Source organism: Salmo salar, chromosome 13 (assembly GCF_965601325.2).
Source record: "Salmo salar chromosome 13, fSalSal1, whole genome shotgun sequence".
In the NCBI taxonomy this organism is placed as follows: Eukaryota; Metazoa; Chordata; class Actinopteri; order Salmoniformes; family Salmonidae; genus Salmo; species Salmo salar.
Window position 1 is genome coordinate 57,857,618 of NC_138303.1, and position 60,948 is coordinate 57,918,565.

At 44.4% G+C, this 60,948-nt stretch overlaps 1 protein-coding gene across 4 annotated transcripts; it reads left to right on the plus strand.

Moving 5' to 3' along the window:
• Positions 1-33,006: 33,006 nt before the first annotated feature.
• Positions 33,007-60,130, plus strand: cpeb4b (cytoplasmic polyadenylation element binding protein 4b). 4 transcript variants are annotated; one of them, XM_014136720.3, is made up of 11 exons: positions 33,007-33,098; positions 33,378-33,448; positions 34,289-35,443; positions 41,897-41,987; positions 48,240-48,263; positions 52,458-52,628; positions 53,301-53,390; positions 53,653-53,771; positions 54,053-54,167; positions 54,860-55,041; positions 56,116-60,130. In XM_014136720.3, exons 3-11 carry the CDS (start codon positions 34,334-34,336, stop codon positions 56,341-56,343), a joined length of 2,130 nt encoding a protein of 709 aa, XP_013992195.1. In that variant the 5' UTR covers positions 33,007-33,098; positions 33,378-33,448; positions 34,289-34,333; the 3' UTR covers positions 56,344-60,130. The 4 variants fall into 4 exon arrangements, with proteins under 4 accessions (XP_013992195.1, XP_013992196.1, XP_013992198.1 ...); XM_014136721.3 differs by having other exon boundaries at positions 33,030-33,448; XM_082960226.1 differs by lacking the exon at positions 33,378-33,448 and having other exon boundaries at positions 33,050-33,098.
• Positions 60,131-60,948: the final 818 nt, after the last annotated feature.

Consider the following 60,948-nt stretch of genomic DNA (forward strand, 5'->3'; position numbering starts at 1 on the left):
TGGTTGGGACGGGCAGAGATTCATGTAGCAGTGGGTGTGTGTGGGGGTGGGGGTGGGTGTGATGGATGCAAGCCCAAAATGCCCAGATTGTAAGCTCATGGTGACACTTTAATGAGGAGAGCTCAATATGCTGCTTGCCTCTGGCTTATGGGATCCCAGGCAGGCAGCCTGCAGACTGAGTGGTACCCCTGCCAGACTCCTGTCCTGTGATACTGTGACAATCCATTGTGCCCTCCAGACCCAGTTAAAATACGGAGCATGCATACTTGGCTGAATCAGATGATGGCCAGCCTAAGGCCATATTGTCTGATATAGGCATTGGGAACAGGTGCTAGTCACCAATAAACCATGGTGAATTTGATATATCTCATATCAAGTCATATTGTATTCATAGCGTTTCCTGCAGGGTCAGCTATAGCTATAAAACTGCTTCCATTCAGGTATCCCATGCATTATCCATTCAGCATTATCCAGCAGGAGCTCAGGAGCAACTCATTCTGAGAAATGTTCAAATCTCAGTTGATTATAAGCGTAATCCTTTCATGCCCCCATTTTCCATCCATTAGGATTCTAAATATAGGCTATGAATACTAGTAGGGATCCGGTGCACATGCGAGGTCTGATTACCACATGAGTGTAGCCCTCCTCGGGCACACTGATTACCACATGAGTGTAGCCCTCCTCGGGCACACGACGGTCATGGCTGGTAGAATGGTAGAACAGCACTGTCCCACTCTCAGCCTCCCATCATATTGGCAGGCTACAGTTAGACTGTAGTTAGAGCTTGTTGTTCTAGAGAGCAGGAGAGAGAGAGAACAGGGCTTTAAATTCCCTATTAGTACCACCACAGACCATGGCAACTAATCTCCAAAGGAACACACTTCCTGTAGCTCCCCCTGTTCCTCTCTGGCCTTTGATTGTGATAAAGGCAGGCAGAAGGATACGTCTGACCCAGTCTCCCCTGTGCCCCCTCCCCAGCTATGTCGGGGACCAGAAATCCACACAAGGATAGTAAAACAAGGACAATTCGTAAAGTGGGGACATTTTGCCGGTCCCCACAAGGAAAAGTCTATTTTAGGCTTAGGGATTAGGTTTAGGGCTACAATTAGGGTTAGGGTTTTAGGTTAAGGTTATGGGTTTGGGGTTAGGGAAAATATGTTTTTATTTTTTATTGTTTGGTCCCCACAAGGATAGTAAAACAAATGGTTAAAGAATAAGGTTTAAGAGAGCGGGGCTTATCCCTTCTTCTCTTTTCCTTTGTCCCTGTAAAATCTCTGTCTTTCTCAGGCTAAAACTCTCATGCTATATCACATTCATCTTCCACATGACTGATTCATTAATACAGTTCCTCTACAGAGGTTTTCCATGGTCAATTATAGAGAGGATTTATGTGAAAAGCTCATCTAGCCAGCAATGATGAGGTACACTGTATCACACAGAGAGGAGATGGAGAAACCCAAGATGATGGTCTAAATGACATAAAAACAGTAGAGGATCAGGATGTGGTTTGTATATCAGCTTCTACATGGGAACTAACAATGTTCCAGTACAGGATATCCTCAATATGGCAGATCTAATGATCTATGAACAAGACAGAAACAGGAAGAGAATATTATGAAGAGTAGCTCTCTCTCTCTCTCTCTCTCTTGCTCTCACTCTCTCTCTCAGCAGGTGTAATCTTGGGCCGCTTGGCTGGGATCTGAGATCTGCAGCTCTGTGCCTCTATTTATGGCTCTCACATGCATCCTGTCTGTTAACTGTGCCAAACCGGGCTGGGATAGGATGGAGTGGGTTAGATGAGATGGGGTGGGGTTGACCTAGGCTGGTCCTGGACTGGTCTTGGACTGTGAAAGGGTGGGATGGGGTGGGGTTGGTTGGGGTGGGCGCTAGCCCCCTGCACCACACCCTATGCACATCAAAGTCTCCACAGCGCAATCCATTTAGCCTATAGCAGACCTTCCCTGTCCCTGTGCTACTGTATATGTAAATACACTATGACAGGGTCTTCCTGGCTGACACTTTCCTGTAAAGGTTTTGCCTTCTGAACTAGCTCCTGTGCATTCTGCTTTTGTTTGTCCAAATAGCAATTTCTGGATGTTTGATCATTATGTTTAAGACCAAAGTGAATCCCGGTGAGGTAGCACCATTTGTTCCCACATTTTTACCAGACATGCCACTATGCAAATCTTATGCCATTAGTAATCCTAACATGTAATACATGTTGCTTTAAAAAACATACAGTGCTATGCCTATAATACAATTAACAGACACTCACCTCTATTCCTCAACCCCAATATCTATATATACCTCAGCCCACTTAACCACACACCTAAACCCAATTACCCACACACCCCAGCCCTGTTACTCCCATACCCTAACCCTACACCCACATGTCAATACCCTAATACTGATACAATCAAGTACCTATACACCCATATCCTAGCCCTAAATGCCCTATTTGTTACTCATAGACCCCAGTTATTTTGCCAATACATGTTAATATTCATGTTAATTGCCTATCTCAGCCCTGTTACCCACTTTCCTTTGGCCTGTATTCCAAGTAACCAACAGTAACCTATATCCAGCTATTTGCTGCACATCCAAACCCTGTTATTTCCATACCTTAGTCATCGAATCAGATGTATTTATAAAGCCCTTTTTACATCAGCAGATGTCACAAAGTGCTGTACAGAAACCCAGCCTAAAACCCCAAAGAGCAAGCAATGCAGATGTAGAAGCACAGTGGCTAGGAAAAACTCCCTAGAAAGGCAGGAACCTATGAAGAAACCTAGAGAGGAACCAGGCTCTGAGGGGAGGTCATTCCTCTTCTGGCTGTGCTGGTAGAGATTATAAGAGTACATGGCCATTAAGTCTAGATCGTTCTTCAAGACGTTCAAACGTTCATAGATGACCAGCAGGGTCAAATACTAATCACAGTGGTTGTAGAGGGTGCAACAAGTCAGCACCTCAGGAGTAAATGTCAGTTGGCTTTTCATAGCCGAGTATTCAGAGGTCGAGACAGCAGGTGCGGTAGAGAGGGGGAGGGGGGGAGAGAGTGAGAGAGAGAGAGAGAGAGAGAGAGAGAGAGAGAGAGAGAGAGAGAGAGAGAGACAGAGAGACAGAGAGAGAGGGTTGAAAACAGCAGGTCTGCGACAAGGTAACACGTCCGTGACAAGGTAGCACGTCCGGTGAACAGGTCAGGGTTGCCAGAATTCATTTGAATGGGTAATAGGCGTTCATCCAGACCCATTACCTGTATGAGCCTTGTATATCCCTAAACCCCATTGCTCATACTGTTTAAACCAGGTAAATCCATGGGCACACTCGTATAGAAGAGGTTTACCCCAGTGCCGTAGCTTCCAGGTCTAGCTTCAACATTCATACAAACCAGGTCGACACTTGTACTTTAGCCCCAATATTCTTACAGACCAGGTGTACACCTGCACGTCAAACTCAATATTGATTAAAACAAAACAGGTCTACTGCTACAGGTCTGTCAGCACCAATTGTCATAAAAATAGGAGTACTCCTGCATTTCAGCCCTAATATTAATACAAATCAGGTCTACACCTGTACTTCAGCTCCAAATTACGTACCTATGAAGTCTGCACCTGTGCTTGAACTCAATTAGTCAACTAAGCCAGGTCTTAATGTGTCAAAACCTGAATACTCATAAAGTGTATACCAGGTCTATCCCTAGACCTCAGCTCCAGTACTCCTACAAACCAGGTCTACACCTTTGACTGAGTCACAATACTAATATAAACCAGATCTACATCTACATATCTCAGCCCAAATACTAAAACGAACCAGGTTTACACCTGTGGTTATGTCCAAACTCTCTGAAAAACCAGGTCTACCCGAGTGACTATTCAGCAACTCACATAAACCAGTTATACCATTGTGTAAGAGACACTAAACAAACTTATTGACATTCAATATTTGTTAAGTTATTACACTAATTCATGGCCAATTCTCCCCTTCAAATAACAAAGTTACATTTTACAATACCTCTGTTTTAAACATATTTAAAGGCTAATGGATAATGGTAAAATCATCTGAAAGATCATCTTGAATCAAGTATATCCATATCCCGACTAAACTTCAATCTACTGAAAAAATAAATAATCTGCTATGATTAAATATACTGTATATAATAAATTAGACTCACTGCATTTTCCCATCGCTAAGATATTTTCATATACAACAGGCATCATGGATTCAATGTATTGAAAATGAAGGCACATACGTAAACTAGACCCTTTAAACATTATATTTACAAAGAAAATATTTCAACAATTCTTTTTTTTTAAGTTGTTGAATACAGACTTCTGGGGTCAAATCGTCTGTAAAAGTACACCTCGGAGATTTATGCTTGTGGTCTTGACCATTCTGAGAAATCATATGAAACTTTCCCTGAATCATACTAGACACCTTAACAATGCAAAATATGGGACTTATTTGTTAATTATGTACAAATTGAAGTTCTCTAGAGGCTGTAAAGTACAAACATTTTTCTTCTTCACTGTTGTGACTGCTGGGATGAAATGGGTTATTAATGGACTCTTAACTACTTATGGGAAACAACTTTCATCAAAGGAAACATGGGTAGATTGAACGGAACCCGTAAGCATGGCAGCTAGCAGCTGGAGGGTTGGGTGGAACTGAACTGCCACATAGTTTCATGGCTCCACTGAACCATGTGCTCTACGATGGAATGTGAAAAGCAAGTATCAGCACTATCGGCTCTAGGGGGAAAAAAAGTCCCAAACAAAACAGTAGGCATCTCCACTCCTCAGGCTGTTCCTGGCTGGCCAATGACCTCCCACCCCGCTAGGTTGTTCATCTCTTGCCAGCCTTGAGAGTGAAAGGTTTAATCAGCTGAATTACTGGAAGTTATCGGTCTCAATCAATTAGGTCTTACAGGGAGAGCCGTGTGACCTCCTCCCACTGCAGCTCTGACCAATCCCAACAGCAATAGGGAGGGAGGTGATTCCTATCAGTCGCACAGCACAGAACCTGTTTCCCTGCCTTACAGGGTAGAGGCAGTCAGGCAAACACATAGGCTATGCCCTCAGACTCTGTTAAACAGATACAACCCACTCACTCCTACTCCTACTAACACAAACAGTGCTGTGTACATACTGTAACTGGCTGCACACACAGACTGATTGAAGGGGGGGATGTACAAACACACAGGCTCCTATGACCTACACACACTAACAGACTGAAAGCAAGACACGTGCCCAAGAACAACGTGCAAAAAACAGTGCGGAACTTAAGAATATCCTCTGAAAATGCATATTATAAATGCATGGGGACTGTATATTTTCAGTACATTCAGATTCTCCCTAACATTATTGCAGACAGTGCTATAAAATGATAGCCACGGACTTTCACCACAAGATCAGAGAAGTTGGTTAAAAACACATTGCCAGAGCTCATGTGGAGAAGGTCTCTGGTTATGGCGGGGGGGGGGGGGGGGGGGGGGGGGGGGTTATAGATAAGGGTGTGCCCTCCCTTCTGATTCCACAGAAGTGTGTGAGGCCTTTATCAGTCTGCCTTATCAGCCGTGCTGCTGTCATGCAGGAAAGACACCCGCTGAGGTGAATGTCTAGCCCCTTCAACCTTTGAAACACGCTGGCTCATCCTTCCTACCAGAGGGAAAGGTCCGCTGTTGCTAGTTACCTCCCTCTCCGATCAATGTGCGTGATTAATGGATCTAACCGGGGAAAGCTGAAGAACGTTCAGCAATTTCACGGAAGTTTGACTAGCGAACTGCATCTATTACTATCAAGACCAACGATTGGTCACATTTCTAGTGGATCCTACCACACTGTACTGTACATGACCAGGTCACATGTGTTGTTGTTCTGTTTGGCCAAGGGCTTAGCATGGGTTGGTTATGTAAACGCTGGAACAGTACAGAGTAAGAGCTGCATTTGTTGTTAACTGGTGAGAATGAAGGAAAACAGGCCTGCAGATTAGATTAACAGTGGACTATGACTGACACTCACACAGCAGAGCTATAGGCTCACCCCTCACCCATTCCACCCCCCCCCCCCCGCCTTGTGTTAGCTCTCACATGACTATCTCTCCTCTGCACACTGCACTAGCCCTCTGTCCTTGTGTTGTATCTCTGCTCTGCGCTCTGTTTGGGCAGTCAGCATGGTGAAGTACTGTATGTGCAGGGCTGGGTGTCTCTGGGTGGCTAAATAGGACACTAATGATCTATTTAGTCCTCCCAAACTAAGAAGTGAGGGATTCTGAGCCGGCTTGTGAACAAAGCTGCCATACGGTGCCTGCTGCCGGGCCGTCCCCTAGCTGTGTTTGACATGCGGATGTGACAGAGGCTGTGACGTTCCTTATCACATTTAATTGACTTTTTCAGGCTCTTTAGATAAAACAGGATGGCACGTCCTCTAATTGTCTATGAACATGACTAAATTGTGTGTGTAAATCATTATGGAATTTCTTTGCTTTATATACTGTTAGAGTGGACGCTTTTATGACTAAGGTTGCCTTAGTCATATGGTATATGATGTACAGTATTGTTGTTTATCTGGCTGAACTAATGATTTTGATAAAGAGTTTGACTTACTCTCATAGACATACACTCATGAGACTAATATAGACATACTGTACATTCATGTAGACATACTGTACACTCATGTAGACATACTGTACACTCATGTAGGCATACTGTACATTCATGTAGACATACTGTACACTCATGTAGACATACTGTACACTCATGTAGGCATACTGTACATACATGTGGACATACTGTACATTCATGTAGACATACTGTACATTCATATAGATTTATAAAGACTCATAGACGAGACGAAGTGTGACAATGATGCAGTCTAGTTATTCAGGCGCTCCAGATCCCTCCAAGGTCATATGTCTGGTGAGAGGTTAGGCATGGATGTGTGTCACATTGTCACCTGACCCAAACTCTTCTGTTTTGCTGAATGAATTACAGAGCAAGATTTGTGCAGAGATGTCCAAATTTCTCTTAACTGGCTACCACGTGTGTAAAGTATGGTATAATCAGCTTGTGACAATGTGCCTGTAATCAGCTGTGTGTGTGTGTGTGTATTTTATTGCGCATGTGTATTTGTGTGTGTGTGTGTGTGTATGTGTGTGTGTGTGTGTGTGTTATTGCGCATGTATTTACAGTGTGTGTGTGTGTTATTGCGCATGTGTTTACAGTGTGTGTGTGTGTGTGTGTGTGTGTGTGTGTGGTTGTGTGTGTGTGTGTGGGTGTCAGTGAGCGCTGGGGGAAGGGTAGCTAGCTAAGTGAGTGAAAATTCAGAACAGTGCTAGCTAGCATGCGTTTGCATGTGTAGATAGATACAGTCCACACAGTAGGGGGATGGATAACATAGAATTACATGAGAAGTAAACCGATAAACATGTCTTTTATAAGCCATGGAGGGATGAAAGACTGGCACAGCTGGGTAGTACGTGCTTCTCTTACACAATCCCCAAATTTCCATTGAATGAAGAGTTTCGTAATCAGCGCATGGAGTTCCTCCTGGAGGTCACCAGCCCCCAGAGAACAGTGTTTCTCCATCTGCAGTAATGTAACCCTTTATACACATGCCTACATAATCATAGAACTGCGGTGTATTCACCAATGAAATGAGGGTAACTATGTGGTCAATTTGCCCATGTAACAAGATAATGGTTGACAATGCACCAAGGTTATAGGAGAAACAGATAGGGCCAAATAAATAGCTAGGTTTCCATCCAGTTGGTGACAGATTTTCACGCGAATATTCTAAAATCTGTACGCCAGGGGTGTGATGCCTTCAAACTGACTTGTTGAGGATAACATGCTGTGCGCGATGACATAGTATACATAAGAAACACTTTTGCACTGACGTTTCCATGTACCGAATAAAAAGCAGAAGTTCAATGGGTTGGGAGAAATAGCAAACTTTCTCAATCTGGTTTTGGTGCACGCTGTCTAAACAACGGTTCGCTGATCAGGTGGACAGGGTAGGTTATACGATGAGATATGGTACCCTCAATATTTATTGGAAATTTGCGTCAAACTCATCACCGTCCATCACTTAACCATCATGAAGGCCATCATAAATTATTATTTAATCTGCCTATAAACTCTTGATGCTTTCCAAGGTCGTAGTGCTAGTACAATTTAGCATGTCATTGAGTTTCCACCGCAACTGTGGCATAATTAATTTTACAGACACAAAAAAAATCTACATTTACAGTATGAATTTGTACTGACACTTTGTGTTTCCATCACACTTGCCGTGTTTTTTTTTTTTTTATACGGTATGACTTTACTCGCATTAAAACTGTGGATGGAAACATAATTAATGTCATAGAAAAATCTGTATTGTAGAGCTGGTGAAACATAGACAGACATACTGTAGATTAAGTGACATAATCCAGCAGGAAGGAATCCCACAAGCCCCAACACTGTGGATTTCCATGAGCACCGGCTTGTCACACTGCAGGCTTCTGAGAGAGAGGGAGAGAGGGAGAGAGGGAGAGAAGGAGAGGGAGAGAGAGAGAGAGAGAGAGAGACTCACATGGCCAAAAGTAAGTCACATGGGCTCACCATGTGCAGCTGCTCTGTGTCGGGTGGACTGGGTCGGCTGCACTGGAGCTCAGCCTCTCGGCTCCACACAACAATCCCCTGTTTGTGTGTCGCTCTCTCTCTTTCTCTCTCTCTCTCTCTCTCTCTCTCTCTCTCTCTCTCTCTCTCTCTCTCTCTCTGTGTCTGAGTGAGAGCCTTTGTGCTTGTGTCGTTGAATGTGTGCATGTCTGTGTGTGTCTGTGTGAGTGTGTCGTTGTGTCTGTACTTGTGTTTGTCTGTGTCTCTCTGTGCATCTGTTTATGTTCCTGTGCACCCACCAGGGCCTGAGAGACTGTAGGGAGAGGGAGACAGAGAGAGCAATAAAGAGACAGAGGGAGATAGAGACAGTGGGAAAGAGAGAGGTGGTAGGATGGGGATGGAGACAAGGTTCAGCATCAGTCACCGTCTAATTCCTGAGCACTGCATGCTGGCTCTCCCCCGCTGCTCTAGTGTGTCTGGGTACCTAATGGAGTCTGAAGAAAACAAACCACTGGAGCACCATAAACAGCAGCTGTCCCTACGGCCACACGGACAGACACACTGCTGTCCCCATAGTTCTGTGAGGTACGCCACACCGAGTGACACAGTGCTGTCCCCATAGTTCTCTGAGCTACGTCACACAGACAGACACACCGCTGTCCCCATAGTTCTGTGAGGTACGCCACACGGATAGAGTGGCATGAAGGTAGACCACCCCAGCAAAGCCACCCCCTATATCCCATAGCTAAACATGACACACCTACCTCCTAAACAGACAACTAACCTACACAGGTGGAGGAGGAGAGGGGGGGAGGGGATGTTAGAGGAGGAGGATGAGGGGTCAGTTGGGCAGCAGTAGGATTAGCTAGGTATGGCATTTGATGACAAGGAGCAGGTCATGGCTTAACCTTGAGATCCCTGTTGTCTCCGCGATAACGGTAACTGGAGACCTGCCAGGTCTCCTGTCTTTCTCTCCAGTCACACAGGGCCGAGGTCACTCAGCGCCGTTGTATGGCCAGCTCAGAGTAAAGTAAAGGGAGAGATGTGTTCAAGACAAAACATTGCTGTCTTAGATTTCAACAGGGTTAAGTAGATATTGTTCTTTAGAATCCAAACATCCTATTATTCATTGTGATCATGGCAGCTACAGATGTAGGATCTTCATTTGGATCATTATTTGGTCATTCTTTTGTTGCTGAGAATTTTTCGGCACAGCAGGAAATGCAAACTTGTAGTGTATTTGATGTTTAAAAAGGCTTCTAAAGTTTGTAATTTCCACTTGAAAATGTCAGACTTGATTTGCCCTAACGTAAAATGTATCAACCCCTGCAAAAGTATTCCATTAATTATAATCCACATAATTCACATTTCCTGTTGCTGCAGGATTATTTACCTGCTGTAGCAAACCTGCTCAAATGAAGATGCTACAACTGTAGCTACTATTGTGGGGAGTAAACAGACACTGGCCTGGATATGGAGAGGGGGCTCATCTCAATCAAGCCAGCTTCAAACAGGAGCCTGGGGTGGAGGGGTGGAGGGAAGGAGGGTATGATGTGGGTATGGAAAAGTGGGGCATGATGATGCGGGGGACATGGAGGGGTTGGATGAGTTCAGAGGTGGGGCATATAAGGGTTGATGTGGGCATTTGATTGGGGTAGGGTAGTGAAAGGAGTGAGAGTGAGATGGGGGGGGGGGGGGGGGGGGGTGTCCACTGAGGAATGTGGTAGTGTGTAGGGGGACATGGAGGGGTGGAAAGGGGCACAGAGGGATGGTGTAGTGTGTAGGGGGACATGGAGGGGTGGAAAGGGGCACAGAGGGATGGTGTAGGGTGTGGGGGGACATGGAGGGGTTGGCATTGAGATAGGTCATGTGGTGTGGTGCAAGAGGTGCGAGGGCCCTAGCGATAACGCAGGGCAGGCTGGGCAGTGGATGGTGGAGGTGCTGGAGCACCCATTCCTGGGGCTGTGCTGCCTCTCCAGCCTCTGTGTGGAGCTCATTGTTCCTAATCCGGTCATGAGAGAAGCCAGATCACATGCAACAGCTACACACTCCCACAGATACCAACCAACACAGATCCGAACGCCGCACAGATCCACAGGGTTGTTGGTTGTCACGCGCGCACACACACACACACACACACACACACACACACACACACACACACACACACACACACACACACACACACACACACACACACACACACACACACACACACACGTGGCAACACAAACAATTACACTGAGTATACCAAACATTAGGAACACCTTCCTAATATTGTGTTGCATTCCCCCCGTTTGCCCTCAGAACAGACTCAATTCGTCAGGGTATGGACTCTCCGAGGTGTCAAGCGTTCCACAGGGATGCTGGTCCATGTTGACCCCAATGCCTCCCACGGTTGTGTCAAGTTGGCTGGATGTCCTTTGAGTAGTGGACCCTTTTTGATACACACGGGAAACTGTTGATCGTGAAAAACCCAGCAGCGTAGCAGCTCTTCAAATCAAATCAAATCAAATTTGTCACATGCGCCGAACACAACATGTGTAGACCTTACAGTGAAGTGCTTACTTACAAGTCCTTAACCAACAATGCAGTTTTAAGAAAATACCTAATAAAAAGTATGAGTTAAGAATAACAAATAATAAAAGAGCAGCAGTAAATAACAATAACGGAGTTATATACTGGGGGTACCGGTACAGAGTCAATGTGCGGGGCACCGATGGCGAGGTAATTTAGGTAATATGTACATGTAGGTAGAATTATTAAAGTGACTATGCATAGATAATAACAGAGAGTAGCAGCAGCGTAGAAGGGGGGGGGGGGGGGGGGGGTTGATAGAAGCTGCTTTAGAAGCTGTTTAGAAGCCTCTTGGACCTAGACTTAGCGCTCCGGTACCGCTTCCCGTGCGGTAGAAAAGAGAACAGTCTATGACTAGGGTGGCTGGAGTCTTTGACAATTTTTAGGGCCCTCCTCTGACACCGCCTGGTATAGAGGTCCTGGATGGCAGGAAGCTTGGCCCTGGGGATGTACTGGGCCGTATGCACTACCCTCTGTAGTGCCTTGCAGTCGGAGGCCGAGCAGTTGCCATACCAGGCAGTGATGCAACCCGTCATGATGCTCTTGATGGTGCGACTGTAAAACCTTTTGAGGATCTGAGGACCCATGCCAAATCTTTTCAGTCTCCTGAGGGGGAATAGGTTTTGTCATGCCCTCTTCATGACAGTCTTGGTGTGTTTGGACCATGTTAGTTTGTTGGTGATGTGGACGCCAAGGAACTTGAAGCTCTCAACCTGTTCCACTACAGCCCTGCGATGAGAATGGGGGCGTGCTTGGTCCTCCTTTTCCTGTGGTCCACAATCATCTCCTTTGTCTTGATCACGTTGAGGGAGAGATTGTTGTCCTTGCACCACACGGTCAGGTCTCTGACCTCCTCCCTATAGGGTGTCTCATCGTTGTCGATGATCAGGCCTACCACTGTTGTGTCATCGGCAAACTTAATGATGGTGTTGGAGTCGTGCCTGGCCGTGCAGTCATGAGTGAATGGGAGGGGACTGAGCACACACCCCTGAGGGGCCCCAGTGTTGAGGATCAGCATGGCAGATGGGTTGTTACCTACCCTTACCACCTGGGGGCGGCCCGTCAGGAAGTCCAGAATCCAGTTGCAGAGGGAGGTGTTTAGTCCCAGGGTCCTTAGCTTAGCACCATGGTGCTTTGAGGGCACCATGGTGTTGAACGCTGAGCTGTAGTCAATGAATAGCATTCTTACATAGGTGTTCCTTTTGTCCAGATGTGAAAGGGCAGTGTGGAGTGCAATAGAGATACTATCAACTGTGGATCTGTTGGGGCGGTATGCAAATTGTAGTGGGTCTAGGGTTTCTGGGATAATGGTGTTGATGTGAGCCATGACCAGCCTTTCAAAGCATTTAATGGCTACAGATGTGAGTGCTACGGGTCGGCAGTCATTAGTTAGGCAGGTTACCTTAGTGTTCTTGGGCACAGGGACTATGGTGGTCTGCTTGAAACATGCTGGTATTACAGATTCAGACAGGGAGAGGTTGAACATGTCAGTGAAGACACTTGCCAGGTGGTCAGCGCATGCTTGGAGTACACGTCCATGTAATCCGTCTGGCCCTGCGGCCTTGTGAATGTTGACCTGCTTAAAGGTCTTACTCACATCGGGTGCAGAGAGTGGGATCACACAGTCGTCCGGAACAGCTGATGCTCTCATGCATGTTTCAGTGTTACTTGCCTCGATGCAAGCATAGAAGTAGTAGTTGGCTCTTGTCACTGGGCAGCTCTCGGCTGTGCTTCCCTTTGTAGTCTGTAATAGTTTGCAAGCTCTGCCACATCCGACGAGCGTTGGAGCCGGTGTAGTACGATTTGATCTTAGTCCTGCATTGACCCTTTAGCTCAGTGAAAATGTTGCCTGTAATCCATGGCTTCTGGTTGGGGTATGTACGTACAGTCACTGTGGGGACGACGTCATCGATGAACTTATTAATGAAGCCAGTGACTGATGTGGTGTACTCTTCAATGCCATCGGAAGAATCCCAGAACATATTCCATTTTTTGCTAGTAAAACAGTCCTGTAGTTTAGCATCTGGTTCATCTGACCACTTTTTTATAGACCGAGTCACTGGTGCTTCCTGCTTTAATTTTTGCTTGTAAGCAGGAATCAGAAGGATAGAATTATGGTCAGATTTGCAAAATGGAGGACGAGGGAGAGCTTTGCACACGTCTCTGTGTGTGGAGAAAAGGTGGTCTAGAGTTTTTTCCCCTCTGGTTGATAGAAATGAGGTAAAACTGATTTGTTTGCCTGCATTAAAGTCCCTGGCCACTAGGAGTGCCGCCTCTGTATGAGCGTTTTCCTGTTTGCTTATGGCCTTATACAGCTCATTGAGTGTGGTTTTAGTGTCAGCATTGGTTTGTGATGGTATGTAGACAGCTACGAAAAATACAGATGAAAACAATCTAGGTAGTTAGTGTGGTCTACAGCTTATCATGAGATACTCTACCTCAGGCGAGCAAAACCTTGAGACTTCCTTAGATATCGTGCACCAGCTGTTGTTTACAAATATGCATAGGCCCCTACCCCGTGTCTTACCAGAGGCTGCTGTTCTATTCTGCCGATAGAGTGTATAACTCGCCAGCTGTATGTTATTAATGTCTTCGTTCAGCCACGACTCTGTGAAACGTAAGACATTACAGTTTTTAATGTCCCGTTGGTAGGATATACGTGCTTTCAGTTCGTCCCATTTATTTTCTAGCGATTGAACATTAGCTAGCAGTACGGATGGCAAAGGCAGATTAGCCACTCGTCGTCTGATCCTCACAAGGCACCCCGATCTCTTTCTGCGAAATCTCAGTTTCTTCCGGGGATGAGGGACTGTTCGGGAGTTTGGAGTATATCCTTCCCATATGACTCATTAAAGAAAAATTCTTTGTCCAATTCGAACGGAGTAATCGATGTCCAAAAGCTCTTTCCGGTCATAAGAGACGATAGCAACAACATTGTATACAAAATAAGTTACAAACACTGTGAAAAAACGAACAAAATAGTAAGGTTGGTTAAGAGCCAATAAAATGGCATCCATCCCCTCCAGCGCCATTTTTTTTTCTTAACACACTTAAATCAGTGTGCCTGGCACCTGCACTCTTAGAAAAAAGGGTTCCAAAAGGGTTCTTCGGCTGTTCTCATAGGAAAACCCATTTTGGGTCCAGCTAGAACCCTTTTTGGTTCCAGGTAGACCTCTTTTGAGTTCCATGTAGAACTCTCTGTGTAAAGGGTTCTACCTGGAGGTGAAAGGGTTCTATCTGGATCCAAAACTGGTTCTTCAAAGGGTTCTCCTATGGGGACAGCCAAAGAACTCTTTTAGGTTCTAGATAACACCTTTTTTTCTAAGCGTGTACCACCATACCCTGTTCAAAGGCACTCAAATATTTTGTCTGCCCACTCACCCTCCATGTCTCAATTGTCTCAAGGCTTAAAAATCCTTATTTAACCTGTTTTTCTTCTCTTTTCACCTGGATTCACCTGGTCAGTCTGTCATGATGTGTTCCTAATGTTTTGTATACTCGGTGTATAATGTGTGTGAATAAAATAGAAAGTATTCATACTTTCCTATCTAATCTTTTTTATATCCCAGTTTTTAACCTAGATTCTCTACTTGAGTACTCTTACCTTGTAAATGACTATAAAGACTCTCTCCTCTCCTCCCCCACCGCCAGATGTGACCTATCACAAGCTCCATCTGTCTAACGCATCTCAGAGCACCAGTAGTGACATTTCTATGACAGGGTCCAGGATACCTCTGACACACACACACACACACTCACACTCACACACAAACAGACCCACTCACACTTATACACACTGTCACGCCAAATGGATGCTGTAGTCTCTAAAGGAACGAGAGTGCTAGGCAACCATTTTAGACTATCCACTGCATGAGATGCATAGGATTTATATCATATGCTTTTTCTCCATCTCGATCGTGTCTGTGTTGCAGTCTCTTGGGCGATTTTGGGGAGCTGTTTTTGAGTCTAAATGTCGATCACTCATTGTAATATTAAAGAATAAGGAATCATTAATCTGATTAAACCACCAATATATTCTGGCATGTTGTAGAGACTAATGTTTGGTGCCTTCATGTAGATAACCCACTCACCTCGCCTTGCCAGCTGTGTTCCCAATCCTTTCCACAGCACAAGATGGTGTCCCTCACTCCCACTAGCGCATGGTGATGCCTGTCTTCCCTCTGTTTGAATGTGCTCTCCATTGCTTCTACCCCGCAGCCTTCACGTGTAGGCTGCAATGCAATCATCGCTGTTGCCATGGAGAGGGAGTACAGGCACCATTGGTGGTGGCGGTGGAGAGGTGGCTTTTGGGTATACATGGACACACGCTTGCATGACCTCGTGAGGAATAGCTTGGCGAAGGAGCAGCACGCTGCCTGACTATGATTCTGCATCATGAGTCACCATGAGAAGCCGTGCACAGAACACTGCACTGCCACGCTGCTCCATCATGTTGTCATGGTAATTAGTGTTTTCTTCGTCACCCACAGAGCCATAATGCATTGTTTATGTGGCACGGCGAGGGACAGCAAGAGAGGACTCTGGGTATAGGGACGGACAGTTTTGAGCGCTTCAGTGGCATCAGTGATTTCTCTATCCGTAAATCAGCTTTACAGAGCGAACTGTACTGTAGCCTATATGCACTCAGCTAAATCTGCTGCATGTGAGGCAGCACACCACACCACAGAACCCTGCTGCATTCAACCTTCCTTTTAAGTTTGACCTTGTGCTGATGCATTGACTGAGAGAGAAAAGAAGGGAAAAAAGCTTTTAGACTGTCAGCTGAATCCAGCCCTGGGAAAAAGCCAGACTTCTTCCTGTATGGGTAATTCAGTTCTGGGCTTGATACACTAAACCGGCAGGCCACGGCACCTGAAACAAAATGGCCCCGTTGTTGAGAGTGACTGTGCAGTTTCTTCTCAACAGTGTGGTCTATGAGGCGTTGCCCTGAAACCGGGCCCGTGAGGTTAACAGTGGTCAGGGTGTGAGACAGGAGCCCCACTCCATGCCAGGACAGAGGGCTGGTCTGTGCCGGGCTAAGCAGCTCTGTCCAGCCTGGTCTCATACACTAGACGTAACATCCGAGACACTCAAAATAGTATAATATGTTATGTTTGGTGTGGTTACATAAGACAGAAGGTTACTTAAGGCAATAACGAAATTAGGGTGCTTAGTTGAGGTTAATGGGTTGGCGGGCCCACAACGTGAATGTCTAGAAACCCAAAAGTTGTGTGTTTGAATCTCATCACGGACAACTTTAGCATTTTAGCTAATTAGCAACTACTTACAAATGATTTGCTACTTTGCAACTACTTAGCATGTTAGCTAACCCTTTAACCTAACTCCTGACCCTAACCTTAACCCTAACCTTAACCCCTAGCGTAACTAATGTTATCCACCTAGCTAACATTAACATTAGCCACCTAACGTTTGCCACAACAAATTGGAATTCGTAACATACACTATAATACTTTTTGCAAAATTGCAATTCATAACATATCACATGAAATGGATGATGGACAAATTTTATACATACCACACGAAATGTAACATATCATATCAATGAACTTTATTATGTTATGTCTACCCCAGAGTCCAGGTTGCTCGGTCGGGGGCTGGAGGAGCAGACTGGGACCCTTGTCAGGGCAGAGCTGAAGGGTAAACATCCCCAGCTCAAGTAGCCCTTATCCTCCTCTCTACTTCTAGAAAGAGTAGAGTAACAGACTAAAGGAAAGAGAGAGAACCGGAGCACGGCACTCTATGACACACAAAATATATTTCCTCATTTGCGGATGATAAATGACACCTGAGCGTGAGATGGGAACCTGGACCTGAATGTAATAAAGTTAATCGTTAAGAGGCTGAGGCTAGGTAACACTGTCACCACCAATAAATCCATGATAATCGAGAATTTCAATAAGCATTTCTCTACGGCTGGCCATGCTTTCCTCCTGGCTACTCCAACCCCGGCCAACAGCTCTTCACCCCCCGCAGCTACTTGCCCAAGCCTCCCCAGCTTCTCCTTCACCCAAATCCAGATAGAAGATGTTCTGAAAGAGCTGCAAAACCTGGACCCGTACAAATCAGCTGGGCTAGACAATCTGGACCCTCTCTTTCTAAAATGATCCGTCGCCATTTTTGCAACCCCTATTACTAGCCTGTTCAACCTCTCTTTTGTATTGTCCGAGATCCCTAAAGATTGGAAAGCTGCCGCGGTCATCCCCCTCTTTAAAGGTGGTGACACTCTAGACCTAAACTGTTACAGACCTATATCCATCCTACCCTGCCTTTCTAAAGTCTATGAAAGCCAAGTCAATAAACAGATCACTGACCATTTCGAATCCCACCGTACCTTCTCCGCTGTGCAATCCGGTTTCCAAGCTGGTCACGCGTGCACCTCAGCCACGCTCAAGGTACTAAACGATATCATAACCGCCATCAATAAAAGACAGTACTGTACAGCCGTCTTCATCAACCTGGCCAAGGCTTTCGACTCTGTCAGTCACTGTATTCTTATCGGCAGACTCAACAGCCGTGGTTTCTCAAATGACTGCCTCGCCTGGTTCACCAACTACTTCTCAGACAGAGTTCAGTGTGTCAAATCGGAGGGCCTGTTGTCCGGACCTCTGACAGTCTCTATGGGGGTACCACAGGGTTCAATTCTTGGGCCGACTCTTTTCTCTGTATACATCAACGATGTTGCTCTTGCTGCAGGTGATTCCCTGATCCACCTTTACACAGACGATACCATTCTGTATACATCTGACCTTTCTTTGGACACTGTGTTAACAAACCTCCAAATGAGCTTCAATGCCATACAACACTCCTTCCTTGGCCTTCGACTGCTCTCAAATGCTAGTAAAACTCAATGCATGCTTTTCAACCGTTTGCTGCCCGCACCCGCATGTCACGCCCTGACCTTAGAGATCTTATTTATTCTCTATGTTTGGTTTGGTCAGGGTGTGAGTCGGGTGGGAATATCTATGTTTTTCTATTTCTTTGTTTTTGAGCCGAGTGTGGTTCCCAATCAGAGGCAGCTGTCTATCGTTGTTTCTGATTGGGAATCATACTTAGGCAGCCTGTTTTCCACCTGAGTTTTGTGGGAGGTTATTTTCTGTTTAGCGTATGTGCCTGACGGATCTGCGCATTTTCATTTTTCCCTTTTTGTTATTTTGTTTGAGTGTTTCTTGAAAGTAAATAATCATGAGCACTTACCACGCTGCGCTTTGGTCCACTTCTTCACCTTTGTTGCAGGCTCCCCGCATTTGCCAGGCTAAAGTGAGCATTCAGCCAGGACGGATTGTGCCGGCTCAGCGCTCCTGGTCTCCGGTGCATCTCCTCGGTCCAGGATATCCTGCGCCAGCTCTAAGCACTGTGTCACCAGTGTGCCTTCACAGCCCAGTTCGTCCTGTGCCAGCGCCCCGCACTTGCCGGGACGGGTTGTGCCAGCCCTACTCTCCAGACCTCCAGTGCGCCTCCACGGCCCAGTGTATCCTGTGCTAGCTCCGCGCACCCGGTCTCCAGTGCGTCTCCCCAGTCCGGTGAGACCTGTTCCGGCTCCACGGACGAAGCCTCCAGTGATGATCCATAGTCCGAAGCCTCCAGTGATGATCCATGGTCTGAAGCCTCCAGTGATGATCCATGGCCCAGATCCTGTAGTGATGATCCATGGCACAAAGCCTCCAGTGATAATCCATGGCCCAGAGCCAACAGTGATAATCCATGGCATGAAGCCTCCAGTGATGATCCATGGCCCGGAGCCTGTAGGGATGATCCATGGCCCGGAGCCTCCAGTGACAATCCATGGCACGAAGCCTCCAGTGATGATTCATGGCCCGGAGCCTCCAGTGACGATCCCCAGTCCGGAGCCTCCAGCGACGGTCCCCAGTCCGGAGCCTCCAGCGACGGTCCCCAGTCCGGAGCCTCCAGCGACGGTCCCCAGTCCGGAACCTCCAGCGACGGTCCCCAGTCCGGAGCCTCCAGCGTCGGTCCCCAGTCCGGAGCCTCCAGCGACGGTCCGCAGTCCGGAGCCTCCAGCGACTGTCCGCAGTCCGGAGCCTCCAGCGACGGTCCGCAGTCCGGAGCCTCCAGCGACGGTCCGCAGTCCGGAGTCTCCAGCGACGGTCCACTTCTTCACCTTCTGACGACCGTTACACCGCCTGCCCATCTAGCATCATTACTCTGGACGGTTCCAACTTAGAATAAGTGGACAACTACAAATACCTAGGTGTCTGGCTAGACTGTAAAGTCTCCTTCCAGACTCATCTCCAATCCAAAATTAAATCTAGAATCGGCTTCCTATTTCACGACAAAGCCTCCTTCACTCACGCCGCCAAACATACCCTTGTAAAACTGACTATCCTACCGGTCCTCGACTTCGGCGATGTCATCTACAAATTAGCCTCCAACACTCTACTCTGCAAACTGGATGCAGTCTATCACAGTGCCATCCGTTTTGTCACCAAAGCCCCATGCACCACCCACCACCGCGACCTGTATGCTCTCGTCGGCTGGCCCTCGCTACATATTCGTCGCCAGACCCACTGGCTCCAGGTCATCTATAAGTCTTTGCTAGGTAAAGCCCCGCCTTATCTCAGCTCACTGGTCACGATAACAACACCCACCTGTAATACGCTCTCCAGCAGGTATTTTTCACTGGTCATTCCCAAAGCCAACACCTCCTTTGGCCACCTTTCCTTCCAGTTCTCTGCTGCCAATGACTGTAACGAATTGCAAAAATCGCTTAAGCTGGAGACTTATATTTCCCTCACTAACTTTAAACATCAGCTATCTGAGCAGCTAACTGATCGCTGCAGCAGTACATAGCCCATCTGTAAATAGCCCATCCAATCTACCTACCTCATCGCCATATTGTTTTTATTTACTTTTCTGCTCTTTTGCACACCAGTATTTCTACTCGCACATCATCATCTGCACATCTATCACTCCAGTGTTAATTTGCTAAATTGTAATTACATCGCTATTATGGCCTATTTATTGCTTACCTCATCATGCCATTTCCACACACTGTATATAGACTTTCTTTTTTCTATTGTGTTATTGACTGTACGCATGTTTATTCCATGTGTAACTCTGTGTTGTTGTTTGTGTCGCACTGCTTTGCTTTATCTTGGCCAGGTCGCAGTTGTAAATGAGAACTTGTTCTCAACTAGCCTCCCTGGTTAAATAAAGGTGAAATAAAATAAAAATGAAAGATGGGAGTGCATAGTGTCTTGTGGTATCACCAGGGCTATGACACGTTCCTGTTGGGTGGCTATCTGGGGCTGCTTGCTGTGGAGGATTCAGGTAGAGGGGGTATCCCACCCCCACTGAGACGAGGGGTGCAGCGGCGACCGAAGTAGAGCGGAACGGCGGGGTCACTGCATCTTGGGGTGCCATGGCACCCCCTACCCATAAAAGATAATTGCACGTCAGTGGCAGGCAGGCAAGGTAGAAGGCTGTCTTTATAATGTTGATTCCTGGCGCCAATTACAGCATCTGAATCAGACTCCTTATCTGTATCAGCTATATGGGGCGGCAGGTAGCCTAGTGGCTAGAGCTTTGGGCCAGTAACCGAAAGGTTGCTAGATCGAATCTCTGAGCTGACAGGGTAAAAATCTATTGTTCTGCCCCTGAACAAGGCAGGTAACCCACTGTTCCTAGGCCGTCATTGTAAATAAGAATTTGTTCTTAACTGACTTGCCTAGTTAAATAAAAAAAAATATATAAATAAATATCTGGTCTGGTAAATCTTACAGAGTAAACCGCATCGCCAGATGAAAAAAAGAGCAAGCAGCTAAAAGAGGAGTTTTCTTGTCTCTCTACTCCTCCTCCTCCATGCCAGTGCTGCTGAGCCAAAGAACAGATTAGCTTTGTGATTTAATTGCACACTAGAGCAACCTCAGAGAATCCTGTAGGGTGCACATGCCAAAACAGTTTGTGTTCTTTCTTTTTCTGCCTTTGAAAAAAAACAAAAAGTAGCTGCTCTAGGAGCGGTAGTGGTGCTTGTTCAAGGCTGAGTAGGTCCGTTATGCACCAGCCCTTTTCACCCTGCTCTGGTCTGACCTTTGTGCTCTTAAACCCTTTGGCAGACCTACCCCGGGGGTGGGGGAGTATGAGGGGGGCAAGTTACTAATGTGGAAGAGTAACTCCTCTCACAAGGGGTGGGATGAACTAACTGGAAATCCTTGACAGAGAAACCATTGGGCCTTCAAACACCAACTTGAGCTGCAACTGTATCGTAAAATACTTTGATTGCTTATTCCGTGTCAGTCTGACTGATTTAAAAATACTGGACCATGTCATGCATTTCAATGTATTGTAGTGGTGCTGCTGGAAATGAGATTGGGACACTTGGAGGTGTTTAAATAGTGGTCTTTATGTCTGTGCCGTCAGAGTGTACTGTTCTGTAGGAGGATGGGGCTGGTAGACAGAGTGTTCTGTAGGAGGATGGGGCTGGTGGACAGAGTGTACTGTAGGAGGATGGGGCTGGTGGACAGAGTGTACTGTAGGAGGATGGGGCTGGTGGACAGAGTGTTCTGTAGGAGGATGGGGCTGGTGGACAGAGTGTACTGTAGGAGGATGGGGCTGGTGGACAGAGTGTACTGTAGGAGGATGGGGCAGGGCTTGGGAGTGTGTGTTTGGGGCAGGGCTTGGGAGTGTGTGTTTATTTAACTAGGCAAGTCAGTTAAGAACAAATTCTTATTTACAATGACAGCCTACCAGGGAACAGTTACCTGCCATGTTCAGTTACCTGCCATGTTGAGTTACCTGCCATGTTCAGGGGCAGAACGAGAGATTTTTACCTTGTCAGCTCGGGGATTCGATCCAGCAACCTTTCGGTTACTGACCCAAAGCTCTAACCACTAGGCTTCCCTGCCACCCCAATGTGATGTCCTGGCTGTTACATTATCCCTACTGGCAGAGTGCCTCCTGCCTCCTCGCTTCTGTGGGCAGCTGAACAAATGACCTTCCAGCAGGAATTTGATTACAGTGCATTTGCCGGGCATCCGCTCCATGAGATTAACAAAAAAAAAAAACTGCTCTGGACTGGTCTATGACAACTCAACCTATGGGGACAGGGACAACGACAGCTTGCATAGCATCATCCTCCACTGCAAGTGATCCAGTACGATACATTTTTGCTTGGAATGCAGTCTTTTTATCATACGTAAAACAACACGTTTTAACAATTCATTCTTATGTAATTGCTCTTTAATATGGTGCCCAAAGACAATACATGTATTCCCCGTATCAAGCAGGACCTTCGTACAATACCATGCCATGCATAATTTGCAGTCCACATAAAGTGCAAATGTTTTACAGCAGCAATATGGGTACCTCTCACAAAGGTTAGCATGGCAGCGGGCCGGTCGCCTAGAAAAACACTCCATATATTCCAACAGTTATCTGAATTCTCTCCCCAACTAGGTAGGCAGGTAAACAGTCTTAAGGTGCACTGACCTGGCCTCGCCTAAGGAAGGGTGAGCTGGCTTAAACCATGATCAATGGTAATGTTTTGGCTTGAAATAGAACCGGACAGAGATTCAAGTGGACTTTGTATTGAGAGATGTTGCAGCACTCCAATTGGATGTGATGAGAAGGAAGAAGATAACTTATAGGATAATAGGGCAATGGTTGACTTGGCAACCGGCACAGAGAGTTGTCGTTTACATAAAAAGACATACATAAAAGTTGCGCTTGAGAGATGACTTACTAGTGCCATCTAGACTAGCATGCCTCTGGTATACAGCGTCTATGTCTGTCTCTGTGTAGTATATTAGCTGATATCCCCTATCAAATCAAATCAAGGTTGATTGGTCACGTGCAGATGCAATACAGCTTTATCTCTGTGTGTGCTGCTGCGCTGGCCTTGCTATGGGGAATGGGCCGTGGCCTTGCACAGATGGCCCGGAGGAGAGCCTGGTGTGACAGTGATGTGTGCTGTGGTCCACACCTTTCACTGCTCACACACTGCCGAGATGCAACACACTCGGGCTCAGCCGTTGCCATGAGCACAAGGACAGAGGACCCCTTCTCAATGCCTGGCTGAATCAAAATCAGGTAATGGAAAAAGAAATACTGTGCTTAACCAGGATTCCTTAGAAAATGTCTTATCTTTTCCATAAAATTATGTTTTCTTAGATTTGCTCTTAATTGTTTAAGCTATAAAATACAGTACCATAATAAATATTTACGGAAAAAAAAGCTTAATAATACACGACAAAGATTGGTCCATGCCAGAGACTGTCATAATTCAATGGACAAACGCTAATGTTTGTGTTGTTGCAATGTTTGTGGGACGGTTGTTCGATAATGCCTGTGAGTTACTGTGAAGGTTAGAGCCTGAAAGTGCTATACATTGCATAGCAATTGTTTATGTGTCAATAAAGATTTATAGACAGCGAATGACAGAAATCAATCTAATCAGCTCCCATGTTGGCCTGTAGCAGAATGGCTTGCCAGTGACCCAGCCAGAACTGGCGAGTGGAAACTGAAAGAACATGTTTCCCAAAAAACTGTGCCACATCCCTTCACCCCCCCCCCCCCCCCAAGCAGCTCTCCCATCCCCATGAAAAGGAGGAGCTCAATGAATGCAGATGAAAGAGAAGTTCAATGGAGGGTAGTATTGATCAGAGCTAGCTACGTAGGTTTCATCTGAATTCATAAAGGTTTAGAATGGTCTCAGAGTATTGATGACCGGTAAACGTGTGCATGTATATGTCTATGGCTTCTAAGGTTAGAGGCACACATAAACAGATGCATCAAACTCATCCAAAATAGAGCACATATATAAACCAAGGCATTGAAGCCTTTTCTCTCACACAAGTACCTATTCGCTCCACTCCTTTCCTCCAACACCATCATGTTGCTCTGTGGCGTCTCTAAGAGGACAGACAGTATGGGCGTCGACACATGCAGGGATGTCCTGTACGTAGTGTTTCTGCGAAGGTAACTGGTAACAGGAGACTAGCAGGGTGTGTTGTCCCAGGCAGGCAGCACAGGGCTGGGTCTGTCATGCTAGCCCTGGAGGGGGGTGGAGTGGTGGTGTAAATGTTTTGTGGGATTGCAGATTGCTGGTCTGATATGTTGCATCATGCCATCTGTCCCCTGCCTAGGCCTGCGTTCTGAACGGAGAGATGGAGAAAAGGAGAAAGAGAAGCAGAAAGATGTAGTCATAGGCGTTCCCTTCCCCTGCCCATGAAACCGTAATATCAAGAGGTTATTAGGGGACGTCATAAGTGATGATCAAAGGATATGTTAAATGGTTTCCTCATGGATTTTGTATGGTATTGATCCTGTATGGTGGTGCAGTGTATAGGTGGGGCCGGGGACAGCTCTTTTTCATGCACAGTGCACACTGCAGGGCCTCTCCTTTGGTTCCATCGTTGTTACTTAGGCAGCAGTCCCGTTGTGCTGGGAGGCTGGGAGCATCCCGGGCAGGGAGGAGAGTCAGAGAGAGAGATTTAAACTGATTAATAATCTATGTGTTATACTTCAATCAATGGGACCAACTATCAATCCGCCAGATTGTGAACTCTGCAAACTGAGGTCAATAAACATAACAGTGCCTCAGGGGCCCTGAGGGGAAATCAATCTCTTTACTAAAGCCCAGCCTCGCTCTGGTCCTGATTAAAAGGTCAACAGTCCTCTTCACATCATAAAAACACTGTGGTGCTAATCATAATGTTCCCAGGAAACAGAAAATAAAACTGAACTATGACTCTAGGATCAATGCCCTTCCATTTGTATTAACTCCGTCTTCGATTATTTATTCTGTAAGCACCGGCACCCACTTTGGAATATTGGATTGAATCATACATTAAAGCTACGGTACACTTATGATCATGTATGACCTGGAAGGCTGAAACCCAACCTGGACTAGATACAGATACAGTTTACCTCATGCATAGCCAAGCCAGTTGCCCAGACCCAGGTAGGCTACTGTATACTGAAAGCAGTGAAGAAAAGAATGGGGCTATGCCAAGCCTCAGGGAATCCATCTCAGTTCTTTTTTGTCTGGTGCTAAAACACAGGAAGTTTATGGGGACACCAAGAAACGAACATCTGGAGCAGTAATTAAGACAGAAGAATATAAGCTCGGAAAGAGAGCGAGAGAGGGAGTCAAAAACATAAGTATCTTCCCTCCTCAGGCTTTCAAGTTTTTATGATGATGATGGTCTCAAGCACTCCTGGGACAAGTAGATAACCGTTTAGTGACTGGCGCAACTCTATTTCACTCTCCTTCAAATGTGAAACACTGTTTAGATTCTGTTGAAAAAGAGTCAGGTTCTTTCACATGGGATGCCACTGTATCACGTGTGGCTGACACATAGACATTACATTGTCCATGGGCTGACAAGGCATCAACTGATGAGGTTCATGTTGAAACTCCATCCGTCAGCTGAGTAGAGGTGGAACCATAAACTGTAGGCTATGTCCCCTCAAATACAGCATGGCGGAGGACTTTACATTATTGATGAGGCCCCACTATGCATCTCTACCGGGGTGAAGGATGGCTCAGGTCGGTCTTACTCAGCACTTCTGCTTCCAAAGCTCCATTATTTAGGCCGCGTCAGCATTACGTGAGAGAGAAGAGAGAGATACCTGTAGGTGGAGAAAGGGGAGTGAGGCGAGAGAGAGGGGTGAGAGGAAAGAGAGGTCGTTCTAGGTGGATCGGTAGTGTGAGTGAGATGATGCTAAGGTAGCCATTTTGATCATTCACCGTCGCAGTAAGCTATGCCACTAGCTCTGGCCACTGTCAGATGTTCCCTGTCAACAGGCCAAGCTCATCAACAGCGGAGAGCTGCCCCAAAAGGAAAGTGGACACAGTGCTGGTAGAGGGAGGATTTCAATTGTTACACACACACACACACACACACACACACACACACACACACACACACACACACACACACACACACACACACACACACACACACACACAGCTGGTCCATTGTAATTTATTCCTTACAGTACCCAAAGGACTAATGAAATCAGTAAGACCTTTCTGACATCCACCATCCAACATTCCTCCCTCAAACACTGATATATTCCACTGGCCAGACCTCTTTGGCTTAATTAGTATTTCATCCCTGGGGAAAAATGCACTAGGACAAATACACAGAGAACAATATGAAAAGCCCCATGGCCTGCTGTACTGGAACATAGTTCATGACTATATTCCATTCCTTTCAAACAATCTACGGTGATAAGGAATGGATTAAGTGTCAAATATAAGGAGGCAGTCTAGAAATATAGTGGGACATGCTAGTGTAAATTTAGGTTGGGCGTCTGGCACTTACATAGCAGTGGTGTTAAGCACATGTTGCTGAAAAAAAACACTATGTTTATAGTATATACACAACACGTCAAACATAAATTATGCCTTTGTTGATCCTCCTGCCTTGCCCTCATGAGGACAGATGACTGCTGTGAACACAAGGCCAGGCACCCAGTAGCTTTCCCAGATTGTTTTGTTTGGTGTATGTACACGGCTTGAATATTTTTTGTGGCGCGATACAATGGTATTACGCAACATAATGTGGCTTTGTTACAGTCTATTCTCAGCCCTCTAGGAGAAATCGCACCATAATTATGCCTTAGGTAGGGGTGATACATTTTTTTATGGATTCAATGTTTTATTCATAGCCTCCGCAGCACTATTGCGATATATACACAGGGAAAAACAGACACAAAACATGGCTGGGTCTGCGATTGGTTTACATGCGACGGTGGACAAACAAACGCACATCCTGATTGGAAATACAGTAGGTTACATAGTTTAAAAGCTGTTATCATCCGCCAAGCTGCTCTCTCTTATAAATATGTATGTTATTTCCCTGGGTTGCATGGGAAGGAAGATGAGTTGGGGGGGGGTTCTTTCTGAACAAGGCCAGTAAGACCAGTTCTTCTATTCATCTGTATTCTATTTGCCTACACTTCAACATCTCCACCCCACTGTGCGAGAAAAATATGTACAGTATATCAAATGGTCCCTTCCTCTGGCTCTTCCCACTATTGTCAAGGTGAATGATAAAATATCCCTAGGACCATGTTTGATGAATTGGAGAGAAAATGGAAAAACAACGGCTATAGGACAGAGAGCTATGAAGGTATCTACTGTCTACATCAGAGTTTCCCAAACTCGGTCCTCAGGACCCCAAGGGGTGCCTGTTCTGATTTTTGCCCTAGCACTACACAGCTGATTCAAATAATAAACAAATCATCAAGCTTTGATAGACCAAAACGTGCACCCCTTGGAGTCCCGAGGACCAAGTTTGGGAAACACTGGTCGACATTAACTGACTCTATGTAATTATTACTGTGTAAGCATTAGGCTGCTATCTGTCTCTGAACTGGAAAAACTATGGGCCATAAATAAGCATTTACTCAGTGTAAAAAAGCTGCTCCTCCAGAGTTCTGAGAACAGCAGCACCCAGGGAAACAGAGTGGTTCCCTTTTACTCCTTTACAGAAATCCTGAAATGTTGGCTGAAGCGAATGAACCCCATTTAAAGGGACATGACAAATGTAATGTCATGGCAGAATGATTGGATCTTGAACTGTTAAAAGAGATGTTCCTGAAGATTGAAAACAACCTATTTTTAACGACCTCCCGTTTTGGACTCGACGTATAAATGTATGGCTCGTACATGAAAAAATAAACAATCTACAGTCTTTTCCCAGTGGAAAAAGACCATCCTTACATTCTAACCTGCCGTCAAGACACACCGTGCTTGTTCCTGTCATGTAGTGAACGCGCACTCTGAAGCAAGTTTTCAAGTGGCTGCATGGCTTACCGTTAGCTGTTTTGATAACAGCAGAAATACATTGAATAAAATGATCAAATCCATGCATCATAAGTTACAAAAAACATCAAAAATGTGAAGTTTGATCTACAAGACCTCAGTATTATTTTTATGCTTATTTGCTTATTGTAACATTTGTGCTTTTAGAAAAACACTATTTATTTTGTGCACGTGTGGTATGTTGTTGTTGTTGGTGACAGTATTATTGAAAATATAAAATAATTGAAAGAACGACCTTGTGGTAGTTTCATTTCCCTGTCAATGCATTTCTCTGCAAACCAGAAAATGCCTGGTATGGAATCACCGCCTGTTACGGTAACTTCTCAGCCTCCGACCGCAAGGCACTACAGAGGGTAGTGCATACGGCACAGTACATCACTGGGGCTGAGCTGCCTGCCATCCATGACCTCTACACCAGGCGGTGTCAGAGGAAGGCCCTAAAAATTGTCAAAGACCCCTGCCACCCCAGTCATAGACTGTTCTCTCTACCACCACATGGCAAGCGGTACCGGAGTGCCAAGTCTAGGACAAAAAGGCTTCTCAACAGTTTTTACCCCCCAAGTCATAAGACTCCTGAACAGGTAATCAAATGGCTACCTGGACTATTTGCATTGTGTGCCCCCCCCCCCCCCCCAACCTCTCGTTTACACTGCTGCTACTCTCTGTTTATTATATATGCATAGTCACTTTAACTATACATTCATGTACATACTACCTCAATTAGCCCAAACAACCAGTGCCCCCGCACATTGGCTAACCGGGCTATCTGCATTGTGTCCTGCCACCCATCACCCGCCAACCCCTCTTTTACACTACTGCTACTCTCTGTTTATCATATATGCATAGTCACTTTAACCATATCTACATGTACATACTACCTCAATCAGCCCGACTAACCAGTGCCTGTATATAGCCTCGCTACTGTTATAGCCTCGCTACTGTATATAGCCTCGCTACTGTTATTTTTCACTGTCTTTTTACTGTTGTTTTTATTTCTTTACTGACCTATTGTTCACCTAATACCTTTTAGACATTTCACTGTTGGTTAGAGCTTGTAAGTAAGCATTTCACTGTAAGGTCTACACCTGTTGTATTCGGCGCACGTGACAAATAAACGTTGATTTGATTTCAGATACTATCAGCCTTCCTTTATTTTGTGTCAACCATCCATCAAAATTAAATAATTCCATGTATCCACCTTTTGTCTTTCTAAACTTTCACACACAAATTCCACGTTATAGGGTAATCCAATGTGGGCACCACCTCAGCTGTTGATTGATTCGGCTGTCAACCAAACTTGATGTACAATGTTGATTGGCAGGTGGAATGATGTCCAAAGAGGTTGCAAGATTAAAGTGTGATCAGATCAGCAAAGTATTGTCCAATGAGGTTGTGGGGTGAGCCCAACATACACACCCCACATAGGTTGTCTTTTTGGGGGGCACATTCTATAGAGGATAAAGAACAATGACGTTGTACACAATTTTCAGGGACCCGTTTTGGCTCGTGAGCATTACATTCAAAACTACTGGCTGCAATTATACAAAACCTTTATAACACATCTTTAAATGGCGCCTGATGCTGCATTATAATGCGGAGTAATGGAATCCATTGCAAACAAACGCCTCATTGTATTTGAATTCCGTTGGCTTGTCAAACACAGCAATGACAGCACAGGCAGATAATAACACACACATTTGAATTCAATTCAGTCAAAGCTGTTATCAGCAGGTGAAGGGACATGTCTCACTGAGTGAAGTATGAGGTTAAATAGAAATGAGACGGAACATTCTAAAATGGGCTCTCATGCTCTAGTAGCCATGGCCACCACCATCATGCGGTTACACACTCTGTGGAACCCCCAGTACACCACACTCACACTTCAAACAAATAAAATGGGGCATTTGTTTTTGATTTGTTTCATGAAAAGGCAAATGAGAGAATTTCAGTTAGTTGTGACCCAAGTAGCCCAGGAAAATGATCAGGCAGGAAGAGCTTGATTAGTGGGTGAGAGAATAGAAGACTAGGTAGCAGCTTGGTTTAATTAGATCTCTGTCGGTGACACAGCTGTTCAGAGCGGAGGCTCTCTCTCGGTGCTCCCTGACCCATCATTTCACAGCCCACTGGTAATGAGATTGATCCTGCTTGCCCAAAAATGGAGAGAAGAGAGCAAGCAGGTGCCACCACCACTGCCACAGACAGCAGGCCTTTCCCTCGCTGTCACAATCTGCCCCATCACCACCAACTTCCCTTTCAAAACCACAGAGATAGGAAGAATTTCAGAAAGTCAAAGAAGATATTTGCATCCCAAGCTTCCATGCCTATGGCCTGCAGTTAAAGGGCTGCATGCTCATTTAAGGCACATCGCATGATCCTGGTTGTCTGTGAGTGTTTGATGGTGAATATATCTAAGATCAGAAGAACAAGCTTTCTTTTCCATGTTGAATATTGCCCTCAGAACAGCCTCAATTCGTCGGGGCATTGCCTTTTCTGGGTCAAGATTACTTTCCCAGTCAAAATTTAAGCCGAGATCTACCACTCAAATTTTTTTTATACAACTTAAATTTGACAATTCTGTAGGAATGAGGTTTGTGCAGTAGACCTAATACATTATCACAGCACATTGGCTATATGCCTGGCCTGCCAATATTGTTCTTCTCAGACCATATTTTATATTTCAAAACTTGAGCTTTGATAACAAAATAGATCAGTTGGTGTAGCTCTTGCGAGGCACAGCTCAGGATACATTGAAATAATTTGATAACAATTTTGTTGGTCATGGTGCTTTCAAGACAACTGGGAACTCTGGGAAAAAAACGAGGTCAAATCATGACGTCAGTGATCTTCAGGTCGGAGATCTAGGGTGTGTTCATAAATTCAATCTTGAGTGCCAGAGTGTGCTTGTAAATTCAGAGTGTTTCGCTCTGGAAGCGTTCAGAGCGCACTGGACGCTCTGGCCGAGGAGTAGGGTTGATCCGAGCGTTCTGACATCACAACGGCAGTCAAGCGCCCAAGCTAATTGGCTAACGTTGGCTAGCTACTTCCAGACACAAATGAGAGAACACCTCACTCTGACCATTTTACTCGCCCTAGCAGAGCTGGTAAGGCTGTTTTCATGTTATCCAGAGCGTTGGTGACTAACTGTACTGCTGGCAACAATTTAATTATGCTTTTTTTGCCGGCGTTTACTGACACCGGCCATATTCAACTGGTGTTGAGCGTTCATAAATTCCTCAGTTATTCTGCGTTCTGGCACACAGACGACAGTGCTCTAAAATCGGAGTAGATAGCCAAATTGAATTTACGAACGCACCCCTAGAAAGATGCCAGAGTTTCCGACTTGGAATTCCGAGTTGGATGACCGTTCAAAACGATTTTTCTTGTTTTTTTTCAGAGTTCCCAGTTGTTTTTAACACGACATTCGTCTCAGAGGGAGGGAGAGAGCAGCAGAGGGTCAGCCTCTCATGGTCCCTGCGCTCTCCTTCCTTTCTTCTGCAGAGACTGACCAGAGACCTGATGGCGAAACTGTAGTCGCACCGCATCATGCAGAAATTCATTTTGTTCCTATGACCAGAGAAAGTGAAATATTCTTTGATATTCATTCACTCTTTCATTCCAACTGCAGCGCGTGTGGACATAGAGAGACACGCTTTTTATCTTTTGTAATAGTGATGAATAAAACAGTGTTGACAGTGTTGGATAAAAACCTAAACATTAACTAACTGATAACAGCAGCTCTTTGCTGTATTCTTTGACAGTTCCTCTCTGGTCATGGTTTCAAAATTATGAAACGTCAAGTAGGCTAGTATCAAACTTTGCTGTGGCAGGGGTCGTAGAAGCTGTAGGCACAGTGATTTAAGCTGTCTGATTGGCCAGCACAGTAGACACACTCGATTTGGCCACAGATCTCCCGGTCCGCCAGGTAGGCAGAGTTTGTCTTTTCAGACAAATGAAATGGTCCCAAAATAGGAACACTTTGCCTACCCAGTGTACAGGGCTTTATCGTTGGCTTTTCTACAGTAAAGTTTGAAGATCTATTGGGGATGCCTTGAAGATTGACCGGCTGATGACCACTGGACAACAAGGTGTCGAAGCGTTCCACATGGATGCTGGCCCATGTTGACTCCAATTCTTCCCACAGTTGTGTCAAGTTGTCTGGATGTCCTTTGGGTGGTAGACCATTCTTGATACACACGAGAAACTGTTGAGAGTGAAAAACCCAGCAGCGTTGCAGTTCTTGACACTCAAACCGGTGCGCCTGGCACCTACCACCATACCCTGTTCAAAAGCACTTAAATATTTTGTCTTGCCCATTCACCCTCTGAATGGCATACATACACAATCCATGACTCAAGGCTTCTTTAACCTGTCTCCTCCCATTCATCTACACTGATTGAAGTGGTTTTAACTGGTGACATCAATAAGGGATCATCACTTTCACCTGGATTCACCTGGTCAGTGTCATGGAAAGAGCAGGTGTTCCTAATGTTTTGTGCCCTGTGTATATGCATCTAAGAGTAAGGTAGGACTGTCACTATATCATTCTATTCCACGGGGGGCCAGCACAGAAAAAAATGTATGAAATTGTATGAAATGTATGCATTCACTACTGTAAGTCGCTCTGGATAAGAGCGTCTGCTAAATGACTAAAATGTAATGTAAATATCATCATAACTACAGTCTGGTCAATGCTTTAATTCTGCTCAGGATCCATACCATACCAGGCTCATGATAGGGTTGCATAAGATACCGTGCATGGAATGCAATTTCAGCTGGATCTCATCTCTCACGATTCAACCCTACTAGGTGGAGACTTTGCGTGAAGAGAATATGCATATCACGTTAAAGACCTTAAAAGGCGGACACATCTTTCGCATGTACGCCTTATTTGGAAAAAATGGGTGAGGCTACTTTTTGTATGACCAATTACACGACGCTGTCTCACGAGGTGTGGGTGGTGTCACGAATTGAGGCGAGGCTCTCAGCCATCCGTGGGAGGGCTTTAAGGAGGGGGCAGAGCTCTAACCGGAAGTGTCTTGTGGATGAGAACCTTGTCATTTGGCCACGGTCGGTTCTGAGGAGAGGTAGAGCTTCGGCGAAGAAACACAGGAACAAGTCAGTTGACTAGAGAAACATTTGAAATAATTTAAACAATGAAACCGACCGAATAAGCCACTACACTTAACTAGTATTGAATTAGTTGTATATATTTAATTCATGACGTAATTTTGTTTTATACAGTCAAGGTTAGCGCTCTCCAGAGAGGGCTGTGTCATTGATCAGGCAGGACACGTCAGGAGAGAGAAGCTGTTTAGCCATAGCTACTGTATGAGCGAAAGGCATAGAAGGACCATATCGCTTGAGTCATAAACTTTCTTTTCATTATTTTATCAGACACATCGAGGTTGCAGGTTAACTACAGGACGGATCGAGTCATCGCTTGGATCAAGGGTAGCGACCAAAAGGTGAAAAAGGGATTTTATGATCGATGTTTGCAGCGTCGCTTTAGCCAGATTATTCAGAAGTTAGCTAGTTAGCATCTACGACTATCGACTTGATAATATCCGTTTCATATTTTGCCTAAAACAACCAGAAACTATATGTATAAAGAGATAGCTAACGCGTTAGCTAGCTACGTCATAAGTTTTATGTAATTAAAGGGTCGAGTCCAAATAGCACCCACACAGGGAATAGGCTTTGACAGCTGTCACGCAAGGTCGCTTGTCTGTCATGTTTTCGTTCTAAATTTACCTAGCTAGATACATTTTCCAAATACTCTTGAATAATACTATGGCAACTAGAACACTAATTACGCCTGTTGTCGACAAAATGCTAGCTATTAAGTTAGTTGGCCTTAGAAATGTTGGATCAACTGTCGACTGTCCGAAATAGCAGGCTAACGTTTACTAGCTAGGCAGGCTAGCTATCCGAGTTGCTAGCAAATTGGCTAGTTGCTAGCGCGTAGCATATTCTGACTGTGGCAACGTCACGAGCCTGTAGTTTAAATATGTTGCTAGCTAGCTAGCTAAACAGCTAGCATGCAAACGAAATAGTTAACTACAGGGAACTGATGTGGCAGAGAAACATGTCTCGTTAGTAAGGTTGTTATATTGACAGCTATTCTCGACAGACGTTAGCTGAGTATAGCTAGCTAACTGTTATTCGACTAGCAAGATGGTTAGCAGCAGAAAATGAGAAAGCTAGTGTGCTATCAATGTCCTGTCTGATTTCTCTATCAGCCTGATTCTCATTTACAAACATTGAAATAATAACGGGTGTATTTTGTTTTTTCCCCCTCTCTTTAGGACCTAAAGATCAAGGGATAGCAGATATTGTGTGTGGGAAAACAAATGGGGGATTACGGGTTTGGAGTCTTAGTGCAAAATAACACTGGCAACAAGTCTGCTTTCCCAGTTAGAATTCATCCACATCTGCAACCTCCACACCATCATCAGAATGCGTCTCAAAACCCTGGTGCTTTTATAAACAGTACCACAGCTGGTAATGGCAGTAACAATGGGTCACCTTGGCTGTTTTCAGCCACAGCTGCCCATGGCAGCATGCAAGATGAAATTCTTGGGTCAGAAAAGCCCAAAGCCCAGCAACAGGAAATGCAAGAAACGCAAGAAAAACAGCTACTATCCCCTGGCCACCCGGAGTCTGGAATCGTATCTGAGTTAGAGAAGGCGAGGTCAGAGGAAAACAAGGTGGAGGGCGGCCCCTCTGAGGGTAGCAATGGAAAAGAGAAGCTGCGCCTCGAGTCCCCAGTACTGACAGGCTTCGACTACCAAGAGACATCAGGTCTTGGGACTCCGTGCCAGTCCAGTACCTCCTCGTCCCTGACTGGCTTCAACAACTGGTCAGCTGCTATTTCCCAGACCCCCTCCACCATCATCAACGAGGATGTCAGCTTCTTTAACCCAGCTGCCTCTGCTAACAACGGGCCCCTCCTGTTCCAGAATTTCTCCCACCATGTCAGCCCAGGCTTCGGGGGAAACTTCTCTCCCCAGATTGGACCCATCTCCCAGCACCATCCCCCACACCCCCACTTTCAGCATCCCCACAACCAGCACCAACAGCACCGAAGGTCCCCGGCCAGCCCCCACCCTCCTCCCTTCCCCCATAGGAATGCTGCCTTTAGCCAGTTGCCGCATTTGTCCAATAACCTGAATAAGCCCCCGTCACCTTGGGGTAGCTACCAAAGCCCTTCTCCCTCCCCCTCCTCCACCTCCTGGAGCCCCGGTGGGGGCTATGGTGGCTGGGGAGGCTCCCAGGGGCGTGAGTACCGTCGGGGCCTCAACGGAGGCATGACTCCCCTGAACTCAATCTCCCCACTGAAGAAGACCTTCCCCAACAACCACGTGCCGTCACAGAAGTACTCCCGCACCAGCCCCGGCTTCAACCCCAAGTCCTGGATGGACGAGAGTGTGAGCAGGAGCGAGAACATCTTCCCCTTCCAGGTCAGTGAATAATTCCCACCGCTTTTATACCTCTTAATTCTGTAATCATACTTAGAGCCACTCAGCGAGATGTAATTGTATTTTATGTACCCAAAGGCCCTACTCTCCGTTATATGATGAATTTGTCACGATATTAATGTTAGTCCTATGTTTTAATTGCCAGAGGCCCCTTATGACTAACATGGCTCTGCCACTGCAGTGATGGGTGCCACGTATATGAGATGGAGAAGCTATGACATAGCCTAGAACGAATCAGATATTTTTCTTCATCCAGAGAACACGCGGTAGAGAAATGGATGGAGCATCAATTACCCATCTTCCCGTGAAATAGTGATTTTAAGATTACAGGGCTAATAATAACCCAAGACTACCGGTCTATGCCATCTTTATAATGCAGTCTCATTTTTAATGCAATTTGATAGCACACAATTAAGATGACTTAGATAACAGTCTTATGTGCAGAAAACACTGATAGGATTGATGGAAAGGGCATGGAGGTTATTTTATCGATCAAGCACAGGGGTGTCTGTGGGGTAAAGGTGGGTGCGGGGGTTGGGCTGGTATAAATATGTGCTGAAAGGCCTGATTGAAGGCTTTGAGGATCTCCTTCCCCCCCAGAAGTGCCGCATCAGCCATGACGCCATACCGACCATGTTACATATTTCTAACAGCCTAGCTACTACGTTACTATATCACACAGCAGTGCTGTGCCCTTGTTGGTTTAGAATCACCCTGTGTTGCTCAGGCTAGCTCGATTATGACACTCTGCCTTCTAAATGCATTGGGGGTAGAGGGCTAGATTGGTGGTTTTAGCTTCCTGATGCAGGCTGTAATACTTCAATTTGTCTTTTCCAGAGGCTGAATATTCTCACACGTCAGGTTAGGTTGGCCTGATCGGCAGTTCATGATGCAGAGCGTTGAATAGAGACTGTCAGAATTTAGTTGTGGTCTTAAAATCCATTGGAAATGAGGTTGAATCCTTTTGTGTGACTGGACCGAGGGATCTGTTTTGTATCAAAATGCAGTATAGTAGGCTAAGGTTAGCTGTTTGAAAGTGCTGTTGATTTATTCCATCTCTACTGTACAATCATGTTTAGTCACACTAGGCTAACTCTCATGGTTGTATTCTATTTTTAGTGTTTCCCCTAGGATTTTTTTCAGCAGTGGTGGCAATGTTGGTGGGGGTGAGTGCATTGCTACTAGTGTTAGTGGAATGACATGCTAGCTGTTCCCATAGACTATTGAGCCAACGACTATCCAATTAAATGCGCATCTCTGCAAAAAAAAACAATGGTAGCAATGTAGCAGCGGTCGCTCACCGCCACTAAATAAATTTAGGGGAAACACAGATTTTTGTAGTAAGGGCATTACTTCATAATAACTAGGTTCTGTTTCCTGTCTCTGTCCCTGACCAAGCAATGTTTTCAGCTTAAAGTGGACAGCGATTGTGAACACAAGCCCATTTCCATGGATCACATGCCTTTCTCTTGTGACTGCCAGGCATTTCCAAATGGCTCCACATAGTTTCCATTTTATCACAGAGGCAACATGTGGGTGATTGTGGAGTCCCTTTGGAGTCCCCCGTTTGTTCACTCCCTATTCATTCTTAACCACTCACCTGTTTCAAAATAATAGATTGCAGCAGCCTATAAGCTGTCACCAATTTCCTTTTTTAGCGTAGCCTTCAGCCATCAAGCTTACACCACATTTAGGCTACATTGCTCAAGTAACATTATGTAAAAATACCTTGATCCCATACTGTAACAGCACATTTTCATAGAAACCCTTGGTTATGTTAATCAACACTGGATGTCTGTTTGTAGTTAAAGGAGGCTTCAGTAATTTAGGTATATGCCTTAGGGACTTAAGTAGTTACATTGATACAAGTGATGTGATACCCATCTCTTAGTCAAAGCTTAATGGTGCTGTAAGTTTCCATAGGCCTCCTGTGTCTCAGCCTAGAATATCTCATGTTTGGTGTGAAGGCAGAGGCTCTCTGGTGGGGTAGGAGAGCACGGGTTCCATGCAAGCTGACACAGGTGAGGCGTTCATGATTAGGCTAACCAGCGGCTTAGGGAGAAAATAAGAGAAGGGAGATGCTGCTCCCACTCAGGGGAGACAAAAACGGGCAACAAAAGGTTTGTCAAGAGACAATGGTGCTAAAAACAAAAGGCCCCTCCTTTTTATTTAGATGTGACGTGCATCCTGTGATGGCCTTGGGCTGTGCTGCTGATCACAGATCAGTTCTGTACTGGGAGACCTAGACTACTGTAGGAAGGCTGTTTGTTTTGCTGGCTAGGCCACTGTACTCTCTGTTTGTTTCTGTATTAGAGCAGCTTTTGTCATTGGGTGCAGGTGCCCGTGACAAATTGTCATCTGTTGCCTAGGTCCAGTGTCATCTTTCAGGGATTAGTGACTGTTTAGTGACTCCCAGAGAGGGATGTCATGATAATATTATACAACGTGGACGAACACACATACAGACACACCAGTATCATCTCTCATGATATTCTTTCAAAGATTGTACATAGGAGACAGTTTGTGTGAAGGGCCCTGGTCCCTACTATACTGCGTTTGGGTATGGTACTAGAGCTGTGTTATTAGACCTCTCTGCACTGAGGCAAAGCAGGTCTTTCACTTTCTAAAACCCAAACTTCCTCTTAGCCCTGTGTAAGCTGCTCTACAGCCTTCCGTGACTGGGAGGAACAGGGCCTGCTGCCTGGTAACATGCCTTTTGGATTTGGGGCTGGGCAGGCACCCAAAGGGCCACATTAGCAATCTACGAGGGAAGTTGTTAGAGGTAGGTTATGGTGTTCTGGTTAGCTAGTTTAAATGAAGGACATATATTTGCTTGAATGTATAACAGCTCCAAATCAGAATTGAGGTTATCATATACATTTTTTTTTTTTCATTGAACCATGCAATATATATTGATGCCCTAATAGAATTATGGGGACATTGGGCTGTGCACAAGGACCTTACTGGATGGTGATTGCATTGTCCTTGTATACAAGGCTGAGCGTTTAGAATCTGGAATTAATTGAATATTTTCTCATTTTAAAGAGATTCATAAATCCTGACTGAATAGGTATGACTGAAATACCTGTAAGACATTAGTTTATAGTAGACCTTGCTGCTTTGTAAAAAAAACAATCTATAAGGCATTACGAACATTCAAATTAGTCTGATATCCATTGGGTCACAATGTGGCAGGATGTCTTGTTGTTCACATCACTGTTGTATCAGTTGACAGTGTACTAATGGGAATATGTTTTTGATCGTGTGGACTAGACTGTGTGACTGACTGCTGTTCTGAGGTCAGTTCCAGATAGAATCTTTTGTTCTACTGCTGTAGTAACGAGCATCATTCATTAATTGTCATTCAACACCTCGTTTATGGCCAGAACACACTTCCAGCTATTAACATTTTGAGGACATCAGACAATTATGGAATGATCCTATGGCGTTAAATGCGGCAAATGTCCCTGGAATAATGAAATAACCATCAGTGACTAGCGTATAACTGTGTTGTGTTCTATTCGCCCTTCTCCTACCCTTGAATGTCGTTTTGAAACAGGAAGCATCTTGTGTGTTGTAATGAGAGAGATAAAAGAAATGAGAGAGAGAGAAAAGAAATGTCAGAAGTGTCACAGGCATTTAACACCCCTTCTCTGATTAGGCTCTGTTGCTGTTCATTAATTACTTTATCACCAAAGTAGATCTGGGTCCCCCGTGGGACCCGTCTGCACCCCCTGCCTCCCTAACCAGGCTCTGAGGCTGGATTAATGGGCTTGAGGGTGTTTTAATGTGCAAGGCTTTGAAGTACTTTGACCAGCAACACAAAAATCAACAGTGTCAAAGCTGGGCCCCTTATACCTACCCCCCCCCCCCTCCATTCACTTTTTCATTAGTATAGCCGTGACATTGTAGATTAATGTTGTAGCAGAAACACCCTTAGCATGCCATACTTAATCATTCTGCTCAGGGTGTTTCATCAAGGCCTATTTTAGCAGTGTTCTTCACGTTGGATAGTTTGGCCCTAGCTTCAAGCTCCCAGACACAGGCTCTCTGCCTGGAGAAAGATATTATAATACAAATGGGTTACACCGGTTTGGTCTCCTTCACAGTTTCCTTTGTTACACCGGTTTGGTCTCTCCCTGACTGTTTCCCTTGATTCTTTTGTCTCTGTAAGGTGCAACTTTTTTTTCCTCATAGTTGGGGTCGGGGGAATTCTTTGATTACATTCCTGTATATGTGTAACTCTCCTATTATGTGGACTAAAGGCGTCGTCATGCTTCAGTTCGGCTGGCGCCTAGCCGAAGTTCGTTAGGCGAACTGAAAGTGTGTGCTGGCATACTCCCTTAAGACCTTTTGGGAAAAAAATGGCAATAGTACTGTTTGGTTATTTTGAGATGCCATTGCCAGTACACACTACCTCAAAATAGTCAGAATTAATCTAATCTGTCATTCATTTAAAGTTTTTGCAGAGGGGATCTTAGGATGTAAAACGACTTGTTTTCTAAGATGTTTGCTGCAGTATTTGTCAATGAGAAAATGTGCATGAATACGAGTCGTCTCTCGTTGAATGACAACAGACTTTATTGAATAATCCCTACAGTTGCCCAATTACAGACAAAGTGGTGTGGACTTTGGCTCCCGAACTTCTGCTGGCTTCGAGGAAAACATTTTGTTTGCCCAAACAGCCGAAAAAACAAACAAATGTCACAATGTCGCCATAATATATGCAAAAAAACTCTTCTGAAACTGTTTCGGCTGGGAAGCATGCAGACACCTAAAGCCTGACTTTTTATTTTATACATGTATTTATTTTTTCAAAGGTTATTGCTGAGCTTGGTAAGGAAGTGCCTTATCTGACCCGCGTACCTTTCTATCTGTGTACCTTGGAGATTAACCAAACTTCTGAGGCTGTGAGACACTGAGGGCCAGGCAGGTTCAGCTGGCCCATGCCATGTGTGCTCTTAAGGGCTGTTTGTGTGCGCCTAAGTACGAAGCCTGGGCCCTCTAAGCTTCCAGGGATGAGTGTTGCTGCCTGTTCGTCAGAGGGGAGGAGGTGCGTGAGAAAGGCGGGCAGAACAGATAGTTAATCGCTACGGTTGCCAATCCATTCAGATGCTTAACAACAACAACAACAACAGCAGCCATGCTTGTGCGTCGTCGTGGTGGCGGAAGGGTTTATCAGGATCTTGCACAATGTCACACCTTTATGGTATCTCGTAGTTCATGTCTCAGCATTGTAGAAAATAAACCATAGTCTACTGGAGCACCAGCCTGCTGGTAATAGTTTGGTTGTCCCTGTCAAGGGTGTGGTTGTTAATGTTATCACTTTATATGGTGGCCATGGAGCATTAAACGCCTGCTTCAATTCCCACCGCCTAGCATGATGTGTATTTTACCTGAAGGTGATAGGATGTCGCTTAAGTTTTATTCAAAGCATGGATTTTTCAGTGAACGGTTGAAATTCCTGAAATGGGGCCTGTGTAGAAATCATGGTATATGATTCCATAACATGTGAGACGTGACCATGTCCTGAACACCACATGAGCCTTCATACTACTGCTTCTCCTGTCATATGACAGCCAGATCTTGTCTGGCCTGGGTTGAAGGATACTGTGAATCATTTCCAGCTCTTGCGCAACAAGCCTCACATTATCATCAGGTAGGACTTGTCTTGTGTTATTCCTGGTATGCCATTCAGTAGAGGGGTTTAACCTGCTTGCTGCTCAAGTAATTCTTAGAAATGAGTCGCGACTACCATTGTCATGGGAAGTGTTGAGTGTCCATTGAAAACCTTCAAGTCAAGGACAGCAAGTGAGAGGCTGCCTTGTTTTAGTAGTAGGCCTCAATATTGTTTTTGTATACAAGTTGAACTGCTGGCTTAAGAACGTGTTTGGTTTATGTTATGAGCGCTCTCTTATCGCACTGCCACGTCGTGCCCGACTGACAAAGAATTGAACATTTCCAGTTTGGTCGCAGTGTCAGCCCTTTTTCATGGTCTTGTGTTTAAAGTTCATCTGTCATTGCTTGCCTGAGCTTCCTCTGCGTGCACAGTGAGTGTGTTTTTGAGCCGAAGACCTGCGTTCTGTACTGAATCATACTTGCAACGAAAATGTGTAGATACAGATTTACTTCTGAAAAGATAAAGCTATAAAATAATTATAACACTGCAGCAAAAAGTAACAGTCACGATTGCATTTACTTTATTCACATTATTCCGTATTCCATGCATGAAGTGTGTGTGTGTGTGTGTGGTGTGTGTGTGTGTGTGTGTGTGTGTGTGTGTGTGTGTGTGTGTGTGTGTGTGTGTGTGTGTGTGATGAAAGCCTAATGGAAATTTCATGGCGTCGGACTCCGAATATAGGCCAGCAAATGTAACATTTAACCAGCGGCGGCTCCATCCCTCTAAAGCAGAACTCTCATCTATCTTTTACATAGGAGCGCACCAGATCCTTTGATGGCTTCAACATGCACTCCCTGGAGAACTCTCTCATTGACATCATGAGGGCTGAGCAAGATACCCTGAAAGGTAAGATGACAATCGCACAACACCAGGATCGCATGTCCGGTCACAAAATTGCTGTTAACGGCCGTATCTTACAGCCTTTGTTCTCCCAAATCTGCTGCAAGGTCATCGAGGACAGCCATGTCAGAACTGCTGATTTAGACTTTTTATTTCAGTGGCCCTAGAGTAGACTAGGATGTAAGGTGTGGAGGCTTATATAGGCTATTCTACTGAGATTGAAAAATGGACTTATGATTGTGCAGTAGGGGTGTAATGGTACACATTCTTGTACGGGGACCTCGGTCCGGTAAATACATAATAATTATATAAATAAATAAAACCCCTAGGCCTATAAGCTATGCCGGGTTGTATGCCATTGCCACTTGAGTAAATCTGAGCTGAAAAAAAACTCATTGTAGGCTATTCCATTACAGCTACACCTGACCAGATTCACATAAATTTGAGTTATAGATCTTTCATTCCTGTTGAAAGTAACTGTGCTATTTCTGTGCTTCCTTTTCTGATATATTTCTTTTACTTTCGGTTTTGTACACCAGTTTAACAGCTGAATATACATTATTTTGGGTTATGGAAAATATATTTCACAGTGGTTTAGATGGTACAATGATTCTCTACAGAATGACTGTTTTGTCACAAACTGAAATTAGGCAACCTATTAATATTTTAGCAACCAGGAAATGCTGGTGCGATTTCTGCGTAGTGCGTCTTTTTAATACAACTAGAGCCAATGCGCACGTCAAAATTCTAGGCTAGGCTATTCTACAGAGGGTGCAAATTGAGGTCTATTTCTGATCTGGCACATCTGCGTGTCACTTTAAGCATTCAAATGTTTGTAAAATGGCTTTTGCAATATTAGGCTTTATTCGTTGAGTGAGAGCCACTGCAATTTGCTAGGTTATTTTTATCAAATGCGCTGTTGAAAATGTTGTTTTACTGGAATAAAAGTAGCCTAAGCTACCACAGTTTTTAAATAAATAAACCTACTCGGGGCTTATATTTTATTTTGATCAGGTTCACCATGAGCAATAGTTTTGGTAGTTTTACTTGAAACAACTAGTATGGTCATTTTTTTTTTAGATATACAGAGTAAAGTTGATACTTTCTTAACGAGTACAGCAGTTACTTGCTATAGGAAGAGGAGCTCACTCCGAGAAGCTCACATCGTCTGAAAACTTCACAACGGTCCAAAATATTATAAAAATGCAACCCCCCCCCCCCCCCCCCTCGAGCTGGTAGTGGGGGTGGTAGTTTCTCTCACAGCTCTGCTCAGGTGCCTACATACCCCGTACATAGCCATTGACACACAGATCCAGCTCAAAGAGGCTCATAGGCTCCATCAGCAGCAGATGCTAGTTTACAATGGAAAACGAATGTGTTTGCATCGATTCCTTCCTCTAATTAAACCGTTATGTTGCAATGCCACGGTCCCCACTAGACCTCTCAACTTTGCATTGCATAAGGTACGAAAGTCCCATTTTCAGGTGTGAAGTCAAATGGAACAGACATTCAGAGATAATCAAGTTTTCCTTCCCAACTCTTCCTTCTCGTTCATAGTTGCCTGTAATTCCCCATTTTGAGGTCGTTGCAGATGGATTTTGAGCAGCTGCCCAACTTAGGTCCATTAGAGCTGTGCGGCTGCACACGTACAATGCCGTGGCGCAGCAGATTGGTGTTAGCAGCAGCTACACTGACCTATAAACGCCAGCACCTCTGGAGCAGACCTCCACAGGAGCCTCTTTCCCTGGCCCAGCCATGCCTGGAAAGGAGCACTTGTGCTGGGTGTGCTGACAGGCCATCCCCGTGGTGCTAGTGGTGCAAGGCTTCCTCAGGATTAGTCAGGCAGATCCAGGATGTGGAGGGTGGAGACGTTGTGACGTGGAGGAAGGGACTCCGTCACTAATTAAACTGTCTGGATTTTGAATGAGTTTATAGTGATGTAAAGTGAGGTGTTTAGAGGTCATGTTTGGGGTTAGGTGCTGGTTGTGTGGGAGGTATTTTCATAGCTGCAGCTAGTGAAGGGTTTGTTGATTTCGCAGAGTTAAAAAAAAAAAAAAAAAAGATTTTATGGGACATGAAAATGCAATGCTTGCGACGGTCTCTATAGGTTGTCCGTCTTGTTTGTGACGCAAACATTGCAAACCGGAATGTTCCTGTTGTCAGTCAGTGAGGACGACCTAGCCTACTCTTTGGTTTGTTTGGGTAAGGACAGACTGGGTCACGACTGGTTAGAGGGAGTAGCTTAGGCATGGGTTTCTAATGTTTATCTCTTCCGTAGCATGTGTATTCATTTTTACACCTCCGTATTGAGCTGTTAAACCACAAAGTGAAAGTCAACAACTTTGTCACACACAGCAGCTCATCACTTCAGGCTCTCTGCCTCTCAGATGTTCTCCAATCTAGTTTGTGCCTCTGCTGATTATTGGAATGACGCCCCCAGTGCTGCGTGTCAGCTACAGAGGGCAAAGAAAAACATCATTATGATGCATCATTCGCCTTGTGAGCAGCAGCAGTTTCTTGCCACTGTCTCCAGGGCAATGTGTTTCTACATTAGAAAGATCCACACAGATGCAGGCCCTACTCCGGCTGTGTCCTGACCTTACTGGGTCGCTTTGGGTGAGCTCCAAGGGTACCAAAGCAACGCCCCGGCCCCCCTATCCCTAATTGAAAAGAATGATCTGACCGTCAAACGTGGACCTCTGTAGAACAGATTAAAAGGAAAGAGGGGGAAAAAAATGGACTGTAGAAGTGGCTTTGAATCGATTCCAGCATTGTCCTCTGCGACTAAAAAGAGCACTCTGTTCTCTGAGAAGTTACAAAATGGTGTGTTGGCTCTGTGTCACCATTGACTGCTGAGCCTGTCCACCAGCCTGTTCTCTCTTTGATTGAATAGGTGGAGGGAGGGGCTTAGAGAATTTGTGTGACGGAACGGAATTCACCAATCACGGCACTCATCTAGTCCACACAGGAGCCATGTATATAGAGAGTTGGTCGGACAAACAAACAAAGCAAAATATTGTTCCAATTCTAGACATTAAATATTCCCCATGTAATGCTTATGGGGCGTTGACATGGCTGCCATAGAATGTTGAAGTGTCATGTAAATGCAACAACGCTGAAACCTCAATGGCCCAACTCTCTTAATACATGGCTCTGGTCCACACCAGTCACAATGGGTTTGCTATTACGAGTTTTTCCTCTCATTATCCCCTTCACCAAGGCATCCCAGCATGGCACAGTTCAACACTCAAGTACATTTGGCAGGAGGTCATGGGAGGAACAGGGTGCGCGCAAATGGCTCAGTGTAAATTGTATGAGGTGCCAGCGAGCAGGCGGCTGGGCGATGGACTACGTGGGCTAATGTAACCACGACTCAGTTTGTGTATTACAGCGTATGCTTGTAACTGAATCTCTTAATGATTTATACTCTGTTTCTTCTCACTAGGTCGCCTAGGATTCACACATCCAGGGGGAGATAGTCCTTTGCCCGTAAATGATATGTAAATAGCACTAGTGATCTGATGGCTTAACCCATGCTAGCGAGCGAACGAACGGATGGATGGATGGAGGGTGGGTGAAACAAGCCATATGTTAACGTTGTCAGCAAGATTAGCAGCACCGTGTTTGTGCTTAGCGTGCTCTTGAGGCACCAGTGTGGGTTTGCTGCTCTGTGGACGATTTTTATGCCATTAGTTCTTTAATGATTGATGTGGATTTATTGAATAGTAATCTATTGTGGACAGATGCACGTAGAATTACTGGTGTTGTAGCATCTATCAACAGACTGTATGGATTGCAACCAGGTGTGCTGATTTTTCAGCACTGGTAATTACAACAAATCACAATTTCGCAGGTGTAAGTGTCATTTGAATTTCGGATGGGATGGGGACATTTTGCCCATAGACTTGCCTGTAACTTCCAAAAAAAGAGCGGGTGGAGCTCCTTGTTCCCCTACCGCTCCTCATTCTAGTATCTGTTCTAACACGTCTCCCCCAGAACTGAATGTATTATTTTTTTGCTCTAGATGTCAGATTAGTTGAATAGTGATAGGAAAGCTACGGTAGACTAATTTACCAAATCTACTGCAATCTTGGATCTTTTTGGTAATTAACAGATCATTTATTGTAACATAAGTAATTTTTACTAGAATAACTTTTAAAGAAATGTAGTTTTAAGCCTCCCGAGTGGTGCAGCGGTCTAAGGCACTGCAGTGCTTGAGGCGTCACAACAGATCCGGGTTCTATCCCGGGCTGTGCCGCAGCCACCCGGCCTGACCTGGAGAACCATAAGGCGGCACACAATTTGGTCCGGGTTAGAGGAGGGTTTGGCCGGCCGAGATGTCCTTGTCCTATCCCGCTCTAGCGACACCTGTTTTGGGCCAGGTGAATGCACGCTGACACGGTCGCCAGTTGGACGGTGTTTCCCCTGACGCATTGGTGCGGCTGGCTTCCGGGTTAAGTGAGCAGTGTGTCAAGAAGCGGTGCGGTTTGGCAGGATCTCGACCTTCGGCTCTCGACCTTCGCCTCTCGGCAGTCCGTATGGGAGTTGCAGCCATCAGACACGACTGTAACTACCAATTGAATATCACGAAAAAGGGGTAAAGTAGTACAACAACAAAAATGTCATAGTATTCATTTTTTATATTATACCATGTTGTCCACGGTCTTCCCTGTGTGGCTCAGTTGGTAGAGCATGGTGTTTGCAACGCCAGCATGGTGTGTGTGCAACGCCAGGGTTGTGGGTTCGATTCCCACGGGGGGCCAGTACAAAAAAAAAAGAAAATGCATGAAATGAAATGTATGCATTCACTACTGTAAGTCGCTGTGGATAAGAGCGTCTGCTAAATGACAAAAAATGTAAAAGATGTTTCTAGTAGATAGACCATATGGTTCAAGAGAGAATAGCCTAATCAATGAGAAAGCATCTAATCAACAATGACATTTTCTATTAACTCTGCAACTCTTCCAACTATTGACTTTTTTCACAACTGCCACAAGTTTGGAGCCAACACATTTACAACAAAGACATATTGACGTAGTAAAATAAAAATAAGGGTGTTAAACATTAGTAATGAAGGACATTTCATGCTGAATCCCTCATATTAAACAGCAGTGGAATTCACTAAGTTGATGGTTTATATTTAGGATAATGTTTTACAGCTTTGCTATTCTAATTCCTATTTTTAAATAATGTTCTAACACTACGAGACTCAGGGGGAGACTCCATGGTGGATCACTGGGCTCTCAGGTGCACGTCGGCTTATGCATATCAAAATACAGTTGAGGAAACAATGTTATATTTTGTTTAAATGAACATGTCACCATCTCTAGGCAATGGGTTTCATTCTCAAGTAAGGACACAAATGAGGAGCTTAGTTCTTTCATTGCATAGGCAAGATATTATTTTAGATATTTTACATGTGATAAGGGCCAGAGGCTATGCTATTTGCATTTAGCCAGACCTCTAATTTGCCTAGCTATGCAATGAAATAACTAAGCTCCCCATTTGTGTCCTTACTTGAGAATGAAACCTATTGCCTAAAGATGGTTCATTTAAAAAATAATAATAATAATAATATACAGCTTCTTCAACTGAATGTTGATATGCATAAGCCGACGTGCAACTGAGAGCCCAGTGACCCAACATGGAGTCTCCCCCTGAGTCTCATAGTGTTAGCCTATATTGCTCGGTCATATGGTCAGACACTGATCAAACTGTACAGATGGTGGTCCTGCATAGATACCATTCAGAGAGTACTAGTCTTAGAGAGGCAGTCACACCAGCTGGTAGTTACTCTGTGGAATGCACACACGTATCAGAGGGCGTCACACCAGCTCAGTTGGTAGAGCATGGCGGTTGCAACGCCAGGGTTGTGGGTTCGATTCCCATGGGGGGCCCGTATTTAAAAATGTAATAAAATGTATGCACCCTACTGTAAGTCGCTCTGGATAAGAGCGTCTGCTAAATGACTCAAATGTAAAAAATGTGTAAAACCACCCTCCACTGACTTCCTGAAGAGCTGCTCGCCATCTGATCCATGGAAGGGAGTGGGTGCGGGATCCTCATGACACAAGGGCGTCCTCTGGCTCTGTCTGCCATGTACTGCTGGGCACTGAGGAGGCAATACAGCACTAATCACGTGTAGGATTTGACTGCAAAGGAGAAGGGCATGTGTTGTGACTGAAAGAATGAGCATTTCAATGAAACTGTTGATGTTCTATGCATCCCTATGTTCACCTGTCTTGTTTTTACATGCAGCAAGGAATTATGGGAGGAGACGAGGTAAATTAATTATTTTGGGTTATTCAAGTGGATAATGTTAGTTTGCTTTTACATTCAAAACTTGCATAGAAAGACCCTGTCTTTTGCATCCATGTCCAGTGTTTATGAAGGGGGACAGTATGTGTTTGCATGTAGATGTTGTGCTTCATTGTTGGTCTGTGGTGTTGTGGTTGTCAGCATTACATTTGTTTGTGTACAGAGCGAGACTCACAGATACACATGTCAAGCAGTGACCACTAGCCGGCCCCCGCCCAGTAGCGTGCCCTGTACTTTAGTCACTGTCTCTAGACGGCTACCACCCAGTTACTCTACCATGCACCTTAGAGGCTGCTGCCTTATGGAACACTGGCCACTTAAATAATGTTTACATATTGTTTTACCCACTTCATATGTGTATACTGTATTCTAGTCAAGGCCTATCCTATTTAACTGTTGCGGCACGTGTACTATTATTCAGGTATACTACATATTCTATCCATATAGTGTCCATATTGTCTATACATCCCATCACATATACAGTACCAGTCAAGTTTGGACAAACCTACTCATTCAAGGGTTTTACGTTGTAGAATAATAGTGAAGACATCCAAACTGTGAACGAACACCTATGGAATCATGTAGTAACCAAAAAAGTGTTCAAAGTAGCCACCCTTTGCCTTGACACCTTGCACACTCTTGGCATTCTCTCAACCAGCTTCACCTGGAATGCTTTTCCAACAGTCTTGAATGATTTCCCACATATGTTGAGCACTTGTTGGCTGCTTTTCCCTCACTCTGTGGTCTAACTCATCCCAAACCATTTGAATTGGGTTGAGATCAGGTGATTGTGGAGGCCAGGTCATCTGATGCAGCACTCCATCACTCTCCTTGGTCAAATAGCCCTTACACAGCCTGGAAGTGTGTTGGGTCATTGTCCTGTTGAAAAACAGATGATTGTCCCACTAAGCGCAAACCAGATGGGATGGCGTATCTCTGCAGAATGCTGTGGTAGCCATGCTGGTTAAGTGTCCCTTGAATTCTAAATAAATCACTGACAGTGTCACCAGCAAAGCACCATCACACCACCTCCTCCATGCTTCACGGTGGGAACCACACATGCGGAGATCATCCGTTCACCTACTCTGCGTCTCACAAAGACACGGTTGGAACCACCAAAAATCTCAAATTTGGACCGGTCTAATGTCCATTGCTTGTGTTTCTTGGCTCAAGCAAGTCTCTTCTTCTTATTGGTGTCATTTAGTAGTGGTTTCTTTGCAGAAATTTGACCAGGAAGGCCTGATTCACACATTCTCCTCTGAAACAGTTGAGACGTGTCTTTTACTTGAACTCTGTGAAGCACTTATTTAGGCTGCATTTCTGAGGCTGGTAATTCTAATGAACGTGTCCTCTGCGGAAGAAGCAACTCTGGATCTTCCTTTCCTGTGGCGGTCCTCATGAGAGCCAGTTTCATCATAGCGCTTGATGGTTTTTTGCAACTGCACTTGAATAAACTTTCAAAGTTCTTGAAATGTTCAGTGTTGACTGACCTTCATGTCTCAAAGTAATGATGGACTGTTGTTTCTCTTTGCTTATTTGAGCTGTTCTTGCCATATGTACTTTTACCCTATTTGGTAAAAGTCCATCTTCTGTATACCACCTTTACCTTGTCACAACACAACTGATGGACTCAAACGCATGAAGGAATTTAACTTTTAACAAGGCACAACTGTTAATTGAAATGCATTCCAGGTGACTACCTCACGAAGCCGGTTGAGAGAATGCCAAGAGTATGCATTTTTGGTTACTACATGATTCCATATGTTATTTCATAGTTTTGATGTGTTCACTATTCTACAATGTAGAAAATATACTGCTCAAAAAAATAAAGGGAACACTTAAACAACACAATGTAACTCCAAGTCAATCACATTTCTGTGAAATCAAACTGTCGACTTAGGAAGCAACACTGATTGACAATAAATTTCACATGCTGATGTGCAAATGGAATAGACAATAGGTGGAAATTATAGGCAATTAGCAAGACACCCCCAATAAAGGAGTGGTTCTGCAGGTGGTAACCACAGACCACTTCTCAGTTCCTATGCTTCCTGGCTGATGTTTTGGTCACTTTTGAATGCTGGCGGTGCTTTCACTCTAGTGGTAGCATGAGACGGAGTCTACAACCCACACAAGTGGCTCAGGTAGTGCAGCTCATCCAGGATGGCACATCAATGCGAGCTGTGGCAAGAAGGTTTGCTGTGTCTGTCAGCGTAGTGTCCAGAGCATGGAGGCACTACCTGGAGACAGGCCAGTACATCAGGAGACGTGGAGGAGGCCGTAGGAGGGCAACAACCCAGCAGCAGGACCGCTACCTCCGCCTTTGTGCAAGGAGGAGCATTGCCAGAGCCCTGCAAAATGACTTCCAGCAGGCCACAAATGTGCATGTGTCTGCTCAAACGGTCAGAAGCAGACTCCATGAGGGTGTATGAGGGCCCGATGTCCACAGGTGGGGGTTGTGCTTACAGCCCAACACCGTGCAGGACATTTGGCATTTGCCAGAGAACACCAAGATTGGCAAATTCGCCACTGGTGCCCTGTGCTCTTCACAGATGAAAGCAGGTTCACACTGAGCACATGTGACAGACGTGACAGTCTGGAGACGCCGTGGAGAATGTTCTGCTGCCTGAAACATCCTCCAGCATGACTGGTTTGGCGGTGGGTCAGTCATGGTGTGGGGTGGCATTTCTTTGGGGGGCCGCACAGCCCTCCATGTGCTCGCAAGAGGTAGCCTGACTGCCATTAGGTACCCTTGTGAGACCATATGCTGGTGCGGTTGGCCCTGGGTTCCTCCTAATGCAAGACAATGCTAGACCTCATGTGGCTGGAGTGTGTCAGCAGTTCCTGCAAGAGGAAGGCATTGATGCTATGGACTGGCCCGCCCGTTCCCCAGACCTGAATCCAATTGAGCACATCTGGGACATCATGTCTCGCTCCATCCACCAACGTCACATTGCACCACAGACTGTCCAGGAGTTGGCGGATGCTTTAGTCCAGGTCTGGGAGGAGATCCCTCAGGAGACCATCCGCCACCTCATCAGGAGCATGCCCAGGCGTTGTAGGGAGGTCATACAGGCACGTGGAGGCCACACACACTACTGAGCCTCATTTCGACTTGTTTTAAGGACATTACATCAAAGTTGGATCAGCCTGTAGTGTGGTTTTCCACTTTAATTTTGAGTGTGACTCCAAATCCAGACCTCCATGGGTTGATAAATTGGATTTCCATTGATTATTTTTGTGTGATTTTGATGTCGGCACATTCAACTATGTAAAGAAAAAAGTATTTAATAAGATTATTTCATTCATTCAGATCTAGGATGTGTTATTTTAGTGTTCCCTTTATTTTTTTGAGCAGTGTAGTTAAAATAAAGAAACCCTTGAATGAGTAGGTGTGTCCAAACTTTGTATTTTTATGTTACATTATTTTACTTTTAGTTTTGTGTGAATTGTTAGATACTACTTCACTGTCAGCGCTAGGAACACAAGCATTTCGCTACACCCGCAATAACATCTGCTAAATATGTGTATGTGACCAATAAAATTTGATTAGATTTTGACACAATACACACAGTGTACAGACTCAGGGCTAACTCTCTCCCATAAAGCTGCTCAGCTCTGGTTTCCGTCACTTGGTTAGGAATAAGGCTGGGGGAATAAGGCTGGGGTGGCTCCAGGACACCAGGCCGGAACGGTTATTTTAGGCCTGCCCGGCCTCTGCTGCTGCCATGGGCTTGGCTGCAGGCGCTCATGTGGGTGGGTGTGTGGACTGTGTGTTTTTGAGCTGAAACGGGGGGTGGCTGGTGTAGTTCTGTGCTGGGGGACGGATGCGGAGAGCGGGAGGGGAGATTGATTAGTATACCTGGCTCAGTCCCTCTTAATGCAGCTCAGCAGGGCCTTACTGTAGCATTGTTTCTGGCACTCAAAGATTCATGTCAGATGAACTACTGGAAAATGGGCACGTTGTTGTAGCTAAAGTTGCTAGACCATACCTAACCATGCAATGATACCCCCCACCCCCCCAACTCAACTCATGTTGATGATACACCTAGGAAATAAACCCAATGAGTATTGATCTTTTTGTTGTTGTATCAGTTGTGTTTAGTCATGCTATCCTCTGTTATTGGCTGACTGCGTTGTCTGGGATCCTCTCCTCAGTCCATTCTTCCCTGTTCCCCATGGAGGATGGTTTCCCTGACGACGAGCGCGGCGAGCAGAGCCTGCCTGGCCTAGGCTCGCCCCACTGCTTCCCCCACCAGAACGGGGAGCGAGTGGAGCGCTACTCACGCAAGGTCTTCGTTGGCGGTCTCCCCCCTGATATCGATGAAGGTAACCTTTTTTTAAATTTTTTATTCTTCTTCTTTTTTTAAAAATATAAAAACAGCTTCACTGAACACCACTGCTGACGACGTTTACGTAGGTGGAGGCAATGAACTGTGAACACAAGGATGATAGTGGACTGGACACCTGGTTGATGGGGTGGAGGTCTAGAATGTGCATGTCTTCATGGGGCTGTAGTCTAGGGTTACATGACGGCTGTTGAAGATGTCTCCCTCTGTGACCAATTTCTGCCGTAAGAGCGGCGCTGCATGGTGAAAAGCCTCTTGTCATTTTTCTCACTGCATATCACAACATCTCGTGTTACTTGGTTCAGTTTCTGCCTGGTTCTTATTGCTTTCTGAGGGTTTGGCTCTTAAGTAGGCATAGTTGTAGTACATTGTGTTTTTTTTTTTTTTTAGAGTAAGGAGTGGAGGACATCTCGTGTCAGATTGGTGTTGCTGGCAGGGGACTAGAGAACAGCTGAGGCCCTGCTTGTTTTCTTGATGCTACCATCTGCTCTGCTTTATTCTCCTTGTTTACCGTTACAATCTACAGCCAACGTAACAGGGACTCACATATCCCTGTAGTCTACCCCGCTAAGAACAGGCATCTGATGTTGCACACGGTATAACCACTGTGAAGCAATAGTTGAATGTTCTTTTTTTCTTTTTCGCCTTTTAGATGAGATAACGGCTAGTTTCCGTCGCTTTGGACACCTCTTTGTGGACTGGCCTCACAAGGCAGAGAGCAAATCTTACTTTCCCCCGAAAGGTGAGTCGCGTTTTAAGTCGACCTACTGCTACTGCCCTTATCGTCAGCCACATACAGCATTGCCATCAAAATGTACAATCAGAATTGACTATTGAGGCCTAAATAGTCTGAAATATTAAAACAAACTCATGAGCAGAGCGGTCTTACCGTTGACAGTCATTTCCAGCAAGCAGACAGAGAATGAAACGCTAGGGGTAAGTCCTCTAGTAATCTCTGTGACATTGTTCCGTGTAGGTGATCTTGTCCTCTGTTTGCTCTGTAGGTTATGCCTTCCTGCTGTTCCAGGATGAGAGCTCTGTGCAGGCCCTGATCGAGGCCTGTATTGAAGAGGACGGGAAGCTCTACCTGTGTGTGTCCAGCCCCACCATCAAAGACAAGCCGGTGAGCGGATTGCCCCATCACCCATCTGCTATTATCTTCTCTCCCCTTCTCTCATACTATTGTGAAAGGTATCAAGATGCAGCACCACAGCAGCGTTTTACTGCTTCATTTATTATTTAGTGAGCCCATTCGATTAGTGGCTGACCAAGGGAATAACCAAGCAGCCACTTTTCTTTGTAGAATTGGCTTTCCATCATTACAAGCGTAACATGGTAGACATGACAGACGTTAAGACGTAACATGTTGTGATACGGACGTCTCCCTGTGTATGTGTTTAACAGGTCCAGATCCGCCCCTGGAACCTGAACGACAGTGACTTTGTGATGGACGGCTCCCAGCCTCTGGACCCCAGGAAGACCATATTTGTGGGTGGTGTGCCACGCCCTCTCCGTGCAGGTAACCTATTGACCCTAGTCCACACTCCCATTGGCACTTTAGTCCTGGGTTCTGTGTTCCAAATGGCACCATATAGTGCACTACTTTTGACTAGGGGGCCCATAGGGAATTTGGGATGCAGCCCTAGCTCCTCTATGGTATATTAAAACCGGTTAGATGAGCGTTGCCTTTCATTACATTTTACATTTAGCCTTCCCTGTAGCTCAGTTGGTAGAGCATGGTGTTTGCAACGCCAGGGTTGTGGGTTCGATTCCCACGGGGGGCCAGCACAGAAAAAAATGTATGAAATGTATGCATTCACTACTGTAAGTCGCTCTGGATAAGAGCGTCTGCTAAATGACTAAAATGTAAAATGTAAAAATGTACATTTTAGTCATTTAGCAGACGCTCTTATCCAGAGTGACTTACAGTAGTGAATGCATATATTTCTTTCCGTACTGGCCCCCGTGGGAATCGAACCCACAACCCTGGCGTCGCAAACACCATGCAAACACCATGCTCTACCAGCTGAGCCACACGGGACATTTCATCACATCAGCATGTGTGTAATGGGGGGAGAAGGAAGGACTTTAGTACAGCTATTTGGAATATTATGGCCAAGTTCGGAATGTCACATTAAATCTATGAGGCTAGATCCTGGAACTGTGCTGCATTTGAACCCATCTGTAACCTGTGTTTCCCTCTTTTCACAGTGGAGCTAGCAATGATCATGGACAGGCTGTATGGAGGGGTGTGCTACGCCGGTATCGACACAGACCCCGAGCTCAAGTACCCCAAGGGAGCAGGGCGGGTCGCCTTCTCTAATCAGCAGAGCTACATTGCTGCTATCAGCGCTCGTTTTGTCCAACTGCAGCATGGAGAAATCGATAAACGGGTTAGTGAAGACTTTTTATGTTTTTTCTCTCTTTCTCTCACAGGAAAATGCAGCATTACACACACAAATATGCAGACGGACAGAAATGTTGTACAAAACAGATAATGTCTCCTGTCTTGTAAAAGGACAAATTGTTCTTTATTGTTCTGGTTTTAAAAGATTAAAGCAAAATATTTTGTCATTTTGACTGGGGCATACGAGGACAGAAAACAAATGCCTTGTACCTTTAACCAGCTGCCACCTGCAGAAGAATTTGGCTATTTCACTCGGTCAAACTGGAATAATTGTTCACAAATTAGTATGTGCCAATCAAACATGTCTCTACTTTTGTAGTGACTTGAGAATTTTTGTAGATAAAATGTTTTTGTGAAAATGATGACGTGCGTAATTGTCAGTACAATTATGTGTTGTGTGTTGAATCTTTGAAGATGCACTATATATCTATATACAAAAATATGTGGACACCCTTCAAATTAGTGGATTCGGCTATTTCAGCCACAGCCATTGCTGACAGGTGTATAAAATCGAGCACACAGCCATGCAATCTCCATAGACAAACATTATCAGTAGAATGGCAAGTACTGAAGACCTCAGTGACTTTCAACTTTGGACTCTGGAGCAGTGGAAATGCGTTCTCTGGAGTGATGAATCACGCTTCACCATCTGGCAGTCCCAACGGACGAATCTGGATTTGGCGGATGCCAGGAGAACGCTACCAGCTCGTATGCATTGTGCCAACTGTAATGTTTGGTGGAGGAGGAATAATTGTCTGGGGCTGTTTTCATGGTTCGGCCTAGGCCCCTTAGTTCCAGTGAAGGGAATCGTAACGCAACTGCATACAATTACATTCTAGTCGATTCTGTGCTTCCAACTTTGTGGCAACAGTTTGGGGAGGTCCATACAGAAATGGGTTGTTGAGATCGTTGTGGATGAGTTGGAACGCCGACTGAGAGCCAGGCCTAATCGCCCAACATCAGTGCCTGACCTCACTAATGGGTGATGTAGTGTTCATTAATGTAAATGAATCCTAGCTTTATTCTCTAGTGGGTGTCTGACAGATGGTTCTCTCTACAGGTGGAAGTGAAGCCATACGTCCTGGACGACCAGTTGTGTGATGAGTGTCAGGGAACCCGGTGTGGGGGCAAGTTTGCCCCCTTCTTCTGCGCCAACGTCACCTGTCTTCAGTATTACTGTGAATACTGCTGGGCGGCCATTCACTCACGCGCCGGCCGGGAGTTCCACAAGCCACTGGTAAAGGAAGGAGGGGACCGGCCTAGGCACATCTCCTTCCGCTGGAACTGACTGACACACAGAGAAAGATGCAGAGGGGGGAGTAGGAGTCGCAAATCATTGTACAAATAAATGCACTTTTCAGTTGCTGGTTACTTTTTAGCTCTAATTTGAATTTTTTTTAAAATTTTAAATTCATATTTATTTTAAAGATGAGAGACTGGAATTATATCCAGATATGTCAAGGAAGGAAAAGAAAATGTTTAAATCCCATTCTTTACTTTCTCCAGTTGATTTTATATTTTATTAGTGCATATAGACATTTGGGGGAAAAAATGGGCTTTCAATTGTCACTCTGATATCCAATTTGGCGTGTCATTGACCATGAATTTCAAAGCAGTATGTTCAGTTGTAATTCAGAGCAAATGTGAATATAAAAGGTGTCGCTAAAGAAGAGTGCACTTATTTATTTACTTTAGAGTGCAGATGATTCAGTATAAAATCCCAGTAGTTTAACCAAAGCTTAATCTCAATTGGTTTGAAAAAGAAACGACTACAGATCAAATGTTTGAAATAATGTTTTAAGACCATGCTAATATTTGATGTTACTTGACAAGATCGATTTCACAACAGGCGTTTGAGTTTGATCTCCATTTTGACATGCAAAAACTAATACCTCAAGCTTAGCTGCTAATGTGCCGAATAAGTTAAAGAAAAGAAGCTGGTCTCCACCTTTCCCTTAGGACCACAATCAAAGGGAAACGGCGTCAGCGAAAAGGCACACTTTTCTAGACACTGCTTTGTCACTTCCTTATTTTTGTAATCCAACCAGGGTTGTAGTAAGAATGAACAGAGCATCTTATTGAGGAATGTATGGCGTTGGAGGTCCCAGAGGCCCTGAGTGCTGGCCGGTGTCGGGATGATAATAAGTGAACCCCCCCTCTCTGTGTCTGTGGTCTTGCTAGCTCGGAGAGGAGGAGGGGCTAGGGTCTAGTTCTCATCAGGGCTTCATGTGAGCAGAAAGCCCTGTTTTTTTTGTTTTTTTTTCATTTATTATTATTAATGCAGGTGTGCAAATCTCCCAAGCCTTTATCCACAATCTTATTTTGTTTTTAACCCCCCTTAAAAAAAAAAGAGAGAAATTAATTAGAAAAGTTGGGGGTTGTCATCAACACACACTTACGCCTAGAGGAGTTGATATAGCTAGAACAGCAGACCTCTTTTCCTGTGCCAGCCGAGCTAACTCAGCCAGTGTTTTAAGCATAAATGAAGATACTCCATGTAATGTGCTCTATTATGTGCGTCCCACATGCAGTTCATTCACTCAAGACTGCAATAAGGAGTTTATTCCTAGACACTTTAGGGAAGCAAAGACGGCTGTGCAGTAGTGAGTAATACTAGCTCATTTCTTTTTTTTTTTCTTTTAAGAGTTTTCATTCTCGTTTTTATATCATTTCTACCCTTTCCTTACGAAGACCAGATGGACACCAGTAAACCAAAGATTGGCCTTGAATAGCAAACAGTGCAGTCAAAATCCAGGAAAACATTAGTGAAAACAACTGGATTTATTGAGCTTACAAGCACCCAGGCCTTTTCACCAGTCAATCCGCTCATTTCCAAAGGTCAAAATGGAGAAGCTTCTTGCTAGGCAGTTGTGTAACTTGGATAGATCTGCAAAAGGTTTGGAAATGTAACACAAAAAGCTAAACAAACACTCAGTTGGTCTGGTTAATATAGTCATACAGTATCTGAATCTACTAGCGTTAAATATGTCAGGGAGTAAGTGCTGAAATATAACTTAATACACTAGTGAAATACGTATCCTTGTGTTGGCTTGATGGTGTGCTAATGCACCAGTTCTGCACCATGAATTTAGCTTGGGTGTGGTGGGTGAACATTTTAGAATTTAAAAACCCTTTTTGAAGAATTTGCTGTTAATGAGAAAAAGATTATTTTATACATGGCCTGCTGAATTTTGGTACAGTGTTTTCTAGCTAAATTATTTTGTCATGCACATATAAACATTTTATTATGCACTACTTTTCTAAACATTTTTTTCAACAGTCATTTTAGGCACATTTTTTCACAAATGGGAAAACTCCTTTTTGCAATACCTCAATTTTTCACATTGTGAAAGGTAGCTTTTGTACTTTTGTTACTGAGAGATCTGCATATATGGAAATTTTAATTTAAAGAAAAAAGTTGAGTGATTTCAATATATTATTTTCAATTATGCTTTTTATACATTTCAGTGCTGAGGAATCTTTACAACTAAGTGCACACTTGTGTTGATGCGACTTCAAAACTGCAGAGGAATGATGAAAAGTGTATTGCTTAAGGTATTAGATCTCATACACTAAATGTTTCACAAAAATCTGATCTTAACAGCATGGTGAGAAAAAGTTGTCATTTTAAAATGTAATGTTTAAAAAAAATGGCTATCCTAGTTGGAAAACGATAACTTCTATTATTTTGGTTTCCTCTCTCCATAGCTGGAATGTAACAATTTTATAAGGAGAATGCAAATGATGGTTCATAATTAGGCTGAATCTCGTATCACAAGAATGGATGTTTGGTGTTTAGATATTTTAACATTTGAAAATGTATATTCCTGAACTTGCCAACTAGCTCCTATTATAATCCTTAGCATGCATGATAAAAAAAAAAAAAAAAGATAAGTACATGAATTAGCTATTGAAATTAATTGTTGTAGTGCACCAGATGTTTCACAACTTTTAATTTGTTAAGGACACCCCCACACCTCACTCCCCTCCCATGTGTTCATCTCTTTGCCTTCCCCATACTCAGACCTCTGCAGGATGCACAGAAAAATATACAAGAAAATAACAAAAAAACTAACTCTAAAATATATTTTAGCAGTGCAAGACTTGAGCATCTTTTAGGACCCTGTTGAAAAGACTTGATAACTCATCTCCACTGTCTGTTGAGGCAAATCAACCTAGTTGGAGGAAGGGGAACATTAAGACTTGAATGTGGTAAATGTTGCAAGTTAACTTCGAGTTGTTATGTGCAATACTTTTTTTGAACTTTTTTCCAGATAAAGACTTTGCAATGTAATTCTTTAATGCCGTTTTTAATTGCAGACATTTAAAGAAGATGTTAATATGTTTTTCACAGTCATTTTCTACTGTTATTGTAATCCTTTTCATGCTGGTGTTTGTAAAAAAGAAAAGAAAAAGAAATCAAACTATTTGTACTAATATAAATAATTGAAGTTATTTTTTAAAACATTAAAGGTTTTGTGCTCATTTGCTTAATTTGTTTATTTCAAGCTACTGTGATTGATTGCATTGTAATTATTAGGTCAATAATGTATTTAGCTGTTTATTGGTATATTTTTAATTGGAATGTATAATTTTTTATAATTTTGATCAGATTTTTGTTATATTTTTGAGGTGAAGCTTTTAATATGTTAGTGTCTAGTTTTTACTAATTGCTATATTGTGCTCCACAATATATGGTTCACATTTTCTGAAGGAAATAAATATTTAAATATTGGTCTGTTAATGATGTTACTTAATGGCAAAATGTCAATAGTTTTTAACTGTGTATGGGAAGGTTGTATTTATTAATATTTTTTTTTTTACTTAAGATATCACCTTAATTTTTATTGTCATTTCACTTTATAAGTTACTATTTTTGTATTTTCCTTTCAAATTAAGTTATGTAATACAAATTGTCCATATTTCTAGGAGTTGGTCTGTAGAAGTGCTAGTGAAATGAAAAAGAGAAATCTGTTATTTAATTGTTTGCAGCCAACTATTTATAACAGTATGCATAACTTTTAAATATTTGTAATGTGAAATGTTGAATGAATAAAACTTAACTGTGACAATAAGGCCCACTGTGTTTTTATTTATGTGTGGACAGTTAAAAGTGTATTGCGTTTTCTGTAGATGTTCGTTGGTTGCTGCTTTCATAAAGCTAGGCAGCAGCCATTGCTGGGCCCTGGCTGATAAAACCTCTGAATCAATTCAGATATCTTTACTACATACAAGAAAATAAGGTCGCAATGAGTTATGTACGTTATGCTGTGTGAGCGAGAGAGGGTGTTAAAATGGCGACCACCAGCAGCTTTCGCAAATGTCGGTATCAGATTAACCATTAATATTTTATGAGCAGTTATTTTGCAACCATTATTTCCTTTTCCAGTCTAAGAAATCAGTGTGTTTGTATGCCAGTCGTTACTGGATCCTTTCAAAGAAGGTCACTATAATGCTACTCGTTCCATGGAGGGCCGGGTGTCTGCAGGTTTTTGTTCCTCCCAAGGACTCGATTGATGAATTAAGGTCATTGATTAGTAAGGAACTCCCCTTACCTGGTTGTCTAGGTCATAATTGAAAGGAAAAAACTAAAACCAGCACACAAGGCCCTCCATGGAATGAGTTTGACACCCCTGCTTTATACAAACTGTAGCTGATGAAGCCAGTCATTCAAAATAGATGTATCATCACACATGCCAGGGTATTGATAATCCTGCAGAAATGTCCTTGGATAAAGAATGTGATTAATGTCAGTCTACAAACATACTGTAAGTGATCATATCAGACTCAGCAGCTCCACCTGCCTGCTGACTGGTACATTACCAATATAAAGCACCACTCAGAATTCACTCTAATGTACTGTAGTCTTCTAATAATGTGTCAAACCTGAAAG

What these genes read in the sequence shown, in the direction of transcription:
- cpeb4b (XM_014136720.3), top strand. Translation starts at nt 34,334, where the DNA reads ATGGGGGATTACGGGTTTGGAGTCTTAGTGCAAAATAACACTGGCAAC. An exon ending in AGAACATCTTCCCCTTCCAG is followed by an intron (nt 35,444 to 41,896) that starts GTCAGTGAATAA and finishes TCTTTTACATAG; the next exon opens with GAGCGCACCAGATCCTTTGA. An exon ending in TGAGCAAGATACCCTGAAAG is followed by an intron (nt 41,988 to 48,239) that starts GTAAGATGACAA and finishes TTTTACATGCAG; the next exon opens with CAAGGAATTATGGGAGGAGA.